Below are 72,089 nucleotides of genomic sequence, written 5' to 3'. Positions count from 1 at the left end.
GCAACGGCAATCATCAACTCATAATTATAATAATAAATCAACATCAACACAAAACAACACATATAATATTGGAATACATCCATTCATATTATACGCCATACATACATACATTATGCAATGAGACTCCATGCATGCGGTACCGACTATTTGTGAACATATAGTTCAACCTCACCGACCAAATCCAGGTACGGCTACCAAGCCCACTAGTCCCACTCATTTGAGACCTAGTGACTCACTCACTAATTCCTCACCACGGGAATTAGCTACCACCCCCAAAGGGCTATGATATGCACGCTAATCACCTAGCATGCAAACATCAACAACAATTCACAACAACTCACTAATTCCTCACCATGGGAATTAGCTACCACCATAAAGGCCACAATACACATGCTAAATCACCTAGCATGCAAACATCAACCACAATTCAAAATAGACCTATGCTCACACTCTAAGCCACAAACAGTCCATTTACAATTGCATACATAACAGATACATTCACAGCATTATGCATACAACCATACATCATCAGCATGTTTATCACATAATCATATCATGTCATACCACACAATCAATCACAGCATTAGCATACTCTACTAACACCTGTACTGCCCAAAACAACGGGAAATGATCCCTACCATATCATACATCAGCTAAACTACATCACTCGTCTGAACGACCAAAACTGCACGACAACAACTCAGGAAAACCAAAATTCTGCCCATACGCGTATGCCCCATGTCCATACGCGTATGGCCCATTTCCTGGCCAAGCCCATACGCGTATTGCCCATCTCATACGCGTATGCTACGCGTAACACCTCTCCCATACGCGTACCAACAGAGACCAAACCACGTTCAAAACATCATCTTCCCCGTCCATACGCGTATTGCCTAGTGCCATACGCGTACCAGACCACCTCATACGCGTATTGCCTAGTGCCATACGCGTATGACTAGAAACCAGATTTCCAGATCTGCAATGGTGTTCTCTGCTACGAGATCTCCCAATTCCAACCTTCCACAGTCCAGTTTTTCACAATAATCGTTCATATCACCTAACACGAATTATCTCCTATTCGATTTCACAAATCCTAACATTTTTCCATCTAATTCTTACGAATTTCCTCAATTTTAACTCACTCACATTCATCCATAAGTTCATACATTTCAACATTTATCATTCTAATCAGGAACAATTCAATGGTCTATCACTACCCACTACGTGTTATCCCATAATACCCGTTAATCGACGATAAACCCCCCTTACCTGAGTTAATCCGGCGAATCTTTAAGCTTCAAGCTCTTCCTCTCTTCAACCCTTGTTCTCTGGCTCTCTTTGCCCTTTTCCACTTTCTGTCCCTTTTTCCTTTTCACGTGAAAAATAAACCTTTTTACTAAAATGGGACCTTTTTCTTATTTCCAACTTATATATTTTCCAATAATTATCATTCCAATAATAATAATAATAATAATCCAATAATAATAATCCAATTAATAAATTAAATTAATAAATATTATATTAATTTAAATTAAATAATTATCCTTATTTCATCGGGGTGTTACAACTCTCCCCCACTAAAAGAGTTTTCGTCCTCGAAAACATACCTCAAGCGAATAACTCTGGATAAGACTCCTTCATCCGGCTCTCAAGTTCCCAAGTCACATTGCCACCTGCTGGTCCTCCCCAAGCTACCTTTACCAAAGCAATCTCTTTACCCCGCAACTGCTTCAACTCTCGATCCTCAATCCTCATAGGTGATGTTTCAACAGTCAGGTTATCTCTCACCTGGACATCATCTACTTGGACCACATGCGACGGATCATGAATGTACCTCCTCAACTGAGACACATGAAAAACCTCATGCAAATTCGCAAGTGACGGCGGTAAAGCGATACGATAGGCTACCTCCCCTATCCTCTCCAAAATCTGATAAGGACCAATAAATCGAGGTGTCAACTTCTTCGACTTCAAAGCTCGACCAACCCCAGTTATCGGAGTAACACGCAGAAACACATGGTCTCCCTCTTGAAACTCAAGTGACTTCCTTCTCTTGTCGTGATAACTCTTCTGACGACTCTGGGCAATCCTCATCTTCTCCTGAATCATCTTAATCTTTTCCGTAGTTTGTTGAACAATCTCCGGTCCAATCACAGCACTCTCACCGGACTCATACCAACACAACGGTGTCCGACATCTCCTACCATACAAAGCTTCAAACGGTGCCATACCAATGCTCGAATGAAAACTATTGTTGTAGGTAAACTCAATCAACGGTAAATAACAATCCCAAGCACCTCCTTTTTCTAAAACACAAGCCCTCAAAAGATCTTCTAATGACTGAATCGTCCTCTCAGTCTGACCATCAGTCTGCGGATGATATGCAGAACTCAATCTCAGCTTAGTTCCCAAAGCCCTCTGCAAACCTTCCCAGAACTTCGATGTAAATCTAGGATCTCTGTCCGAAACAATACTCGACGGAATACCATGCAAACTCACAATCTTCTCAATATACAACTCAGCTAATCTCTCTAACGGATAATCCATTCTGATCGGAATGAAATGAGCCGATTTCGTCAATCTATCAACAATCACCCAGATGGCTTCAAAATTCTTAATTGTCCTCGGTAAACCAGAAACAAAATCCATACTGATACTATCCCACTTCCACTCTGGAATAGTCAACGGTTGCATTAGCCCAGACGGCTTCTGATGCTCAATCTTTGACTTCTGACAAGTCAAACAAGAATAAACAAAACTCGCAATTTCTCTTTTCATTCCCGGCCACCAAAATAACTTTTTCAAATCATGATACATCTTCGTAGCTCCAGGATGAATACTCAGGCCACTACGATGTCCTTCTTCAAGAATACTCTTCTTAAGTTCGGTAACATCCGGAATACACACCCGATTACCAAATTTCAAAACACCATTCTCATCAACTCTGAATTCACCACCTTGACCTTGATTCACTAGAGTCAACTTATCAACCAAAAACACATCGAATTTCTGACCCTCTCTAATCTCATCCAGAATACTACTCGTTAACTTCAACATTCCCAATTTAACACTATTGTGAGTACTCTCACACACCAAACTCAAGTCTCTAAACTGCTCAATTAAATCCAATTCCTTAACCATTAACATAGACATATGTAATGATTTCCGACTCAATGCATCAGCTACTACGTTTGCTTTACCCGGATGGTAATTCAAACCAAAGTCATAATCCTTCAGAAACTCTAACCATCGCCTCTGTCTCATATTCAGCTCTTTCTGATCAAACAAATACTTTAAACTTTTATGGTCACTGAAAACCTCAAATCTTGACCCGTACAAGTAATGCCTCCATAGCTTCAGAACAAAAACCACAGCTGCCAACTCTAAATCGTGTGTCGGATAGTTCCTCTCATGAACCCTCAATTGTCTCGAAGCATAAGCTATAACCTGCTTGTTCTGCATCAACACACCACCCAAACCCAACAATGAAGCATCACAGTAAACCTCAAATAATTCCGACGGACTTGGTAATATCAGAATAGGAGCAGTAGTTAACCTTCTCTTTAACTCTTGGAAACCTTCTTCACATTTTGAGTCCCAAACAAACGCTTGCCCCTTTCTAGTCAACATCGTCAACGGTAACGCCAACTTAGAGAATCCCTCAATGAACTTCCTATAATAACCTGCAAGTCCAAGAAAACTCCTTATCTCAGAAACTGACTTCGGAGCTTCCCACTTAGATACCGCTTCTATCTTAGAAGGATCAACAGCAACACCACCTCTGGAAATCACGTGACCAAGAAAACTAACCTCTTCCAACCAAAATTCACACTTAGACAGTTTAGCAAATAACTTCTTTTCTCGTAGAACTCTTAAAACCATTCTCAAATGCTCAGCATGCTCTTCTTCAGATTTCGAATACACCAAAATATCGTCAATAAACACCACAACAAACTGGTCTAGATACGGATGGAAAATCCTATTCATATACTCCATAAATACTCCAGGCGCATTAGTCACACCAAAAGGCATTACAGAATACTCATAATGTTCATACCTTGTTCTGAAAGCAGTCTTCTGAATATCCTCAGTTTTCACACGTATCTGATGATACCCTGATCTCAAATCTATTTTGCTGAACACACTCGCACCCACCAACTGATCCATCAAATCGTCAATCCTCGGCAAAGGATACCGATTCTTGATCGTCACTTTATTCAGTTGCCTGTAGTCCACACACAACCTCATAGTACCTTCTTTCTTCTTAACCAATAACACTGGTGCACCCCACGGCGACACACTCGGACGAATAAATTTCTTATCCAACAGATCTTCCAGCTGACTCTTCAATTCAGTTAACTCAACAGCAGACATACGGTACGGAGCCATCGATATCGGCCTAGTACCCGATACTAAATCAATCGAGAACTCAACTTCACGCTCTGGCGGAAATTCATTCACTTCTTCAGGAAACACATCAGGAAAATCACACACCACGGCTAGATCGCAAATCACCAGTTTATCTTTAGCCTCCAAAGTCGTTAACAGCATAAACAACTCTGCCCCATCTGCTACTTCTTCATCCATTTGCCTTGCTGATAGAAACAAACTCTTTCCTTCCTCAATCTCAGGAAATATCACAGTCTTATCAAAACAGTTGATATAAACTCGGTTAAACACCAACCAGTTCATACCCAGGATAACATCAATCTGCACTAGTGGAAGACACACTAGGTCCATCCCAAAGTCTCTACCAAAAATACTCAAAGGACAATTTAAACAAACTGAAGTAGTAGTCACTGAACCCTTCGCAGGAGTATCAATCACCATACTACCAAGCATCTCAGATATCTCTAACTCAAGTTTCACAGCACAATCCAAAGATATAAAGGAATGAGTCGCACCTGTGTCAATAATAGCTACAAGGGGAAAGCCGTTAATATAACACGTACCTCGGATCAAACGATCATCTGCAGAAGTCTCAGAACCCGATAAAGCAAAGACCTTGCCTCCCGACTGATTCTCCTTCTTCGGCTTAGGACACTGTGGGCTAATATGACCCAACTCTCCACAGTTGAAACAAGTCACAGTCTTCGACCGGCACTCTGCAGCCAAATGACCACCTTTTCCACACTTGAAACACTTCTTCTCATTACTGGTACACTCATGGATACGATGTCCAGCCTGACCACATCTGAAACACTTAGCAGGGGCACTGGAGTCTCCCCCACTAGGTCTCCTCATCCCACTCTGCCTCTGGAAACCCTTGCCAACTGCATACGGTTTCCCACGATCATTCTGATTCTTGCCTTTCCTATCAACCCTTTGCTGATAGCTCTCTGCTCTAGCCTTGGTATCCTGTTCAAAGATCCTGCAACAGTCAACCAAATCAGAAAACACTCTAATCCGCTGATACCCAATAGCCTGCTTGATCTCGGGACGTAACCCGTTCTCAAACTTCACACACTTTGAAAATTCCCCAGTAGCCTCAGCATAGGGAGTGTAATACTTCGACAGCTCTGTGAACTTAGCAGCATACTCAGTAACAGACCGACTGCCCTGCTTCAATTCCAAGAACTCTATCTCTTTCTTTCCTCTGACATCCTCTGGAAAGTACTTCCTCAGGAACCTCTCTCTGAACACCGCCCAGGTGATCTCAGCATTCCCAGCAGATTCCAACTCAGTGCGGGTAGCAACCCACCAATCATCTGCTTCTTCTGACAGCATATGCGTACCGAACCTGACCTTCTGGTTATCGGCACACTCAGTCACTCGGAAGATTCTCTCGATCTCCTTCAACCACTTATGAGCACCATCTGGATCGTATGCTCCCTTGAACATTGGAGGATTGTTCTTCTGGAACTCACTCAGTTGACGAGCAGCTCCCATTCCCATAACATTCGGATTCCCTCCAAGTACTCCAGCTAGCATATCCAGAGCCTCAGCAATCGCAGCATCGTCTCTACCTCTTCCAGCCATCTCTATTCTAAAAACCCAACAAGCTAAACAATAAGTACTGATAGGGTTACACAACACCTATCCCGTACAGGGGAACAGAATAATTACGACTCGACTCGACCGACTATGCTCTGATACCACTAATGTAACACCCTTCTAAAATACCCCAAATATTTAATTAAAATAGCAATATATATCAATCAGAGTAATTATGCAGTTAAGGGTGTCACACAAACCACTTCACGCATTTATCAAAATAGCTTGTCATGCTCATTTATTTATCAATTGAAACATTTGCATAATACGCAGCGGATAGAGATCAAATCGATCATTCAAAAACATGTAACTCATACATGTAAGATCATTCAGCAACCAACAATAAAATAAGACAAAACATCCCGTCCCGATGTTACATCTATCAGAGCATGACCCACTAAGGAAATTACACTAGACTCCGAACATTTGCTTCTACTCAACTCACTGCTCGTTACCTGAAAAATAGTTGTAAGGGTGAGTTCCTCAATCGATATAATAAGCATTATAAAACATCATGTAATGCTAAGTAATTTCACACATATCATCGCCCTAATCAGATCACATATTCAGCAACGGCAATCATCAACTCATAATTATAATAATAAATCAACATCAACACAAAACAACACATAATATTGGAATACATCCATTCATATTATACGCCATACATACATACATTATGCAATGAGACTCCATGCATGCGGTACCGACTATTTGTGAATATATAGTTCAACCTCACCGACCAAATCCAGGTACGGCTACCAAGCCCACTAGTCCCACTCATTTGAGACCTAGTGACTCACTCACTAATTCCTCACCATGGGAATTAGCTACCACCCCCAAAGGGCTATGATATGCACGCTAATCACCTAGCATGCAAACATCAACAACAATTCACAACAACTCACTAATTCCTCACCATGGGAATTAGCTACCACCATAAAGGCCACAATACACATGCTAAATCACCTAGCATGCAAACATCAACCACAATTCAAAATAGACCTATGCTCACACTCTAAGCCACAAACAGTCCATTTACAATTGCATACATAACAGATACATTCACAGCATTATGCATACAACCATACATCATCAGCATGTTTATCACATAATCATATCATGTCATACCACACAATCAATCACAGCATTAGCACACTCTACTAACACCTGTACTGCCCAAAACAACGGGAAATGATCCCTACCATATCATACATCAGCTAAACTACATCACTCGTCTGAACGACCAAAACTGCACGACAACAACTCAGGAAAACCAAAATTCTGCCCATACGCGTATGCCCCATGTCCATACGCGTATGGACCATTTCCTGGCCAAGCCCATACGCGTATTGCCCATCTCATACGCGTATGCTACGCGTAACACCTCTCCCATACGCGTACCAACAGAGACCAAACCACGTTCAAAACATCATCTTCCCCGTCCATACGCGTATTGCCTAGTGCCATACGCGTACCAGACCACCTCATACGCGTATTGCCTAGTGCCATACGCGTATGACCAGAAACCAGATTTCCAGATCTGCAATGGTGTTCTCTGCTACGAGATCTCCCAATTCCAACCTTCCACAGTCCAGTTTTTCACAATAATCGTTCATATCACCTAACACGAATTATCTCCTATTCGATTTCACAAATCCTAACATTTTTCCATCTAATTCTTACGAATTTCCTCAATTTTAACTCACTCACATTCATCCATAAGTTCATACATTTCAACATTTATCATTCTAATCAGGAACAATTCAATGGTCTATCACTACCCACTACGTGTTATCCCATAATACCCGTTAATCGACGATAAACCCCCCTTACCTGAGTTAATCCGGCGAATCTTTAAGCTTCAAGCTCTTCCTCTCTTCAACCCTTGTTCTCTGGCTCTCTTTGCCCTTTTCCACTTTCTGTCCCTTTTTCCTTTTCACGTGAAAAATAAACCTTTTTACTAAAATGGGACCTTTTTCTTATTTCCAACTTATATATTTTCCAATAATTATCATTCCAATAATAATAATAATAATAATCCAATAATAATAATCCAATTAATAAATTAAATTAATAAATATTATATTAATTTAAATTAAATAATTATCCTTATTTCATCGGGGTGTTACAATGAGCATCCTGAGCCCAAGTACCACTGGTCCTTGAATCTCTCTTCATCTCTCATTGTAACCATCAATAACATCTCTTATTCTTCATGTTTCGCCAACTTTCCATAAGTTTCTTGATTCTTCTGCTTTTCTGGGCAATCACTAGAATAGGGACCATGCTTCTAACAATTGTAACACTGAATGTGACTCTTGTCTGGCTTTTGACCACCACCTCTTCCTCTACCTGCAGGACCACCTCTTTGGTTGCCTTGGTTCCATGGTTTTCTCTGATTCGATCAATTTCCTTCTTGCTGATTTCGACCAGTCGAATTGTTATAGCCTCTTCTTCCTTTGATGTCACTCCAGCTTCCTTTGCCTTTCCTTTCTTTTGCTGATTGCGCCTGTAGAGCCATATCACTCGTCGACTTTCCTGCAGCTCTTTCAGCCATTCTTTGTTCATGAGATTCAATTGTCCCTTGAAACTCTTCTCTTGTTAGTTTTGACAAATATTTCAACTCTTCTACGGCTACTACCACATGGTCGAACTTTGGAGCCAACGACCTCAAGATCTTTCCAACAACAGATCTTGATGTCAACACTTCTCCACATACCTTGATTTGATTCACCAGTTTCGTAATCTTAGTGAAGAAATCGGTTATGCTTTCATTGTCTTCCATCTGAAGCAATTCATACGTCCTTTTGTGAGTTTGTAACTTCACTATTTCACCTTTTCCACGCCTCCAAACGACTTCTCCAGAATTTCTCATGCTTCTTTCGCTGACTCTACATCAGTAACATTTTCAAAGTTATCTGAATCAACACGTTGATGGATTATAAAGAGAGATTTATAATCTTTTTTTTTTCAATTCTTTATGTGCATCCCTTTCTTGATTCGTCGCGTTTTCTGCAAGCGTTATTACTCCTTATTTCACAAGATCCCAAAGATCTTGATAATGGAGCACAACCTTCAGCTGCTTGCGCCAATTCTCATAATTATTGTTCTTGAGAATCGGAAGATTTGCTGAAAAATGCTCGTTTGGATGATTCATTATCATCGTGATTTTCTTCCCGCGAATCGCTTAAATCGAAACCCTTGATACTAGATGTTGGAAATCCACCACAACCTATGGAGAATTTCTAACAATCTTGATGAACAAGATTGTTATCAACCACGCAATGACAATGAAAAAAAAAAGAACGATTGAGAAAGAAAGAAAAGAACGTTGAAGAAGAAGAAGAATATTTTCTGCTAATCTTTCTCTCTGCCCATAATATGTGGAATTCTTTATTCACTTTGCAACTGCAAAATTTTGTGAATACAATGTTATGAAAATTTCTTCATTATATAAAAAATAAGGGTTACTCCCTTTATTTATAGATTTAGGTTAGCTTGCTCACTAAGGCAATGTCCAAAACTATAAAAGTGCAAAATAGTTAACACTATTAAAAATAGGCCTAAGTCGAAATCCTGTATAAAGCAATATATTTCGACATTTCAACACACTAAGTGATTCATCACTGCCTTACTTCAGTCGAGCAACCTACTTCGACACAAAAAATTACAATTCAACATAGTTAAAGGTAGTTTTGGTTAATATGATGAATTAGTTAATAATATTAAATACTATATATTTTATTTATTATTTTAATTTATTTAATTATTAATTACTTATTAAATAGACAAATTAATAGAAATTGTGGTTTTTGTTAATGAATGAAGCAGTGGATTATGTCAATATTTAACTATATATTATGTAATGAGTAATGTTAATTCATTAATTAAATATGTTATCTATTATGTTTATTTGTTTAATTATTAATTAATGAATAGATAGATTAATATGAAGAGTGACTTTTGGGTTAGTGGAGTGAAGTAGTGGGTTTTGATTAATTAATTGAATAAATTAATAGAAAGTAATTTGATGGAAATTTAGTTATAGTGTATTAATATAAACAAATTATTGATAACATAAAATCGTGCATAACACAGATAGACGAAGGTGTGATGTAAGAATGATGTAGAAATATCTAACTCTATCTATTAATAAGATAGGAGTAGTAAAAAAAATGTTATAGAGGACTAATTAATTCTATTTTAAATTCATTCATTAATAATTTTGAACAAACAGAACACTTTTAGTAGTTAACATTCTCCATCACAGAAATTCAATAACAGAAAGTAAGATCTTTCATTTGGTTTCATACTATTATTGAATACAAAAAAACAAGTGTAGACATTAAAAAAAAAAAGCACATGCTCTGAAGCTTGTGTTGCAACACTTTTGAAGATGAAAAACCATCAATTCCCAATCTTGAAAGTACCCTCATTCAACAATGCAGGCAATCTTGCAGCCAAACAACGCTTCAAATCAGGAGAAACAGCATGCTCACCAATCATAGTTTCCAACACTGCAGACGAAGCTGCTTTGTTCTCTATAATTGCATCCTCCTTTTCTGGTATACTTATATCTTTTGAGAAACTTAACTGCAACCAATGTTTTCAATACTCACTTATCAGTTAATTCAATACTAATTAAAAACTAAACCTTAGTTAAAAAAATTGACAAAACCACTAGTACTAACCCCTAGTATTCCATCAGGTGATTGCCGGTAAAAAACAGAAGCACCAGGTGGAAAATTGACATTCTTGAAAGCTTCTGCAAATTTTTGTATAGCTTCAACTTCTGCATCTCCATATGTTCCAACAGATTTCAAATGTGCCACACAGTTCTCCATAACCTTCCTTGAGTACTCAGGACCACTCAGCTCCTTAATCTTAGATCCTCTAATTAGCTTTTCAAATGGACCTAACAAAATCACCATTTCATCAATCAACTTGCCAAGCAAGTTCTACTTGTATATACCATGCAAGCTAGTAAATCCAATAAGAAACACAGACACGACACAGACATACAGATACACAGACACAGAGTAACAGTCTTTGTTCGGAGATGTCTGTGTTAGAGATGATACTATACTATACATACCTGAAATGATGTCTCTGTAGAAATCAAGGGTTTCAAGCAACTCTTCGGAGGTTTTACCCTTCCATTTAGTGGCAAGAGATTCTACTGCTTTGTCCTCCAAATATACTCCTATGCAAGTGAACTTGATGAAAGTTCCATTGATAGTTAACCCTCTCTCACCTGCCCCGCCGAGGAAATATGATTTGCCGGTGACCGGAGAGGTAACCACCGCTGGGAACTCAATGTTCTCGACGTGGATTGCGGTGATGGAGGATGCTGCAGACATTTTATATATTATTTATTGTTAATATTCTTACTTTGTTGTTAGATTCAAGGGTGCCTGTGTTGGTGTTATATAGCAACTGGTTAGGCCCAGGCGGCGTTTATTTTTGTATTTTGTTTGACCATTCAATTCTTTTTGTTTTTTCTTTGGAAAAAAATTATTCAAATTTTATGTTGATTGACTATGGAATATTATTTTGTTTTTTCTTTGAAAAAAACATAATTCAAATTTTGTTTGAATTCATTATTGATGGTATGCTATTGTGTATTAATGTTTATTATTTTGTGTTGAATGTGTTACCTAAGATGTAATGGACATGTATTTTGTATATATCGATTGATTATGAAATAAACAAAATAAGGAATTATATTATTTTATGGTTACACGAGTCTATCATATATTTTTTTTGCTTGTGATTAAAAAAAAATTAATTATCTCTGTCCATTATGTAAAAACTCTAATCTTATTACCATATTGAATTTAGAATTGTGACAACTTCTTTTATGTGCGGATTCAAAGTTCAAGCAAGAGTTTATGATTTGCTTGAATATATCATTCTCCATTATCTTTGAGAGAACATCAAAGTAAGTGGTTTTGAAGTGAATTCACGTCAGGATCTCTTCCAAGATCCTCACCTTTATTATTATTGACGATGAATCCATTGAAAATGATTGAAAAATTGTTTATCCTATGTTTTTAAAATAAAATAAAAATTGATTTATAAGTGTGCTTAAACTCATCTAACTCAAACCAGCTGAACTATCTCTCCCTATTTATATGAGATATCACTTCAAACATTATTAATGCAATTGAACCACCGATAAAACTTGAAATGAAGGAAAGACAACCAAACTCAAACGAAGCTTATTCCATCATTGTTGTATCTTCTTTATCATATTTTTTATATGTAACTCATTTTATCCATGCATGTAACTTAAAAATATTAGTTTTAGTTGTTACAGATTGTTTATTGCTTATAAATTATGTTAAGGGAAGTTTCTTTTTGCTATTTCAGTCATTTTGATTATGTTAATAAAATAGGAAATAAGTTTTTCTTTTTTAGTGTTGATGTTGACAAAAGTTCAGATGTACCATAAGTCACATTAGATTTATATGTTAATGTTATGTTAAGTAAAATGTTGATGAGTCTATTCTTATGATGTGCTCTTAGAAAGGGTTGGTGCTGTGTTAAATAAAATACCATGTATCTCACATTACGTGCCTTTGTTGATTTGTGTTAAGTTACATGTTTATTATCGTTCTTGTTGTTTAAATAGATAAGGGTGATTTGTCCACCACCTCTCCTACAACCATAACTCCTACAAATAAGGGTTCTACTACTAAGACTAAAAGTACAATAAATTCTAAAGTTTCCACAATGATGGCCGAGTTTACAAAAGTGTACAACACAAGTGTTAAGATGTCGATTAATTTTAGTATATAAAATGGTAGGTGTTATGGTGAACATGCTACAAAATTTAGGAGTGACATGATATTTGGTAGAAGTAAAATGAGTATTTTGTTAGAAGACTAGAGCTAGGATGATCTTGAAGTGAAAAAAAAGTATATGGACCAATGTTGCAGTATTATTTTAACTTTCATGATTTATTTTATAAGTATATATGAACCATTTATTTTTTCTTTAAGACTAATACCAACTTTATTATGTAAATGTAAGATGTTATTATTGTTTAAAATGATGATAGTAAGTTGGAAAAGAAATGGAATGCATATGTTGGTGAGCGTTTAAGAGGATTTAAGACACAACTCACAATGAATTACATTACAAATCCAAAGTGTAACTTAAAGCCTCCACCTAAGATGCATAGTTTTATAGATCAGAACACTTGGGATAAGTTTTGTGAGTCTCGCAAAACTCATGAATTCCAAGCTAAGAGTCAAATAGGAAAAGAAAATAAGGCTAAAAATATCTATCCATATAAATTATCTTGTGGAGGATATGAAAACTAGAGGAGGTATATCATTCATTAAGCCTTAAGCATAGCCCCATATCCACAATCACGTTATGAAAAATGGAAGAGAAAACGGAAAAGAATAGGTGACAAATTTACATCAGAGGCTACACACGTAGTTACCGAAAAGATTGCAAGTAAATTCTTTTTTAAAATAATATTATTTATAGGTAATTCACTTTGGTAATGAACTTTTATTTTTGATGTAGGATCCGCTGGTTGAAAAAGTCAGTGTTGATTCCATTGTTCCACAATAATGTCGTGGCATATTGCTATAAGCAATTGGAACAGAGAAGTATGGTGGATGTGTTTGTGGTATTGGACGAGATGCCATCCTGATAGATTATTTTAGATCATCTTCAAATTCAAAGGAGTGAAGAAATACGCCATAAACGGATTAAAGAGATAGTTGATCTGAGGTTGGAGGAAAAGATGGAGGAGAAGCTAAAGAAAAGGCTAAAGGGGAGGATGGAGGAAAGATTAGAAAATGAGCGGTTGAATATGCATGAGAGTTTTAACCAATATGTGATTGAAGTAAGTATAAAATTGGTTTTGGAACTTCCTTTTTTGTTTGATTGATTAATTATATGTGCTATGTGTAGTTATTGTTTGTGTTTTTAAAATTATGTATTGTGTTACTACTGTTTTTATGAGGCAGCAGTTGAAATTAATGGGTATACTCACTCACCTAAGTTTAAATCTATTAGAAATTTCTGAGAAAGTTATTTTGGATGGTGCGAGCACGAAAATTAGTTATATAACTCCTCATCACAAGATTGGGACCTAGTTTCTCAAATAGATCCAATGCAAAGATTGACAAGTGTGGTCAAACATATGACAGTCTCTATTGATATATAATTACAGCATGATCTAGATCATTGTGAACCATTTTTTGACACTAGATCTTTGTGAACTTTATTTACTTCAAAAGATATGTATTATGGATCGTGTGAGATGTACTAATTGGCTTGAAATATTCACCCTACAATTATGGTCCACGTAAGCACATCTTATAGGGTGATGTCAATTCATATTATTTATTCTCAAATACTTTTAATGTCAAGACTCGCGTCAAAATTTGACTTTTGTGTTAACATTTAGATACATGCATCAACTTTATGGAGAAATAAATTTAGAAGTATATGATTTTTGGGACTGATTGTAGTATGAATGCTATCGTGGGTAAGAATTTGTTTATCGTCTCCACGGGGATTAATGTGATATCAATGCTTTTCAACAATTACTATGATTTTAAGCTTATGTTTGCAAGATTATTTTAAAGTTACGCTATGTAAAACGGATGACAGAAAAGTAAAGTTTCAGAGAGGTGAGAACTTGTCAGGATTGAATTTTATCCAATAATCAAATATGCAATTTATCAATCAGTTATGCACAATCTAAACATCCATCAATATCATCATGTATCACTCACAACAAAGTTCATGTCCAAACTTTCGTCGAGAGTTTTACCATATAATTTAATCGAAGATCTCTTAGCCTATCAAACAATACAAAGCATTAAGATTCGATACTCACGTGAATGTCAAATCTAAATTTATGTCTAGAGTTTAGCGTCTAACAACTGATTATCCTAGATCTAGATTTGAAGAGTATTTCTCAATAAAAGTTCAAATTGATAGATAAAACAAGTTAACAAGGATAACTTCGATATAGATTCGTGAGTAGATTATACATAACTCCATGTTTAATAAAAATGCATACTATAAAAGTGAACTTACATCCAATCCCAACAACAAAGGGATATAGCTACACATAGTAGCTAGATACAAAGAGAAAAATGAAGAGGAACAAGCATCCACCGTGATTTCCCAATGATAAAAATGAATCCAACTCTGGATCTTCAAGAAGCACCCTAACTTGTTGTTTTCTAAGCTTCACTCTCTCCGAAAGTGGGTTTTCTCTTCAGTCCTAACTATCTATTTGTTGAGAGTCCAAAAGAGATACAAAAATGACCTAAAGACTCTATTGATACAAAGTTGGAAATTGCATGTCTCACTCGGTGAAATCACTTTTAAATGCCTTCCACCTGGCTCAAACGAAACAAAGCGTCATTGGAAAAAATATCTATTCTCACCCGGATAACTCAAAATCTCAGATCCTCGCCTGGCAACCAACATGAGTTTTGCTCCTGGAGTTCAATTTTCTGGCCTTACCCCAATCCCAACAAAGCTCGTCGGGCGAGCTCACTTCCTGCTCGCCAGTTGGTGCCAAGCAAACATGTCAAAATTTCCTATCTTGGCTTAGCTTCTTGTTCTTTGAATTGTGTCTTTTTCTATGGATTCTTGCAATATTTCCTGCATACTAACACACAAATCAAGGATACCAAAGCCAATTGCAATTTATATGACATTCGATGGCAAACATAGGGAATTCAACGACCGAAAACACAAAATAAATCGAAAAATGCCAAGTTTTAAGATGAAATTTATAGCCTAATTTGCCACTTATCAAACTCTCCCCAACTTTGAACTTTGTTTGTCCTCAAACAAAAATTTTACTAACCTAAAGAAACAAGAGCAATCGCCAAGATATCATGATCAACAATTTTTTAGAAAAGAAAACAAATGTATGGTTCAAATTGCAAAAGTACAAGCAAAGTGATGCTTACCACTATACTACAACGATAACAGTATCATGAAACAAATTCTAAGCATAAAACACATGTCAAAATTCTAATGAAACACAATTTCAAAAATGAATCACAGCTAAAACACAAATTCATCGACGGATGAAGAACAAACATGAGGAACTTGATTCACACCCAACAATCTTGCTAACATCTATATCAAATTATGCATTCATCAAAAAAATTCATATCAAAAGCATAAAACACAAATCACAAGGACTTCAATGGTTGTAATATGGCTTTGGTAACTAAGAAAGGTAATTTCTTAAGGTAACTGAAACAAAAATATTGCCAAATCATATAGGAGTGATCACTTCTTAAATTCTCAAGCATTCACGACTTCAATTACCTTTTTCTCATTGCTCAAATGTTACACATTTTCACACAACTTATTAGAAAAAAATCTTTTTGTTATTTTTTAAAGGATTTTTCTTTTTTCTTTTCTTTTTCACTTTGCTTTTCTTTCTTTTTTCAAAATTTTCTTTTTATTTCTCAACCTCTTTGCAACCAGCCTTTATCTCTCCAACTCGAATACAACCAAGTCTTGCAATGTGAATGATCCCAAACTTTCTAAGGTAAGGGTTAAAATACCAACCACAAGTTATGATTGATGGTTTAAGTGTTTCAAGAAACAAATTCATAGTCCGTATAAAAATCAATGACGAACTAATCTTTGCATCCAAAGAAAAAATTCCACAGTTCAAAATTGATATAGATTCGGATACTATGACTCAAAGAGATTACTGAATTCTCGCTCACTCACAAGGTAGGTTACTTTTGGTCAAGTGGTTGTGCTTAAAATCAAACAAAATGCCTTGATCATTCTCATGCTTTTGTACAATTCAACATAATTTCAAGATTAAACATAAGTCAAACGAGTTAAAACAAGAATTGTTGGTCTCCTGTACAATTTAGTAAATAATGGAAGTTTCCTCACCTTTGATTATGACCTAAAGTGGTTCAAATATGAACATGTATTGCAAAAGAATGAATGGCATGATATTTGTACAAATTACAAGTTTCATATTCATACTATGTTCTAGAAAGTATTAAACATGCACCTTGACAATGTATCAAAATTTCAGCTCATATCATTACCATACAAATGCAAGTTAAAACATTCGAACTTGGAATAATCACTCAATGATTTTTCAAGCCATTCAAAAATAAACTTTGAGAACAAACACAAAAATTTCTAAAACTATTAAAATTAAATTAAATTATTATACTATCTACTTGAAACAAATTAAACTACTTAATGCGAAGTTATTAAATACTTACTAAGTTGGGTTGTCTCCCAACAAGCACTTATTTTACGTCATTAGCTTGACGCCTTTCAAGTAGACACTCCCTCTTGTTGCTTCCTCTTTGTGCTTGGCTAGATGATGTTACTTTTCCCGCAGTTACTACTAACGAACACTTAAGCAAACATGATGGGAAACAAATATATATACAATATATACAAATGTACAAAGCTTAAAAAGATAGAAACAATTGTAATGCTTTAATATCTAAATACCGATCCCCGGCAACGGCGCCATTTTTTTCGATTGTAGTATGAGTGCTATCATGGATAAGTATTTGTTTATAGTGTCCACATGGATTAGTGTGATATCAATACTATACAATAGTTACTATGATTTTAAGCTTATGTTTGCAAGGTTTATTTTAAAGCTACGATATGTAAAACGGATGACAGAAAAATAGAGTTTCAGAGAGGTCAGAACTTGTCAGGATTGAATTTCATCCAATAATCAAATATGCAATTTACCAATCAGTTATGCATAATCTAAACATTCATCAATATCATCATGTATTGCTCACAACAGAGTTCATGTCTAAACTTCCATCGAGAGATCTATTGTATTGTTTAATCGATGATCTCTTAGCCTATCAAACAATACAGAGCATTAAGATGTAATACTCACGTGAATGTTAAATCTAAATCTATGTCTAGAGTTTAGCATCTAACAGATGATTATCCTAGATCTAGATTCGAAGAGTATTTCTTAATAACAATTCAAATCGATAGATAAAACAAGTTAACAAGGATAACATCGATATAAATTCATGAATAGATTATACATGATGCCGTGATTAATAAAAATACATATTATAAAAGTGAACTTACATCCAATCCCAACAAGAAAGGTATTTAGCTACACATAGTAGCTAGATACAAAGAGAAAAATGAAGAAGAACAAGCATCCACTATGATTTCCCAACGATAGAAACGAATCCAACTTCAGATCTTCAAGAAGCACTCTAACTTGTCATTTTCTAAGCTTCACTCTCTCCAAAAATGGGTTTTCTCTTCATCCCTAACTATCTATTTATTGAGAGTCCAAGAGAGATACAAAAATGACATAAAGACTCTATTTACACGGAAGTAATCTACTGTATCAGTATGTTCTTCATTAAAATAACTCAAACTCCAATTCACACTAAGTTAAGATCCAATGCTAAAACATGTATTTTGTATGAGCATCCAAAAATGTATCTTGTATGAGCATATGAATTTTTTAAAGCGTATCATATGCTATTTTCAGGGCACTCTTCATCTTGGTTTACATATTTATCCATCCTCAGTTGAAGATCTTGTCTCATATATTGATGCTCATTGAGGAGGATGTCTCAATACTAGACAATCCATTTCAGGATATTGTGTGTTTATGGATGACAATTTAATCTCGTAGTCATCCAAACACCAACCTACTTTATCTCTTTATAGTGTAGAGGTCCAATACAAGAGGTGGGTAATGATGTTTCTGAGTTATATTGGATTCTCAATATTCTCTTGGAATTAAGTTGTCTGATTCGAAAGGCAACATTGGTCAATTGCAGAAATTTAAAAGTCATTTATCTATCCGACAACCATGCTAAACACCCGCACATAAAGCACATAAAGCATATTGAAATGGACATTCACTTTGTCACAGAAAAGATTTCACGTGAAAAGGATTATGTTCGTCATGTTCCTTATATTTATCATATAAGAGATGATGGATTATTTATCATGTGTACTAAATTCTCGTCAAATAATAAAATTTATAATAATTTCGTCTCCACAAGGATTGCACAATTGCAACATCAAAATACTATTCTACTAAAATTATTAAGTTGAGGGGTTTTCATAAAAGTTTAGCTTTTAACAGAAAAAACAAAATAAAAAGATGAAAGTTATCTAAGATTAAAATGACCAGACTTTTCTCGAATCCTTTATTTGTCACCACTAATTAGTAATTGTGTTTATTCCTTTAGAGTGTTCTTCTAGTATTACGATAAATTAACAAAATAGACAAACTCAATTCTTTGGCGTATAATTCTCTCTTTTAATAGCAAACCCCTAATCCCTTAGGTGAATTCGAAATCAAAACAGGTTTTATCATGTGTTAATTTCTATGTCACAAAATATTAATTATTTCTAAAATAATTACTAATTTTGCACAGTTAAATTAAATAAGATTTCAAAAGTTATGGTTAGTAATCATTCAAAACTTATATCAATTTACATATTCATAAATATACACAGAAAAAAAAAACATTAAGAACAAATATAACTGAATAATATCATAATTCTAAATTAATAAAATAGTACTCAGTCAATTGCATGGTTCAAACATATTAATATACATGAATTTGGAGATAGAAATTGGTCTTCAATGGAGAAAATTTTTCAACCCTTCCTCCTAAAATCCTCGCGGTCGTCAAATTGCTCTATAAACCTTCTTTTTCTAAAAATTCAACATATTATTCCTTTTATAATGGTTAAAACATGCATCCGAATCGCGACACTAATCAAAGAAACTGTGCCACAATTTTTCATTAGCTAGCTTTTTTTTGTTATATTTCATTTTTCACTAGTCTCACCTCAATCGGAGTTACGAAACTCAAGATATGGTCAAATTACAAGACAAACATCATGATATAAAATATGTTAAAAATTCACAACTTTCACTTTTGTCTCAAATATTTTCAAAATTCATCTTTAGTTATATAGTTATCCTCTAAATACTATTAAAATACTATAAACTACTGATAAAATACCTTGATGACGAACTGTCATCACAACCCCAATCTTGAACTGTTACTTGTCCTAAAAGAACCTGCTTGAAAACTAAAACTTTTAACGCTAAGATAACAATCTTACCCAGCCAATGACCACCACTCATTCCAGTCTCAGATTATACTTTTATTATTTTCTTAAATTCAAATAAGTTTAAATAATTTTTCCAACTATCAAGTATACTCAACTTGTCTCTCTTTCTCACCTTTTCGCTCAAGTAAAATAATATGGTAATCACTCAATCAACGCACAACTATTATTTTACCATAAGCTTGAAATTTTTCTTAAAGTCAATCAAAGTCGTAATTTGAGTACAAGCTTTTAAAGTATTTTCGAGTTATATCAGGTCTTATATTAAGATGGGATATTTTTTAATAGTAGGCTTAAAACTTGGAGTTAAGTACGTGCTGTTTTTCATTATTTTACTTGTTCCACAATCATACTTAGCATAAATCAGTTACCAATTTAAGAGTACCAGAGAATAACTTTTCTTAGTTTTTTTTTATTTTATTCGATGAAGTCATTCTAACTTCTCTATTTTCTTTACTTTTATTAACCATGTTCTCTAGTACCCCACCCCAAATTTAAAATGTTTCTAGTTTCAATAGCAGCCTCAAACTTAATCTTTTGCGTCAACAAGAAAAAAATTAAATTTCTATCTAACTCCAATGAAGGTGGAAAGGTTAATCATTCAAGTCAATTGACTTATAATATGACTATGTCATCGAACAAAAGGATTAAGGCTCAAAGGGTTAAAACTAGATAAATTCATTACAGGTGTCTTGAAAAGTCTTTGAGTTTAAACAAACAAATGCTTCCATGTATATAATAAATCACACCAATAAACTACTCAAAAAAATTGCAAGTAATAGAAAATAAGCAACTTGCAATAACATGGGAAAAGTAAAAAACATAAATATTTAGACTCAAACGTTACTTGTTTAGGTATCTGAAAGTTAAGTATACAACCGTTAGATAACACTCATTTTCTTTATCTTTCAATCTGCATTTATAACTTCCATACAAAATGAGCATGCTTATCATAATTCTTGAATCTTTTTCTTTACACTCGTAGTAATCATTGATATGAGAGCAATGCTTTTAAACTTGAAAAAAAATTATAAAGCAAAATTATTTATTATTTTCAAATAACAATACAAATACTCAAAAGGAAAGAAAAGTAAAATGAAAAATTAAATCACACAAATCTATGGGTTGCCTTATATGTAATGCTTCTTTACAATAATTAGTTTGACTATTTGATCCTCTGTTAGGGTGACATATATGACACAAGTAATATATCATATATTTTTTCTTTCTTTTGTTTGGTAGAAATTTCATGAATTCGAGGTAATTATAATGTTGCTTCCATATCCTCTTCAGTTTGATAGTAGCGAACAAGACATAAATGACATCCAAAACTTTCTCAATTTCTTTTCTTTCATCCTCCTTGTTCCTAAAATAATTTTTAGATACATTATTTTGTTGAGGATTTTATTTTGGGATATCTATATTTAGACAAATTGTTGAATTTGGATTTCATCAAAACTAGATCATCCTCAATTTACATTCTTTCTCTTTTCCCATATCTATTTTTCACCTCAAATTCTTCTATTCTTGATTCAGTTTTTTCATCTGATGGCATGTACGTTTCTTTCTCTTGTTTTTTTTCAACTCTTTCTTCATTGATTAATTGACATTCATTTTCGACTTGTCTCTCAACTTCATCATTCCTAGATAATCCAAGATATTCTCATTAAAAACTCCACTTGATTGAGATGACAATTGTTTAGATAACTACTCAACTTGTGTTTCCAAGTTCTTTAGGGATGTTTCTTTATTTGATTTCAATGATGCCATGTTGGAGTTTATTGCTTCAAAGTTGATTTGGGTCATCTTCATTAATTGATTTAGTCTCTTATAGAAGAGATGACTTTCTTGGTGGTGGATCTTGAGGAGCTTCATGATTAAAACTTTGGCATTGATTGTTACTTCATTTGAAATTTGGATTTTCTTCTCACCGCATATTATAGGTGTTGGTATAAGGATTTAGATTTTAAAAATTTTCCAGCATAATGAGCCTCTTCAACGTATTCCTATGGTACACAATGGTCGTTATGTGACCTTCACCACATAAATCAAATTGCAATACTTTGACTCAACTAGCATTGGCTTGAAATGTACTATAGACAACTAATTTCTTTAATACAAATTCAAATTTATGCTAACAAAGAAAGTTGGAAATCAAGCTCCATCATACATTTCTCTCTTGGAGCTCTTTCACTTTATGTAAGGTTTTTTAAATCAAAAAGCAATATGCTAGATCTTTTACCTCGCATACACAATCAGAAATAAAAATACCTAAATAGCATCACACAATTAAAAATAACTAATACACAAGAATGGTTGAAAATAACTAAAATTAATAACAAAAATAACAATATAAAATAAAATATAAAATAAAACTAAAAATAGAAATAAATCCTAAGCGCAATTTAATTTCCTTGTTAAAATTAATCAACAAACCCTGAAAACAAAAAAACTTGATGGTTTATGTACTGGTAAAAAAGTATAGTTGTGCATGTTCCCCTGGAAAGGGCAAAGAGACTTAGAGGCCTTAGTGGATTTATAACATGATATGGTGGTTAGGAATCGCCCACGATGGCAAGAATCTCTGTATGATGGTGTTTTGAGGTAGTTTAGGAGTCTTGCTCACGTGAGGTGAGAGGATTTACAAGTGACCAGTGAGACTTGGGAGCGAGCATACGGTTACTATCAGTCATGGTGTTATGACCTTAGTAAGTGTTATGCTCTTTTTGGGTGTAAATAATGATCTCTATTGCTTAATATTTTTCCCTCCTCCTACACGGGAGATGTATTTATAGAGACATCTAGGGTCTAGGATTCTCTTAGGAAGGGTCATTGCTCAATCAGTCAATGATGGATCATTAAATCCCTATTTCCCAAGAAGTCGTAGATTATTTATTGACTTTGACCTCTCTTTTCCCCATAAATGTCTTATCCCATGTTACCCACTATCGGACGATAGGAAAGTCCTAGGGAAAGGTGATGCCTCATTTCAGGCGACATTCTCATATCGCCTCTTATGTGCGGTCTAAAGGCATCGCTCTAAGACATTCCCTTTACAATTATAACACTACACGTTCCTTCAAGCACGAGGTCTTTGATATAATACAAATTATTTTAAGATCGTAACTCTAGGGAAGTATCCTGAGAACCTGCATTTCCTTAAGTGAGGCCCAAGTGATCTTGGGAAATCTGAGTTTTTTACTCATATAACTATGTGTAACTCGGCCAAAGACACACTAAGTCCCTCAGATATAATAATGAGTTGACCTTTCAAGAAATACTTCTATCTGGATCTCACGTAATACTTGTGATCAAGTCTTTCAGGCTAGGTATTTGTCGTGCCTCTCAGACGTGGTTCTTAATTACTTGTCCCACCCGAGAAGGCACTAAGTCCCTCAGGTGAGAGTATAGTTATCATGGGGAATCTATGTTCTTCAGGCATAATTGTATATAGAACGGTTGATGAGACTATGAGTCTCTCAGGCGAGGCGTTCGACCTACTTGGGTGTGACTTTCATCGAGCCCTTGGACAAGACTTGTTATCAAGTATCTCAAGTTGGATATTTGTCGTGCCTCATATGCGTGAAGAGAAGTTTATCTTTATATAAAGTTTTGATAAAGATAAAGGATTATCAAAGAAGGAAGAGATCTCTCACTCCAAGAATCAAGTATCAAACATCTCTCAATTAAGAATCACAAATTCATAAGCTATTGGATGTCATGGAATTTAAGGAAATTGATCATGATGTTAAGGTACACGATTGCAATTCTTAATGAATAAACTTTAGATGTTAAAAAAATCTTCATCTCTTTATCTCTAAAGTTTCTAAGCATATATACATAATTATCATTCATTTCCAATCAGTTTCTTAGCAAATAATCAATTTTCATATCAATGTTACTAGTTACACTAAACTGGTAACCAGTTACAAACCAGTATGCCTAAACATTTTTAAAAAAATGAAATGTGATAATCGGTTACATGAATCTTGTAACCAGTTACAAACCAATCTGCCTGAACATTTTTGAAAAAATGAAAGGTGGTAACCGATTACTCCTGTAACCGGTTTACATGGTATGCATTTTTGAAACATTTTAAACGTTGCAGAATCCAATTTTGTGCCTTTTTCATTAACCATTATCATCCTAATGCATTCCAAAACCTTCATTAATCATCTATAAACCTATGCATATAATAAAAAGGATTCTTAACATATATTTAAGGAACGATCATCATAATTACAAGTTATCTTTTCCATTCAAATTTTACATATAATTCAATATTTTTTAAGTGTTCATTATCCAAATTTCTTGAAACTTTTCTGCATAATCTTTCCTATCATTTGCAAAACTTTCATTCTTAAATTTGAGCACTTGAGGTTTATTTTCATTAAATTCATCAATTTCATTCTTGAAAATTTATTCAAAAATCCCTTATATTCAAAACTATTTGAGTAATTATAACTTGATCACCAAAATGTATGGTGACAAATAATTCATGGTGTGTTTTCTTTGTATATCATAAGAAGATTGTACTTGATTTTGCTGTAAGGTTTGTAAGAAAAATTTCATCATAATAAAAAATCATTTAAAGTGTGAAGGAATTAAATGTATCCTTTATTCAAAAATCCCTTATATTCAAAACTATTTGAGTAATTATAACTTGATCACCAAAATGTAAGGTGACAAATAATTGTAAAATAAGATGGTGTGTTTTCTTTGTATATCATAAGAAGATTGTACTTGATTTTGCTGTAAGATTTGTAAGAAAAATTTCATCATAATAAAAAATCATTTAAAGTGTGAAGGAATTAAATGTATCCTTTATTATAAAGAAAATTAAGATAATTCTTAATATTAATTTATTTTCTGCACTATTTGTTCTAAGAATAGTTACTTTACTTAAAAGATTTAGAATCTTTCTTGAATAATGCAAGAAAAATCCAATAAATTTAATTCTCCACGCCTTAAATTGCATTATGTAGTTTTTTTTTCATTCTTATTTTTTCTAATAATGCAAGAAAAAAAACAACAAATTATATTTTTGATTTCATAAAAAAAAATCTATATTTTATCAAATTTGTCTTCATAACATATGCCCAATAAGTATTAACTTAGAGAGTTTTATTAGAAATTCATACATGGAACAAATTGATATTTTAACAGATATTCGATAAAAGTATATTTAAATTTTTTAATATAAATATAATATTCTCTACACAAAGATTAATCTCTCAGTCGAAAGAGAAATATAATAGATTGCAAATTATTTGTTCAAAAAATCTAACATTAAACTACTTTTAAAAAAAGGTCATGTTGTAAAGAAAGACTCCTCCTTGAGTTGTTGACTGGTAGAGGATTGTCAGTCATCACATGCGAAATTAAAAAAAGATAAGTCTTAATTAAGCTCAATTAAAAGAAATTAAAAAATAATAATCTTTAAGTCTTAACCATGTTATGTTGCATTTCATTCTCCTTAATTTCCTTCACTCGATACTTGCACCAAAACACGTGTATTTCTATCTCACCTACCCACCTAACTCCACTAATATAATAATAATAATATATAGGCTGTCTCTTTTTACCACTACTTTTCTTATTTTTCATATATCAAAATACTAAGTATCCATTAAAAGCATTGTTTAAATAAAAATTAATTTTGCATATGCATTACTTTGACAAATATTTTTAAAATAAATTATCTTTTGTATAAATTTCTCCTTGGGGCAGGACTTTTCCATACATTTTGAAAATGAATACCAGTACTATTCTTTATTTTTCTCTCTCATAAGAATCCAAACAATATATCAACGAAGGTTTCTAGAATGTCCTAGTTAAAGTTGCATCACAAGTGAATACAACGACAGATACATACATTAAATACAAGTAAACAATTCCATTATAAATTCAAAATACAAAAGCAAAATATCTAAAGTCTAAATAGATACTTCCAAACTTCTTTCAGATACTATACTATAAACCATTTAAATAATGTTAGGTGATAAATATATTGTAAAAAATGTAGGGTGATAAATATATTGTAAGGTGATAAACAATTTTTTTATAGGAAGAAAATATCTAAGGAGTGGAATTATATTGTTTAGGTTTCAGTTTTAAAAGAAGTTTTTTTATAATGTTACATATTTTGTTAAAAAAAAATTATAAAGAACTTTTCTAAAAAATGTTTTAAATTGTTGTTTTTTAAATATTATTTTAGATATTTTATTTTATTATTATTATCTTTTAAAAAAGTATTATTCTCAGTAGTAATATTTATTCAGCTATGCACACACTACATATATATTACTTCGTAAGAATCAACACATGAACGAGGCTATGTACAATAATGTTATGCTATGCTATGTAAAATGTAAGTTTATAAGATATGAATACATGGAATGATGCAAGATTATGATGTGATTTATAGCAAGCGAATCTCCTCAATTAAATTTCTTCCAAGAGTTTCACTTAATGAGAACAAGTGATGATCAATGCATTTTAGTGTATTTTTAGATTTAAGTTTATTTTTGTCTTTATTTTATTTTTAGCATTAACAGTTATTTGATATATTATCAGTGTGCAAACTATAACTTGAGTTTCAAGAATCAGAATGAAGAATTCTGATATGAGTTGGAAAGCTACAAGAAAGAGGTACAAATTTCATGTTGAAGTCAAAAGTAGATTCGGAATGAAAGAGAGTTGAATAATTCGTTGAAGTTCAAGACTTAATTAAAATAGTTTGGCCAATTTTTGTAATTTTCGAGTCGGTTTCCATGATGACCCAAATTTCCCTTTTGTTATATTAGGTTTTTTGTTACTACATTAAACTCATTCTGAATATTCATGAAAATTAGATTAAGTTTTGTACGAATTCATAGAGAACTAAATTTCACACGGTTGATCTGTTGTATTCGGTTCTTACCGATACTTTGAGGTTTTATATTTTCAATCGAATTTGTTTTCTCTTTCAATATTCTTCTATATATTTTATATGCTTAATTCGAATTATATAGATTCATATTGATATATTCTTATTGGTTTATGTTCCTTGATATGTATCGCATTTTAGCGTTGTTTTACCGTTAAATTGCGTATGTTGAATCATGTTTGCTTAATTCGTGAATGCTGAATCTATTTGCTTCATTTGGAATAGGAGTGTAAACTGCATAGTGTCAATTTCGCTTGTTAATTGATATTGTAATCGAAAGGGGATTAAAGCCCGTTTAGGATTTTAGATTTATAATTATCGATGATAATTTGGGAAACTGAATAGTAGGTTGACTCGTTTGAGCTTATTTCATAATCACTTATTTTATAATCACTTATTCTCAATCGAATCTAAAATCTCCCTATTTCATTTCCTTGTTTTGTTAATTTTGCCAAGAGTCCTTGCGATACGACTCGAGGTGTCGCTTCCCTAACTACAATTTTATTTACTCGTTTTTTACCCGTGTGCGATAGCGGATCAAATTGACGTTGTTGTCGGAGACTTTTTTCAATTTTAACCAATATTAGAGTCATAGATGTTTCTTTTCAGCGTTATTGTCATAACTTTCTTGCGTTCTGACTTTTCACGTTTTAGCATTAAATAAAATTGATTTTTAAGAAAATCGTTTCAGATTATTCCGATTCTTTATCGATTCATTAGTAAAAACTCAAACATCAAAAGATATTTACTAAATAGAGGACGCGCCCCTAAAAATCTAAAATTCCTTATTTTTCTATATTTTATGAATTCTTTTCTGTTTTCATAGTTTCAGAAAAATCCGAAAAAATTCTCAAAATTCTTATTTGACTTAATTAGATTAAATTTCATGTTTTTTTATTTTGTGTATCTTATTTTAATCGTTTTCTTTGTCGTCCACTTGTTTCTGATTAATAGGGACATTGTCGGTATTTTCTAATTATTGTTGCATTGCTGAATTTGTTGAAATTTTTACAAAAATAATCCACTTTTTCAAGGAAATTCTCAAAATACCCATGGTTTCAAAAAAATTCCCAAACTAACCCACTTTTAGGAGGAGACGCAAATTCAATTGGTGACTCCTCTTAAAAATTGAATGCAGACGCCAATTGGATTGGCTAGGGCACCTGCCCTAGCCAATTGGATTGGCGCACCTGTGTATAAGTTGATAGGAGGTGCCAATTAGATTGGCGCCTCAGTGTAAAATGTAATTTTTTTGTTATAAATAGATGCGTTCTGTGACTCATTGTTCCACATCTCAATTAATCATTTGGCAATCATGTTTGGTGTTCGTCGCCGATACGGAAAGGTGATTTATGCGAGAGACAAACCTCATATGCTGATGTTGTTCTGGAACATCACTACGTTCGATCAACTAAAGAGGGAGCTGGTTCGTTGGTTAGATGAGAAAATACCAGAAGGGGAAAAAATTAGAAGTATTGAGAGACTCGACAATATCTTTGGTTGGGTGCGAATGAAGACTGATAAGCATGCTAGGGAAATGATGTTCGGTCGAGATGACATCAATTTGATTGTTGTAATCAGTTAGAAATATTTCTGTTTTCAGATAGCTTATTTTGTACTGATGTTTGTTGTGAACCTCGTTGTAACAAAAACTTAATGATATATAATGATTGAAGGTTACAGAAATACAATGTTACAAAAAGCTTAAGACCCAGATGATACTCCTCGATTGGGACAGTTGTTCTTGTTGTGTCCTGGTTGACGATATGTACTACATAATCTTATCATTTTATATGTGGAATCCATTTATGTCCTGATACGTGTGTTGTTTGGCCTTCCTTTTTTCTTTCTATGCATCTCGTCGTTGTGTCGAACTATATCACCTTCATATGAAGGTCAGTATTCCTCCATTGGTAGTACCGAGAAGCTTTGATTATATACATTTGTGACGGTCTTGTACACACCAGATAAATGGATGTAAGTGTCTTGACGAGTATAAGCGCATGCTGCAATGACATGGGAGCAAGGAATGCGGAAGGCCTGAAATTTTCTACAATCGCACCAACTTCTGTTTAGTCTAACAGCATAGGCTAAATTGGGTATCCCCTCATTGTGATCCATTGTTTCCTAGACGCTGAAATTTTTCCTAAGACGGTCAAAGACTGTTACGGCGTGGGTGTTAGCTTTGATGCTCTCCTCTTTCACGACCTTCATGTAACACTCACTGAATACTTGCCCGGACATTAACACCGCACTTCATCTTTCACCTCTGGTTGCGAACGTAGAAGCCAACCTATAATAGGTCGATCTTACCAAGGCGGTTATCGGAAGATTTCGAATTCCTTTGAATACCCCTTTCATGCATTCCACAAGGTTTATTGTCATGTGACCTCATCGACAACCTTTGTCAAATGCCCTTGTCCACTGCTTTACCGGTATGTTATTTAGCCATTTCTCTGCGTCTTCATTAGAAAGTCTAATTTCATCACGATAATATTGAAATGACGGCTGAGTTAGAGCATACTCAACATTCACCACCTTCTTGCTAAGATTCTTATCTTTTATAGCACGCATGAAGTTTTGTGCAATGTGTCTGATGCAATAGACATGGGTAGAAAGAGGATCATGCCATCCGTTGTCATGGTTATTGTAGGCACTCTCAATGGCAGCATGTCTATCAGAAATCAAACAGAGATTGGCTTGTGGAGCCACATGCGTTCTGAGATATCGAAGAAAGAAACCCCATCCACTAACCGTTTCACCTTTAACCAGAGCAAAGGCAATGGGAAATACATTGTTGTTGCCGTCTTGTGCAACCGCCATGAGCAAAGTACCCTTGTATTTTCCATATAACCAAGTGCCATCAATTTGAATAATAGGTTTGCAAAATGTGAAACCTTTGATGCACGGGTCAAATGCCCAAAATAGACGGTGAAAGATTCTATTACCTGTAGCACAGGTTCCGTCTGGCATCATCGCTGTCAATGTCTCCATAATTGCCACAGTTCCTGGGACATATGTTTTTAGTGCCCATAAAAACCGTGGCAATTCCTTGTATGAATCCTCCCAGTTGCCAAATACTTGTTCAACAACCTTTGTGCTTGCAATCCAGGCTTTCTTGTAATATGGAGTATAATTATATGTTGTTCTGATATGGAATATAATTATACTAACCTTCACTGATGGGTCTTTATTAACCAATGGCAGAATATCTTGACATATCAATGCAGCGCTTAGTTTACGGTGATCTTGTTCAACATTAGTTGCAATGCAACTGTGAGGTGGGTCTATTGAAGCGATCTCCCAAGAGTCGTTTTTCTTTTTGTAACACGCAGCCAAACGAAACTTACAAATCATGTTACGACATTCGATAACATACCTTCTTCAATTAATGCGTTTCACTGTAAAATTAACAGAGTTGTTCATGTGGAATTTTTTGATAGCTAGAACACATTCTTCTTTGGTACGAAACATGTCTCCCCCTTTAATTCGCCTTCTGATCTCGGATATGGAGTATAGAAAACATTTTTGGATGTTTCATTGTCGTGCATATCCTTATTTGTCATATGTTGAGGCGGATTGTAAACATGACTAGGAGGTATTGGTGGTGGTTGATCATCATCTTCAATGTCGTTGTTCAGCATGTGATCAACCTGTATCTCGGTCTCCTCTTCTTCTTCATCAACGACGTCCACTTCTTCTTCTGCTTCTGGGTTAACGTCATCTGACCATTGTGGATCAAATTCACCAAATTCATTCTGACTGGTTATTTGAGACAGCTGAGATGGTATACATGGTTGAAGAGTAATGTACAACTCAATACAGATCGGTTGGTTTTCAGTTCATCGCCGAGGATATGTACTTGTACGACCCACGCCAGATGACTTACACACCTGACACCTCAATATCAAACCCCCAACAACAGTGTCAGACCGGATACACACAACCCCCTGTCCGTCAAATGTTTCGTTCAACCAACACACAAACATACAACTAAAACATGCCATACACCCAACCCCAATACCAAGAGCATACCCCATACCACCACCAACAAATTGACCATTAACCTGAGACCCAACATTGCTTCGCATCTACCCCACCACCCTACCAAAGTTGCCTTATCCAGAACACCCAACGATCATTCAACACCAACTTCCCCTCCTCCTACCATAGCCAAGAAGCCCAAACCTCACAAAACCAAAACATCCAACAACCCTATCTCTACCAAACACCCCAATAACCTTTCCAACCTTTCCTCGACACATCATTCACACCCATGTCTCCCTTCAACCGTCCCGATTGCCCATCAATGAGTCAACCCTTGTTGTGAACTGTTGGGAGTTAAGTGACATGTTCTCAATCAAGGATTTGGCAGCAACTAGAATCTTATAAACAAATGCTCCACCACTAACAGCAACTAAAATGTTTCTTTCCATTGGTAGCAATCCCTCATAAAAGTATTATATTAGCAATTGTTCAGAAATCTGGTGGTGAGGATAACTCGACACTAACTGCTTGAATCTCTCCCAATATTCGGCCAATGATTCCATGTCAATCTGTCTAATACCACATATTTCTTTTCTGATTGAAGAAGCTCTTGAAGTAGGGAAAAATATTTCTAAGAATATTTTCTTCATATTATTCCAACTTGTAATAGAATTTGGCTCAAGATAATATAATCAATCTTTTGCAGCACCTTGTAGTGAGAATGAAAATGCTCTAAGATTAACATGATCTTCAGTAATTCCTTGAGGCCTCAATGATATAGAACACACAATCTGAAATACTTTTAGATGCCTATGCGAATCCTCGCCTGCAAAAGACCATTAAACCTTGGCAACAAGTGTATTAAACCATATTTCAATTTGAAAGGTACAACAACAACAAGATATTCAATCCATAAAGCATTATAATTAACATTAGGGACAACAAGTTCTCTCAGATTTCTTTGGTCAGTCATGTTAAACTCAATAGAAAAAAATTAACAAACAATGAGAAAACACATAACTAATTAAACAATCCAGCAACAAATAGGAAAATATCGACAATGTCCCTATTAAGAAAAAACAATTGAAATACGGAAAAAAACTATTAAAATAAAAGGAAAAAAATACAAAAATACGAAAATTAATCTAATAACGTCAATTAAAAATTTTGAGATTTTTTTTTGGAATTTTTTGAAACTATCAAAGCAAAAAAAAATCATAAAAAATAGAAAAATAAGGAATTTCGGGTTTTTAGAACGGCAAAGAATCAAAATAATTTGAGACAATTTTCTTAAAAAAAACAAATGTTTAATCCTAAAACGCAAAAAGATCAGAACGCAAGAAAGTTAAGGCAAAAAAATGATAAAATACAACACCTATGACTATAATAATGGTTAAAATCTTTAAGAGTCCCCAACAAGGACACCAAGAAGGAAGAAAACTCATGTCCTTATTGTATTCCTTATGAAAGAAAGAAAAAAAGATAAATAAAAAGAAAAGGAGAAACGAGAAGAGAAAATTCAAAAGTGTTGTTTGAAGGTGAATGAAATATTTTTAGTTCAACTCCCTCAACTCTTTTTCAATTTTCTTTTGACCATTTGAATTTTAACCTAGTACCCCTTAGGATTTCTCTCACCCGTACCATGGCCAAACTACAACCGAATAAAAGTTCTTTTGATCTTTGTGTGCATGTAATTCAATTGTGGATGTTAGAGTATTTTCAAACTTATGGTAGTACTAACTTTCATGTTGTGCTTTGAGTGTAAACAGTTAACCTAAACACTTGAGAGTTGAGAGAAAGTTTATTCTATGAGGATTTTGCTATTTATGATGCACTCTTTGGTAAACTGTTCTTTATCTACTTTAATTGTCACAAAAAGTTGCTCACTAACACCATATTATTGAAACTTAGAATTAAAATTTGTATTGCACTTTGTAACCTGAGAACCTTTGAAATTACATGTTTTGGTTGTTCTTGTTTTTTTTTTTAATTTTTAATTTTTAATTTTGCTCGGAGTGCAAAAGTTCAAGTGTGAGGGAATTTGATCAGTGCATTTTGATGCACCTTCTTCTACTATTATACTTAGGCAACTCTATAGTTTATTATACTATTTTTACTATTTTAGTGTGTTTTTATATTTAAGTTTATTCCTGACTTTATTTTATTTTCGTACTTTATTTTCAGCTTAAACAGTTATATCACTGTGCAGACCATAACTTGAGCTTCGAGAATCGGAATGATAAATTCTAATATGAGTTGGAAAGCTAAGAGAAAGAGATACACGCTTCATGTTAAAATCAAAAGTTGATTCAGAGTGAATGAGGGTAGAATAATTCGTTGAAGTTCCAAACTTAATTAAAATAGTTAGTTTGAGCCGATTTTTGTAATTTCCGGGCCGGTTTCCACAAGGGGCCAAATTTCCCTTTTGTTATATTATGTTTTTCGTTACAGTATTCACGAAAATTAGATTAGAGGTTTTGTACGAATTCATGGAGAACTAAATTTCACACGGTTGATCTGTTGTATTCGGTTTCCGTCGATACTTTGAGGTTTTATATTTTCAATCCAATTTATTTTCCCTTTCAATATTCTTCTATATATTTTATATACTTAATTCTAACTATATAGATTCATATTGATTTATTCCGATTGGTTTATGTTCCTTGATTTGTATTGCATTTTAGCGTTCATTTACCATTTAATTGCGTATGTTGAATCATGTTTGCTTAATTCATGAGTGCTAAATTTGTTTGCTTCATTCGGAATAGCAGTGTAAACCATATAATGTCAATTTTGCTTGTTAATTAATACTGTAATCGAAAGGGGGTTAGAGTCCACTTAGGATTTTGGATTTATAATTACCAATGATAAGTTCGGAAACTGAATAGTAGGTTGACTCGTTTTAGCTTATTTCAAAAGCACTTATTTTATAATCACTTATTCTCAATCGAATCTAAAATCCCCCTATTTTTTCCCCTTGCCTGGTTAATTTTACCAAGAGTTCTTGTGATACGACTCGACGTGTCGCTTCCCTAACTACAATTTTATGTACTCGTTTTTGACCCGTGTGCAACAACGGATCAAGTGACTTAGCAAATAAAAAAGAAAAGAAAAATATGTAAATTAAGATAGCGAGGAACCTTATCATAGAGCATAATTTTCTATGACCTTATTATCTTTCTTTTTAGAGTATTTAGTTCATTAGAATGTAAGTTGTATAGATTGTAATGTTTTCATGAATTCCCTTGTATAACTTCTCTTACAATTTCACAACCTTGAATTCAATGGATCATGTGATCTCAGTGGAGAACCTTGTTCTCACATTAGGCATGACCTCATTCAACTAGAACTTTGCATTCTTCTTGATGCTTTTGACAATCATTTTTATACTCAAGTAAATTTTACACCATATGAGAGTTCCTCACTATCTCAATTTAGTGTTTTGATGACTTTAAATGTTATGGTTCTAACAACCTTGTTGAATAGTATTGTATAATGTCACTTGTTCTAGAACTTGCACATGTAACTCTACATTTAATCCTGTCATTCTTTGAAATTTTGGCTTCCACTCAATACAATATGTTTAAGTACGACATCTACGAACTATCTTGTTGATGAAAATTAAATTCTTATTTCAAATTTATAACTCTTTGTCATTTGTTCCTCATAATTGGTGATATACCTTATTCATCGATGTCAACATCATATGTAATATCCAACTCGTATGTCAAATAATGATCATCTATGACATGCAAATTTATTAAGATCTAGTATGATTTAATTTGATTTTTCTTGAAAAAGTTTCTTATCATCCTTAGTACACTTCTTAGTCTTATTTTTCCTTTGAGATGGGTGAATTTTAGAGAGTATACTTAACCCTCAATGTCTTAATACGATCAAGTTCAAGTTTAGTTAGTGAAAAAACAACAAAATTTTGGATCATCATTCAAAAGGTCATTGTTTTGGGTCAGTCAAAGGCCCAAGAAGCTAATGTCCAATTCATCTCAAATTCACTACATTTGACACAAGGTATAAAGTCATCTCACACACAAAGAGTAAGGTACATTTTATGATCTCCATTTTTTTACACTCATATTGATTCTTGAATTGACTTGGATTTTGGAGTGATAACCATGTAGGTTTATCTTGCATCGATGTAAAGGAGATCATCATCATTGTTCAAGATCATCAGTTTTCCAACTGCATATATTTCTGGTTTCAGAATGGAAGAGTGGCGTGATATATGAAAAATGACTTATTCCTACGATTTCCATGAATTCACACTCCCTTTCCAATTTCATAATTTATGACCTCCTCAGATCTCAGAATTGAAAGCGTTCATAAGCGAACACAAAGATTTATAACAGTCAATACATTCAATCATTGTTTCAATCGTGATTCGTCGGATTCTCAGATCTCATATTCACTCGGGAACTCCACAAAAGAAGTAGAAGAAAAGGTCCTAGATCCAGATGTGGATCCATATAGAGGTTACCAGAGGATGAAGGTAACCTCCTATAAGATCACGCCGAAGGTTCACAATCTGTCCTCTGAGCTAATGTCGGGATATGACGAGCTCATAGTTAACGCCAGGATATCGGTCCAATGAGCGGAGGTCTCCTTAGGCCGGGTCCAACATGCCAAAGTTAAACTAGCTACCTCCTTTCTTTATAGGATGGACGTGCCAAGGAACAGAAGTTTGCCAAATGCGCCCCGAGGAAAGGCACTATAGACTCTGGTTGCAAGGAGATCGATCGACAGTAATCTTAGAATCTCGCCCGACATCCATGTTCCAAAGGAAAGATTAGAAGGAAAGAGCTATCCAATATCCTACCATAGGGGACGAGAAGACGAGTGTCATAAGGAATGACGTCCACGTCTGACCATCATCTTGAGTCTAAGGGAAACTAACCATAAGGTTGGTTCACCTATAAACAGATTGTTAGCCGCCTGTCGACCGCCTAAGGCAGATATCAATTCTGAAATAAGATGGAAGTCAGGATGTTTCTACCCCGATGGTTGAAGGCACCTCACCGCTACATAAAGACAACTCTAGGATCCTAAGGTTTTAACAGTCATCCTCAAGCTATGTCCTCGATGAAGCCGACCGCCCGACAATGCACTAGTAGGAAAATATAATACATGGTGCTTTGATACCTTAAACAAAATAAGTATACCCCCGAAGTTCCGAGGGGGACAAGTACCAAAAACTCAAGGCATTTTCTGTCCACAACAGGGTTACTACTAAAAGTCTATCTATCTAGTCATTTCATAATTTCTTTGTAACAAATTCAATTCATTATTAATATATATATATATATATATATATATATATATATATATATATATATATATATATATATATATATATATATATATATATATATATATATATATATATTCATTGTCTCTCTTTTCTGTAGAGTGTTCAAGACAGGGATGACAAAGATTAAATGCATTCTTGCATATCTGATACGACTTAAACACATTCCTTGCATGAATGCGTATCTGATATAGACTAAATGCATTTTTGCGCATCTGATATGACTTAAAAGCATCTCTTGCATGATTGTGTATCTGATACTGACTAAGCATACTTTTGCGTATTTGATACGGCTTAAACGGATTCCTTGCATGATTGCACATCCAATAAATACTAAATTCACTTATGCGCATTTGACATGGCTTAAACGCATTCCTTGCATGATTGTGCATCAGATACGCGCATTTGACATGGCTTAAACGCATTCCTTGCATGATTGTGCATCAGATACGAACTACACGCATTTTTGTGTAACTGACGCACCCCCATTCGATTCTAGCCAATCCAAGGGCAATAGGCGGTGGAGCCTGGAGAAGTCCATCTCTATCCGAGCCAAACCTCTAGCATATGGACGAGAATCCTACCCATGTCCGGGGAATGGTTCTCTGTGACACGGAGCCCAATACAAGCATACAACCACGACATTATGGTCTCGCCGGTCCCAGACAAATCACTAAATACATCAAACAAATATAGAAACCAAAAATGGTATTTAACATTATTTAATGTGCTAAGTCTCCAATTAAAAAGTTAGGGGATAACATATTGATCTCTTTGTTGCAATAAAACACACATCCCCTCGTAAAGCAAGCAATTAGGGTTCTCACACCCAGAGCAGGCGGTACGCTAACACCGACCGACTTCTAAGGCGAAATAACTTTGCATTACAGGGTAAAAAGGTAAGCCCCGAAACTAAAACAATTTGAAAACAACCAAAATATGCATCAAAACAAAAATGATAAAATGAAGCTAAGCGCAGAGCTCTAAGCTAAGTCATACCCGAATCATTGAGGTAAAAACACTTTCATAAATATTACTAATTTTACACCTTATGATTGCGGTATTCAACATCAAAAGTAAGTATTTATTTTATTGTGTCCACATGGACTGATATGATATTAATTTCCATTCAATAATTGATATGGTTTAAGTGAGAAGTTGTCAAATTTTTTGTTTACATAAAGTGCATAATGTAAATACGGTAAATAAAAAGTGAAGTTTCAAATATGAGAAAGCTTGCTGGGATTGAGATTCATCCACCGATCATGTATGTATTCTTCTGATCAGTTATATAGAGATTAGTTGTTTGATTAATACTATCACATATCGCTACCCGACATCATTTATGTCTAAACTCCTGACAGGAGTTCAACTATATTGTTTAATCAACGATCTCTCGGCCTATTAAACAATACAATAACATTAATATTTGATACTCTTGTAAATGTTAAATCTAAATTTATGCCTAGAGTTTAGCATCTAACATGTGATTATCCTAGATCGAAATTTGAAGAGCATTTTTCAATAACGGTTCAAATCTAAAAGTAAAACAAGTAAACAAGGACAAAATCAATATCAATAAATGACTAATTCATATATAAGTGTCAAGTTTTCATGTGAATAATACTATTTTTTTGGCACTTATCAAACTCTCCCTAACTTGAATATTTCTTAGTCCCAAATCAAAGTTGTAAAACTCTTTCAAAATAAAGAGGATTCACCAAACTTCAAATTCAACAATACTTAAAAACAACTGAAGGAAATGTACGGTTCAAGTTAATGAATGCACGTGTGTAACTTCATAACGGGTTCGTCTTAATACCAGAACTTTCTACTCCAGTCATCTCCCTCACCGTCTCTGACAATTTACCGAAAACTCCTACCCCCTTCTGGACCTAAACATCGATTTCGCTTACTTGAAGCGATCTTCCTAGAGATTCCTCCAACATCACTATGAGTGCAATCAATATATCTTTGATGGCGTTTTACACCTCTATAAATAAATAACGAATGTCAGCTAGCTTGTTCTAGAACGAGTCAACCTTAGCTTCCATGGATCGTATTGCGGCGGTATATTGTCTCTTAGACGACATTCACTGACTCCCCAGACTAACAAACAGAGAAATAAACAAGGGGTGAACAAATAAATGCAGAATCATGTTTATTAATGATGAGATTGGGAAAATACTAAGAGGGAAACTAGATCTCTATTACTGGCACGAAGCTCAGCTCATATGAAAAGCTATAACTTTCCATCCATAACAAACAAATGAATTCTCATGGATAATCCTCTCAACCTCTCCTCACTCCCTTATGTAATAGAATGACTAAACAATTTTCAATTCTCTCTCCTCAATCCAATCTAACATAATTACTTTATATATTTCCCTTTTTTTTCTTCTAGAATAAACCCTCCAAATCTTGGGCTCATAAAATCTATAATAAATGACAATCTCATAATTATTCTCATTTGCGTCTTTCTACTAACATTCTGATGATCATTAAAGACTATTAAAAAAAATTGACATGTTAGCCTGTGTCATACTCTTTAAAAGGAAAGTCAATATGCTAATATTTTAGCAAAAATTGAAACTAATAGCCTAAATAATTTGATTATTGTCCATAAACCTCACTTATCTTTCTTATACTATTTAGCATATGCTTCAAGTCTAGTGTGTCATTTATAAAAAAAACTATTTTACTGTTTTTTCTTTTTCTTTTCTTTTCATTTTTTCTCATGTAAAAAGAGAACAAGTGTATTAATTTTCTAATTTGAGTAGTATTGTTTGCGTAAAAATAAACAATAGTAAAAACAAAAGAAGAAGAACGACGTCGTATCTTAATTCACTGAAATAACCCATCGTCGTCTTCATCCTTTTGAAACCTGAAGATTGCATTTCAATTTCGTAACCACCCTGTTATTTGTCCCATTTCTTCAAACCCTAAATCCGTTGCACGATTCATTTCCATCTCCGGTTCTCAATTTCAGAACGCTGACTCCAACAAAGCCTCTGTAACTAAACATGTCGAATTGGCTGAGATCTGCGGTCAACAAAGCCGTCGAGGCCAGCAACAAGAACAATCTCACCAACACCGTTAAGAAATACGCCGACACCGTCGTCCAACACGCCGGACAAGTCGTTGCTAAGGGTGCCAAAATCCTCCAGGATCGCATTGTAAAATCTTTATTCCCGATTCCTCTTTTCTTATATCAAATTCATATTTGCTTGAAATTTTAGGAGTAATCGTTATCCTAATAATCTTAACTAAAATTTCCGCTTAGAGTGTATATATAGTCAATAATTTGGGGCACGTTTTCTCAAGTTTCAACTTAATTGAATTCTGGTTTAGATAGTTCAAATTGAAAGGAGAACAATGAGAATAGAAAAATTTACCATACATGCATGTTGCAGACAACTAGGAATTATAGAAGTGTTGCACAAACAGTTAAAAGATTGGAAGAAGATGCTATTTCGCTAAAATCACACCTAAGTTCTTGTACTTGGCTCACGATAGCTATATCTAAGTTGCTTTCAACTATCTTTTTATTCAACAATTCAATTTGAGCTAAAATGGAAGTATGAGTATAAAGAGGTAACATACCTTTAGGAGTGCCAATAGTTTCAAGATTGACCGACCTCTCACTTTTCAAACGGTACTCATTCATACACATCTTCTCAATGAGGTCTTTTACTCGCGGTTCAATTATTTGATAGATAGTACCTCCTGCGGAAGCATCCAATAACATGTGAGTTTGACTCTTGAGACCTTTGATGAAGTTTTGCATCTGCTCCATATTACTCATGTTATGATTTGGGCATCTGCGCAACAAAAGTTTAAATCTCTCCCAAGCATTATAAACTGACTTAATTTCCTGCCGCTCAAAATTAACAATTTCTGCTCGACGCTCAGTAAACTGAGTAGTAGTAGAAAATCTTTCAAGGAATTTATCCTTAAATTCCTTCCAAGTTTGAATTGTTACACTCGGAAGGCAAAGCAACCAATCTTTCGCCCTTCTAGTCAGTGAGAACCCAACCAAACTCAATTTAACATGGTCTTTAGTGGCATCAATAGGTTTGCACATTGAAGCAATTTCATAAAAGTGTGCAAGATGCGCCCATGGGTCTCTAATTGTGTTCCCGTCGAACAAATTTTATCTTAAACATGAAAATACATAATTTTTAATATTAAAGTTAGCAGGGTCTGCCGGTACAAACCCCTTAGAAACCTGTCATTCATCAGTTCGTTTACAGTAGTCCCCCATAGTGAGGGTTTATGCAACTTCCATGACTTTTTCTTCAGAGTCAGAAGAACTTAAGAGTTTCTCTTCTTCTAGTCTTCCTCCATCCAAAGCTGTTTCTCTAATTGATTTTCTAAGAGCACATGTGGTTCTTTCAAAGTTTGGATCCAATGGAATTAATGGGGATCCTGAACTGCATGTACACAACCAGAAAATAACTCAGTAGCACTATGATAAACAAGAAATTAAAATAAAAATTAAAAAGAATAAAAACAAAAATAAAAACAATTGCACAAACGTCGTATTGTTGAAAAATCAACAGTCCCCAACAATGACGTAAAAACTTGATGACTTCTCAGCAAGTGTACCGATATTATTGAAGTATTAAAAAGACCGAATCCACAAGGACTGCCTCCAAGTAAGACTAAATGTGTGTAATTTGGAAAAACTAGTAAAATTAAGGGGTTTTTCAAGTTTCAGTTTGAAAAGTAAATAAACGCGTAAACAATGTCATGAAAGCGGTCAGGGTGTGTTGTAAAATCCCCTATTCTTATTTTGTTGATGTTTGATGCCTTGTATGAACTATCTAATCAATATAACCTCACAGTGAATTAACCAAACCATTATAGCCGATCCTTCACAAAATAACTCACTAACCACTACCAGGAGCTTTCTATTCCTAATCTGACAATGTAAGCAGGGTTAGGCAATGTATAAAACGTTAATTCTCTATGCCACTACTTGGGGTCTCCTATCCCTATTCAACCAGCGTAAGTACTAGGGGTGTTCACGGTCCGGTTTGGATCGGTTTTGAGACAAAATATCATCCGATCCAAAATATATAAAGCATACGGTTTGGTTCGGTTTTTGGATGACAACAAGAAAAATCCAATCCAATCCAATCCAATTTATACGGTTTACTTCGGTTCGGTTGAATCGGTTTTATTCGGTTTTTAAATCAACACTGTGAAATTTAAAACGAATATATTTCAATACGAGTTACAATTATGCCTCCAACGTCTACTAAGACAATATCTAATTTTCATATTATATGGCTATTTGATGTCATTGTTGCAAAGATTCATTATAATATATGGACAATATCTATCCCAACGAAATAGACATTGCTGTAATAAATATTTTATATGGAGACCTGCTTACTTAGTGCTTATAGGGAGACTTGTAATATAAATTAAATATATGACAAATATATATGACAGTAACATACCAAAGCTGCATTAAAGTGAATATAATAATAAAACTTCAAGAAAAATATCAATGACAGCATAATTGATAGTTTCAAAATCACAGCCTGCAACATTGATAGACAAATCTAAAATTTTCTAATTATCCTGAAATTGCTCCAGCTTCACAATAATTATCCTGCAATTGCTCCAGCTTCACAATCTACCCAATTCTTTCAGATATCAAAAGCTAATCAGAGTCTATAATTAATTTAATAGGATGAGTAAATGGAAGTAATACCGGTTCGGTTTGGACCGGTTCGGTTTTCATGAAGCCAACCGTAAACCGAACCGAACCGATCGGTTATGCAACATGGTGATCCAAATACATCCAAAAAAAAATCGGTTTTTTTGGATTTCGGTTTTTTCGGTTCGGTTTTTGGTTTTTTTTTTTGGATTGGATTGGATCTGAACACCCCTAGTAAGTACAACAATTTCCCTATGTCCAAGACATAGAGAAAATTGACTATCGCGCGCATGATACCCTACATCGAGCTAGCGATGCAACTTCTAATGCCCTGTCACGTGCGCGATGGTGGATGTGATTATTTCTGAAGTTTCACTCTTTTTTTCTCCTTTTTCACTCAAGTTTTCACTAAGTCCACAATTTACATACTTATTTTCCCTCATTCTTTGGTCATTCTTCCTCAAATTTGCTCGACTTTCACTTGTTTTGCTCCGATTCTTCGACTACATATATGCAATGACGGACTGTCATCAGAATACTGACCATTAGTTTATGTGTTGGACTTAGGGCATTTGTTATACTTACGCTAGTTGAATAGGAATAGGAGACCCGAGTAGTGACATAGAGAATTAACGTCATCCACTGTACCCTTTTGATGCAAATTTGTGAGCTCTTCATAAACATCATATTTTTTGTTTCCATTATAGCGCTCAAGCAACATATCTTTTAAACCTTCCCATCTTAGAGATATATCTTCATCTACAATCGAGTTGAAGAAATGGATGGTAGAACCATTCATACACAGCTGAGCCAAACTGACTATGACCTCCAGTGACGTGTATTGTACTTTAAAATATCCTTTGCTCGCGATATCCACCCAGTAGGATTATTACCGTCAAACAACAGTAGTTCCATCTTACGAACCGAGTGACGAAACTCAGTTAATGTGTAACTTCGTAACAAGTTCGTCTTAACACCAGAACTTTCTACTCCGATCATGTCCCTCATCGTCTCTAACAATTTACCGAAAACTCCTACCCCCTTCTGGACCTAAACATCGAGTTCGCTTACTTGAAGCGATCTTCCTAGAGATTTATCCAGCATCACCATGAGTGCAACCAACATATCTTCGATGGCGTTTTCCACCGCTGTAAATAAATAACGAATGTCAGCTAGCTCGTTCTCCAATGATTCAACCTTAGCTTCCATGGATCGTATTGCGGCGGTATCTTGTCTCTTAGACGACATTCACTGATTCCCCAAACTAACAAACAGATAAATAAACAAGGGGTGAACAAATAAATGCAGAATCATGTTTATTAATGATGAGATTGGAAAAATACTAAGAGGGAAACTAGATCTCTATTATTGGCACGAAGCTCAACTCCTATGAAAAGCTATAATTTTCCATCCATATCAAACAAATGAATTCTCATGGATAATCCTCTCAATCTCTCCTTACTCCCTTATGTAATAGAATGACTAAACAATTTTCAATTCTCTCTCCTCAATCCAATCTAACATAATTACTTTATATTTCTCTTTTTTTTCCCTTCTAGAATAAACCCTCTAAATCTTGGGCTCATAAAATCTATAATAAATGACAATCTCATAATTATTCTCATTTACGTCTTTCTACTAACATTCTGATGATCATTAAAGACTATTTAAAAAAAATTGACATGTTAGCCTGTGTCATACTCTTTAAAAGAAAAGTCAATATGCTAATGTTTTAGCAAAAATTGAAACTAATAGCCTAAATAATTTGATTATTGTCCATAAACCTCACTTATCTTTCTTATACCCGTTTAGCATATGCTTCAGATCTAGTGTGTCATTTATAAAAAAAAACTATTTTACTGTTTTTTCTTTTTCTTTTCTTTTCATTTTTTCTCATGTAAAAAGAGAAGAAGTGTATTAATTTTCTAATTTGAGTAGTATTGTTTGCGTAAAATTAAACAATAGTAAAAACCAAAGAAGAAAACGACGTCGTGTCTTAATTCACTGAAACAACCCATCGTCGTCTTCATCCTTTTGAAACCTGAAGATTGCATTTCAATTTCGTAACCACCCTGTTATTTGTCTCATTTCTTCAAACCCTAAATCCATTTCCATCTCCGGTTCTCAATTTCAGAACGCTGACTCCAACAAAGCCTCTGTAACTAAACATGTCGAATTGGCTAAGATCTGCGGTCAACAAAGCCGTCGAGGCCAGCAACAAGAACAATCTCACCAACACCGTTAAGAAATACGCCGACACCGTCGTCCAACACGCCGGACAAGCCGTTGCTGAGGGTGCCAAAATCCTCCAGGATCGCATTGTAAAATCTTTATACCCGATTCCTCTTTTCTTATATCAAATTCATATTTGCTTGAAATTTTAGGAGTACTCGTTATCCTAATAATCTTAACTAAAATTTCCGCTTAGAGTGTATATATAGTCAATAATTTGGGGCACGTTTTCTCAAGTTTCAACTCAATTGAATTCTGGTTTAGATAGTTCAAATTGAAAGGAGAACAATGAGAATAGAAAAATTTACCATACATACATGTTGCAGACAGCTAGGAATTATAGAAGTGTTGCACAAACAGTTAAAAGATTGGAAGAAGCTGCTATTTCGCATAGGGGACCTGAGAGAGTACAGTTGCTTAGAAGATGGCTTGTTGTCCTTAAAGAGATTGAGAATTTGTCTGAAGCATTGGCCGAAGGTAAAGAGAAGACTCTCGAGCAGCACCTTGTCGTGGAAGAAATAAGGGAGAACCCACAAAGACCTTCTCTGGTTAGAAACTTTCATTGTGTGCAATCATCTTATCTTTGTTTGGTGTAACTGATTTTAGGGCGTTATGAATATCCAATTTACCAAGCTTTTTAGAGATTATCTGAAATTATGCTATATTGAATTTTCATGCTTTCAAATTCTAGAGATTACAAGTGCTTTATCTGCTTTCCCACTACTCCTATTTGCCAAAATGCTGCATGGTCTTTCTTTGTTTTGGGTGAGTATTGGTTTATTGAGTATTTGTCTCCTGCGTCAAACACGGTGTCCTTTGGTTTTTATGTGTATTTTGAAATGGGTGTAAGTTGTAGAAGATACAGCACAATGTAAGAGAGATAAAAATAAATATATACGGTGTCACATGTCTTTTGATGTTCAAATAATACAATTTCATAATATTATGTGAATCGGTGCAGATAACTGATGCATAAAATTTTAATTTGTAACACGGTCCTTAAACCGTGAATGCAGTGACATCCATTTTAATTAGCTGTTTGTTTTTATTATTCTACCGGTTCTTTTCAGATTCTTTATTATGATTCTGATGTTGGAGGAGAACCTCTAAATTTTCGCGATGTCTTTCTTCAAAGTCAGGCACTGGAGGGTATAACACTATCAATGGTATGTTTCAGTGATGTTAATTATCATGTACAGTTATGCTGAAAGCTGAATTTCCTGTTGTATATTGGTATGTAAGCTTATGATTTATTCTGAGCATAGCCATATGGGTGGTGTTTGTTCTCCTTAATTCTCCCCTCCCAAAGGAACCAAGATGTACCGATTTTTTAATTTTATATTCAGTTCTGTTCTCTTTCAAATTCACCAAATATAATTTTATCTTTGAAGTTAGTATATTTTTGTAGGTATGTCAAGTAAATAAATTTAGTCAAAAAATTGATTCAATCTCTATATTTTCGTAAGAGTTAATAACTTTTTTATTTATATTCCATCAATGGTATTTGGATTAAGTTGGTTAAACTCCCCCGTTCCTTTTTAAGCGTCACTTTCGTGTAAAATTTGTTTCTTTTTAACTGTTGTTTTCAAAGATCAAGGTAGCATTAATTGTCATTTTGTCAAAATTACCCCTAGGGTGTGTTTGTTTCAAGTTATAAAATAACATTCTCAGGAATATGATATTGAAAATGCAACAATCCCACGTTTGTTTCAAGTTCTTAAAAATTGTTCCCGGGTATTTTTTATTCCTAGGAATTATACTTACACATGATTTTTCCTATAGTTATTCCCATGTTAAAAGGGTGGGAACCCAACATTCCCATGAAAATAATGTTAAACTAACTTTAACTTCCCATTACTACTCACATCTATTTTTATTTTAACTTTTTTATAATTTTAAATTAAATTAAATTCATAAACATTCCAAGGAAATTTGATTTTTGACCAAACACGTCCATAGGAATATTATTCCTGGAAATAATAATCTCAGGAATATGATGCCAAGGAATGTTATTTCATAACTTGAAACAAACACACCCCTAGTTATTTATTACAGAGAAAGAGAAAAAGTCAAATGAATTAATAAAAAAGTTGAGGGTATTATAGGTAAAAAGATGATTATTATTTGAATAGTAGTAAAATTTATTAGCTTCCTTAGTATGTGCAAAAAGTCAAAAAAAGACACTTAAAAAGGAACGGAGGGAGTATCTTTTTGTTCTTTTATTTCTTTGATGTACAGTTATTGCAGCGTTGTGTTATGGTAGTATCCACGTAATGGTAAAAGAAGATCATTCTGGATTAGTATGCTTTTCTTATAATCACTGATAATGGAGGTTAACCGCAGGGTTAACTTTTTTCTATTCCTCAGATTATTGAAGCTCCAAACGAGGAAGAGGTTTCCCTTCTCCTGGAGATGTTTGGGTGAGTCTACTAGTTTTTATACATTTTTCAAAGATCTCGTTATGATTCACAATTGACAATACGTTGTATAGGCATGTCTCTTGGATTTTATGCATGCGACATTCGGGACTTGTGGCTCTTCTTGTATTTAAAATCTCTACATTTTTGTGTATGATTTATATGATTGGTGTTTATAATTGTGGGTTTTGAAAATAGTGTCTTTCTCATTGGAATTTTAGTTTCATCTGCATCATTATGAGAAGTTTTTAATATTTCAGTTGTGCCAAAGATATGTTCAAATCATTTTTCTGCCACTTCATTCATACAGGCTTTGTCTTACTGGGGGAATAGAAGTTCATAATGCCATAGTAAGTAGCTTACAAGATTTGGCAACAGCTTTTTCAAGCTACCAAGATGAAGTACTGGTAAGGATGATTTTGGCCTCACGTCGTTCAATAGTTATATTAATATTCAGCACTAAATGCTTCCTATGTTTTCTCCTCCCTCTTTGATTAGTTGTATTTTTTGCGTCAAACTATCACTTTATGAAATCTTTGAGGTTTGAACTTTGATGCCTTGGTAGTCAATATTTTCATTCACATTTATGGTTCAATTTTTAAAGTACACATTTGTAGTTCCTAGAGTTGTATTTTCTTTAGCTAACTTGTGAGTTTTGAGCTTAGAATACATCTAAAATGTGTAAGCTAACTTAATGTTGTATGAAAGACTATTAGGACCAAAAAATAAATTATCTAAAAACTTTGTTTAAAAAAGTATATGTATATGATAGCGGATGCGCTGAAAATATGCAGCCATTATAAAACTAGTTGTACTCAAATCTTGTAGGTATATAGCTGTGGGTTTTTGTATGTTCCTTCATGCATAGTTATATGTCCACCTTGTTTTTCAGGTGAAGCGTGAGGAATTGCTTCAGTTTGCGCAACGTGCCATCACTGGGTTGAAAATCAATTCTGATCTTGCTAGGTCAGTATGAAACAGGGGCTTTAAATGTCATTTTATTTTATATCATTTCTGCTAGACACCTAAATTTTTTGGGTTTTATCTGAAGTTCCACATTCAAAGAGTGGGTGGATTGTGTTGTGTCAACTATTTACTTAATTGATGCTAATCCTTTTTCTTGCTATGATTAATATTTGACTTTTTAAGCTATGGTCTCATTTAATTATTATATAAATAATTTGTGTGGCTATTTTCATAGTAAGGACAATGTTGCTATAGGGAACATCAGGATCTGGATGATTTGAACTTTGATTTTACACGATACCAGTGTATTATATAGGTACAAGCCTACTAGGTAGAATAACTTCGGGCGGAAAATGTGTGTTCCAACTGCAGTTATGAGTGGTTACTCGCTGATGGTAGATTTATTATCTTGTAGTTGTACCTGCCTCACCCATCAAGCCCCTGTATGGTTGATTAAGGAGAAAATGATGGACAATAAAACATCCGAGTAAGGGTGTTCTGAGAATTAATTCAAATTCTTGGATAACAAGAAATTTATTAGGGAAAAGATGATTACAAAGAAGGTGGATGAGAACCCGAGAGTAAAGTGGGCCCAATAGTATGCATTGGAGTTGTCTAACCTTTCTACATATCAATGCTAAACTCAAGTCATAACTTTTAAATATATACTATATTCCCTACCGCCATCATTCATGTAGGAAACTCATACAAGTATATAGTTTTTTATTCAATTCAACTAGCAACAGTTAATGTTTTTTATCTGTCATAAAACTTAACAGATTAAATTGTAAGTTTTTATTATCACTTGTGCTCCCCTGACTTGTTGGGCTCAAGCCCATCACTGTATTGGGGACTCGTGTGCTCAACCCCGCCTTGCACCCTCCATGATAATACTTAAAATCCATCCTCACTTGTCCGGGAAGTTTTAGGGATGAAAACCAGAACACAATCTGCTTTGTGAATATTTTTAAATAAATTTATACAGAAGATTTAGGGCCTATATGGTTCAGCTTTAAAAAAATAGATTTTTTTTTTGTATTTTCAAAAATGGATTTTACAAAATTGTTATTCAAAATATTACAAGTTTTTTAATATTCGTATTTTCTAAATTGAAACACTAATTTGAACATCCTATAACATAAGGATACATTATTGAAGATCAAAACATAGTAGAAATTGCAATTTTTTCAAAAAGTTGTATTTCAAAAATGATTTTTATGAAAAGCTATTTGAAATAGCTTCAAAATTAAGTGATTTTTTGAAATTTTGATATTCAAAAAAAGTTTCAATAAAATGATGAAATATTTAAAATAACATTTTAAGAATAACTATTCAAACCAAATTTTCATTTGAAACTTTTATTAAAAGTTTCTTTGTAATTCTTTTTACACAAAATTATGTTACACTATAAAAATCATTTTAAAAAAATGCCAAAACAAACGGGCCCTTACATTGTTAAAATTGATCCAGTGTCATATAAATTAAAAGCATGTTCTTGATAAATGTTGAAACTAGTAAGATTGTTATGTTTTCCAGAAAAAAGCCATACTTAATATGAATAAATATTGACTCTATTATTAGCTTAGTGAGACATGATACTTGTTTGGATGGCGGATGTGGCTGTGTGGGGGCGGGGTGGTTTGACCCAGTTCTCATACTGCTATACCTCAGCTGGTATGGGTTCATAACCCTCAGGTTAGTGAAGGGTTGCTTTGTTATCACACGCTCTTTTTGTTGGATAGTAAATTTGAGTTTTGCCACTCGGATCCATGGTTACTACTAAAATTTAAAATGGGAAAAATGGTTTACAATCTAGTTCACTTCAGATCTTGATTTTCTTTCTGACTGCAGAATAGATGCTGAAGCCTCTAGTTATAGAAAGAATCTCACTGAGATAACAACTTCACAGGGGATTGTAAATAAAGGTGATTATAATGCTGCTGAGGAAAGGCAAGCAACCCTAGAGGTGTGTTTCTGTCATAACTTCCTTCTGGTAGCTGTTTTTGTCAGTAATGAATTTTTACAGTGCAACTGATATAATAATTTATGTGACTGGATATTAAAGTATGTGATTGGAACAAGGTTGTTTACAAACTTATGTGGGTTAAACTCTCAATAAGCTCTGGAATATGACATTTTATAATTATCACGTTTTGTCCTGTTTGATTGTGCTTTTTTTCTTTTACTATTAAAAGAAAAGCCCTTTTTAAGTAAAAGGTTATGGAAGTGTTTAAAAAATTATAAGAAATATTTAAGTTCTTGAAAACCTGAAAATAGGCTTGTTTTCAGAAGCAAAAAAAAAGAATAACTTATAGAAAAAGAATCTCCAAATCCAAGTTGTATCATTCAATATGCTTCTGCCTGTGACTCGTTTAATATACTTGTCTATATTTAGTTATTTTATTTATATATCCCATTCCATTTTTTAAAATTAAAAATGGAGTGTAACAAGCCAACCATTTTACAGGCTTTAAGAGTTGCACTAGGACAGATTAGAATTTGTTCCAAACTGGAAGGATTGTTGCTGAAGAAGAAAAATATAAGCAATGGAGACTCTCCAGAGGTTCATGCCCAAAAGGTACAATTTTTTTCTCTGTAGGAGTTTCTTTTGGATGGGTAGGAAAAAGAAAAACACGATGTGCAAGCTGTACTGTCTTGTATGAAAACCTAGTTATAGGAAGGGTCGAATGAATCTAAACAAGAATTGGTTACCTCGGGTCTAGTATCATAAAAATTGAATCTCTCAAAAATGGAAACTGAAATATAATGAAAAGGTACTTGTACCATTTATAATTTTCATAACTACCCTTCTCTACTTGTCAATCTTTCCCCAGTAAAAAAAACTCGTCAACCTTACTAGTTTGTTATCACCGAGCATCCAAACAGGGCAAAATTTTGCCTATATTTTTTTAGTATTCTTTCTAATCATTCCCTCCATATTTTGCTCCGGAGTAGGATGCAAACTGCAGAACAACGAAAATACCATATAACTTAAGGAGGGTCCACTGATAATCCCATTAGTACATATCTCAACTATTGTAAGCAGGAGTGGGATCAATAAAACTTGCAATATGGGTTTTTTTCTTTTTTGGTGATATTGTCAGACTCATGGGAATGTTATGTTTTGTTTATATTTTTCAATCATATTTTTTTAAACCGAATCTAGTTAAATTGTATCTTTCTATTATTTTCTATTTATAACACAACTGTCATGGTTATAAGTAGGTTGACAAGCTGAAAGTCTTAACGGAGTCTCTTGTTAACTCTGCTGCAAAAGCTGAAAAGCGTATATCTGACAACAGGTACACTGTTAAGACTATGAAATTTCATTTATAGTTTTCTCTCTTAACTCTGTTATCTGAATTCATTTTTATACTCAAGGAAGAAACAGAATTTGTTGAAAGCATTGTATTTTGGCTTTGAAACTTCTTATTTCTTCAGTTTTTTATGAATGAGTTACTTTTATTTAAAACTTGGCCCATGTGTGAGTAAAGTATGCACGCCCTTTTAAATATTGTAGTGTTAGTGGCGTCACTCACAACTATGTTAGACATTATCATCAATTTTATACTTTTAAACCTCTCTCGTTATTAATGTAAGCGAACAGTGCACCACGCTCTCTCTTTCCTTTTTTAGAATGATCTCGAGTCATTAGATGAAAACGAAAACAATGATATCTAGTGAGATAATGCTTAAAATAAATGAACCAGCTACTCGAAATTTGAAAACAGAAACAAAGGTCCAAATAGCTTAGATGAGTAAAGGAAAAAGTTGAACAACTAAAGGACACATTTTTTACCTTACTAAATACCCAATTTCAATAACCCTAAGTGCAAATAACTAAGATTTCCACGGACAAATAAACGGTAAAACAGTGTGATGCGAAAAGAAGGTCCATCGTTCCCTATCAAATCTAAATGAAATCTGTGTTTTCTAGTGAAAATTTTCTGTATCTTTATGCTCACAACTTATGAATTTTGTTGCCCTCATCATGTGGGTACGAGTGAAATTGACTACTGATTTTGCCATTTTGATGGTGTGAGGGGGGATAGTTTTGTCCTTAGGGAAAGAGATAATTTGTGAGAGCTGTACCGAATGGCGAAAGTTTAAAAAATAAAAAGTGAAGAATATTCTATCTTCTGCTTAGCTTCCAGTACTTTGCTCAGTTTATATAATTAGCTTCAGATGCCGAACACTAAATCATATCTTCTCCATCTCAAAACTTTGACAGACAACAAAAAGAGGAGGCATTAAAAGTTCGTGTCACTAAAAGTGGTGAAACTAGTGAAAAGGAGAAGGTAATGTGTTCAGCAAACCAGCATTACATTTACTGTGTCAATTGTCGTAATTTGTCACAGATGTATTATATTTCAAATATGATTTGACGATTTACATGGCTAGGCTTTAATTTGCTATGCTTGTCTAAAATGTCAATGTTATTGTTAGAATATAGGAAATATCTTATTATAACTTGATGTTATGTTAGTGTATTTTTATTTATCTTGTACCAATGTTATGGCCGATCTGTGCGTCTCATCAGATCAGAGATGCATTTAACTTATAACAACAAACTGATAGAAACTCGTTCGTCTTTTGAAAAATTTGGTGACTCAAGGCATATGTTGAACCAGCCGAGTTTAAAAAAAAATGGAGAAGATCATGGGAGAAGCTGCCAATAGACGAAGAGCCATGGTAGAAAAAAGTGAATGGTCAGAAAACGCAGGACAAGAAAACGGCGGCTGTAGAATATCAAATGTGAGAATAGAATATCAAATGAAAGAGATTAGGGTTACACATGTTGGGTTTTTTGTTGACAAGTCCTGGTATTGGGTTTGGGTCTTAATAAAGTAACATTTTAATATAATAATGACTAATAAAGAAATTTGAGAAAAAACCAAAACAAAAGGAGAAGATGTTTGTCACTCAGGTACTATTTGTTGTCACATGTAGGGGGAAGGATCTAAACAAATATCAAAAAGTGTGAAAAATATACTATAGCATTCAAGCCCATGGTAACTAGTGACAATACAAATACACCAAGCACCATTAATGAGTAATATTAAGCGTACATAAATATATATGTCTAGTAAAACTTTATGAATTAAATAATGACCGGTTCGAGCGGTTCAAGTAGTGAAGCACTCGGTCAAAACCATCATTATTATCTTCTTTCATCCAACACTTCAACAGTAATAAAAACTGTACGGATAGTATGAGGGTTTAATCAATGGAGGGTATTCTTGTTTGTTTGTTGAGTTAAGCTGCCGTGAAATGTAACTTTTCCTTTATTATTTCTACATATGTTTTGCTTTATCTCTATGCGAGATGGTTTTTTTTCCCAAATGTGTTAACCACACACCCATCATTCAGGGGGTTCTTTTTCTTGTATTCATCCTTTTCATACAATTATATAATATAAAAGGTGGAATTGCTTTGCAAGATTGATACCTTTATCGTTTTCAATTGGTTCACATTTTTGGGGGATTGGGGATGGGTTTATGTTTTGTGGCGAAGCATAAACATCTAGTGTATGAATATTAGATCTTCCATCTGTTCTAAACGGATAATTGACTTTTCTTTTCTCCTTCCCTTTTGTTTTCAGGAACTGACAGCTGAGATATCTGAACTCCAACAGAAAAAAGAAGATCTAGAAGCTGAATTGAAAAAGGTACGTGTCATATTCTTTATGTTGAAACTGTTGGCTTTTAATTATACTATGATTCTGTTTTGGTACAGGTTGTAAATATTTTGGTACTCTTTTAGTGCTTTTCTGCAAGTTGAGCAAAAATTTGTCTACAGATCAACTAACCTCTAACCCTTCAGTATTTTTATCTACCCTTATCGAGCTAAACATGTTTTTCTTTTAAATAATTTCAGCTGAACTAATTGCTGTTACCAATGATTCTGTTTCACTGTTTATGGAGCTAAACATGTTTTTCTTTTAAGTAATTTAAGCTTAACTAATTTCTTCTCACCTATGATTCTGTTTTACTGTTTATGGAGCTAAACATGTTTTTCTTTTAAATAATTTTAGCTGAACTAATTGCTTCTCACCTATGATTCCATTTTACTATTTTTTTCCTTCTCTTTACATGTGCGCGATCTTTATCAATAGTTTAAACAAGAGTAAATCACCAATTCGCCCTTTGAAATTGTATAGGCCGTGCATTTACACCCTTGAACTCTGTGAATAGGCATAAAAGATCCCAAATTTGAATTGTCAGACAATTTGGTCCTTATGTTAATTTACAATTTGGTCCTTATGTTAATTTACAATTTGGTCCTTATGTTAATTTGTAAGGACTAGTTTGACATTAAGCGATCTAATTCAGGGATTAATTTGCTAGTAAGTGATATATTTCAGGGACTAATTTGACACTAAATTAGATTCAAAGTCGGGATCTTTTTTACAGTTTTGCAAATTTTGGGTGTAATGTTTGACCACTACAATTTTAAGGGACAAATTGGTGATTTACTCTTTAAACAATTATAATCTTTTATGTGATATATTTTACATCTCTACTCTACGTACCAGTTTTATATTCTCATATGACTCTTGTTTTGATAGCAGAAGCGCCTGCTTAAGGACATGTTTGCTTATCTTTTATTGATAGAATCATCTCATATTCTTCGTGGGTCCCTTTATTGTTAGTTGCTTCATTTACTCCCACGTGATGCACTGCTTCTTGCAACCTAGTGTTACTACTTTTTTAGATCATTGTCAATGATGCATAGATGTTATTGGGGAAACCTTGTATTGCCTAGGTTTTAAATTTTCAGTTTCTATGCAAATGAAACAACATTTTGTTCTTTCAGTTACTCATAATATCAATCGGTAACTCTTTGTGAAACCATTTGTAAAACACGGTGGATAAAACAGAAAATCACAATATTTAGTCACTTTTAGTGAATCAAAGTGTCTTAAGTAATTTAATAATAACTAAAATTTATACTGAATTGTAGGTTAATAATTCTTTGGCTGCTGCTCAAGCACGGTTATGGAATGCGAGGGAAGAGAGGGACCAGTTCGAGGAAGCAAACAATCAAATAGTTGAACATCTGAAGATAAAGGTTCAAAATTCTCTTTTTCTTGGCCGAGTATCATGTTAAATCAATATCGCTTAATACAGTTTTACTCAATCAAGTTTGGAATTTTGATTTGAGCTTGATTGACAGGAAGATGAACTTTCAAAATCAATTAGCTCATGTCGGGTTGAATCAGATGTCATCAAAACCTGGATTAACTTTCTGGAAGATACCTGGGTTCTCCAGCAGTCTAATACAGAAATTCATGAGAAGCAGGTCAAGTATGTAGTTTAACATACCAAACTTGAGTAATGACTGTTTTAATATCTATAAGGGGAGTGTTAGTGAATATACTCTATTCTCATTATACACAGTGAGGTTTACTAGTATTTGTTACATAGGCATGGCCCACAGTTCACCTAATATAACTTGTACAACAGAATGAGCATAAAAGTTATATAATGGGCGTATAATAAGAAAAACATTGATCTTATTCACTGTTTCTTGTGCCGAAGTAGCAAGACTGTTAAAAGAGTTTAAGCTCTCAGGGTGTTGGAAAGGCGCTGATATCTTTTAGTTCCATATCCAATGACCCCAAGACTAAATACTCAGTATTAGTCACATACTTGTGATATGCGAGCAATAGCCGCAGTCACGTTATTACAATCACATATACTCAGTCTCTACCAAAGTATCTGTCAATCAGAAATCTGGAGTTATTCTTCCGTTACTTGTGATTGAGACTTGAGCATTATGGGGTGCCCAAGTCCCGCATCGAGTAGTATGGGATGCTCGGTGATGTATTTAGGTGTCTTGGTTCTTCCCCCTGGATAGCTAGCTTTTTATGGGAGGGTTCGCCAGTCCATAGATAATAGATACTTATCCCACTGTTCTTTATTTTGTTATTGTTCACTAATGCTTTTCTTCGTAAAGTGATGAATTGGAGAGACATGAGGACTATTTTGTGAACTTGGCCATTCAACTTCTTACTACTTACCAGGTATTAATTTCCTTTACCGATCCAGATAATGGGTGGAAAATGGCAGGACTCATTTCTGTTTCCTCATTCGTTCCTCATTTGTTCCTCATTTGTAATATGACCTACTTTGTTGTCCGCAGAAAGAGTTAGAGCCTTGCATTAACCATATCCAAACATTTGTTCTGAACCTCAAGAATTTGAGTCAGAGGTAATATCTTTTTTATTAAATCTTGTCTTCCATGGGCACTTGTTTAGCTGGCAATTTCTTTGACTGCAAATTTTTCTCAATTTCAATACAATTTTGCATTTATGCATGCCTTTATACACAGAAAATTAGATTTTTTAAAATAAGTTATCAAATGGTATGTACTTTCATTTGCGCACAAATATTACACTTTATTTTAAAACCTATGCATGTGTGTGTTGTCATGTCTTTATCTATCTATTTCCTTAATTTTTCTTGAGGAGACAGGTTAGAAATGACGGCCAGTGCAGATACTGAGGAGTCAAAATTATTAAGTCCGAGGAGAAATCTCGAGGAGGAATATTTGACCTATGAAGCCAAGGTAATATGAAACTTTGATTGATTTTGAATTGCTGGCATGTTCATCTGCACCTTTTCGTATTACTTCCTCCCTAGCAGAGAAAATGCATCTTTATTCTGGATTTTTTTTTTCAACTCAGTTTTTTTTTATAAAATAAATTGGAGAAGGGAAAATTATTATTAATATCGGTGATAATAATGCGTATTTTACAACTATTCCAGATGAGATTTAAGATTTGTCCTACGCTGCTACAAATACAAGCTCTTACCACTGAGCTGACAATTCTTGAACATTTTTTTCAACTCAGTGGCTTCAATTCATTGTACACTGTCCTATCATATTGTAAATTCTTTTGTAGTTGCGAGTTTTTTTATACTATCTTTTATTTTTATTTTGTGCTTTTTACTTAGCATACCCAACCCTTGTTATCTGTTACACTCTGTATGCTTTGTTGTCCATGATTGTCCATGTTTTCTTCTTTCAGATTATTACCACTTTCAGTGTAGTGGATAACATGAAACAACAGTTTTATGCTCAACAGGGGAATATTACCAGGTTTTGGATTTTCTTTCTAAGCAACTTTGTTGGGTTTCTTTGCTAAATATAGCTTTATATAATTAAAGATATGCGAAATAATTAAGTTCACAATAATTCAATGTGTTATATTGGAACTTTTTCTTAATGGTCGTGATCCAATAATACCTATTAAAACCATTCTGTTTCGCTTATCGGGTTCACAATACAGGAAAGATGAAGAGAAAGTCAAAGAGCTTTTTGATGCCATTGAAAAGTTACGAATTCAATTTGAAGCTATAGAAAGACCAATTCTTGACATAGAGAGCCCACCTGTAAAGACCGAAACATTACCTTCTGAGAAAAAGTCAGACCGTGCACCTTCACCTTCTGCTTCAGTTCAAGGTACTGAGTTTTCAAAGACAGAGACAGATGAACAACCAAAATCCCCTTCAGTTAAGTCAGATCAAGTATTGGACCATGAGGCCGAATTAGCCAAGCTGGAATCTGAATTTGGAAAGGTTAGTACTCAAGATTACTCAACAGAGGAAATTAATGATTGGGAATTCGATGAGCTTGAAAGAGAATTTGCATCTGGTAGCACCAAGTGATTACTTCCATCTCTTTAGACATTATTGCCTGCTGCTGTAATTTTATAATGAAGCAAGTGCAAGCATATCATATAAATTTGTAAGCTATAGGTCGGTCATTGACGAAGTTTGCAAGATCAGATGGCCTTCGAATTTGTAAAAAGATTAAGAATCATATTTAATTAATTTATCTGTAAAACACGTAGTTTGTAACTCGTAGACGGGGTATCAAATGGTCTGAAATGATTATAGCATGGCTGTAAATTTTTAAGATTTAGTCTCTGCCTGCTCCAATTTTATAAAAATGATTGTGCTCTATTTTACGTCTCTATATATTTAGTATGAACACGAGTTGGCTCATGTTTTCCAGTATTATTTCAAATTTGTATTGGTGCTCTTTTCCTTAAATGCAAAGGAATGAAATTTCAATTAGTTCTGACAAGGAATGAAAGTAGTAGTAGCTAGGGGATAGAAAAACGGGTCTGGCATGTCAGAAATGCTCATTTTGCCTACTCCCTCTAAAGTATCTGTCCCGTTCCGTTTTTTGTGGGAGCTGACATCAACAATTTTTTAAAATTTTAGGTTTAAAAGATGCGGTGCATGCGGGTTCACCCATTCTCAACTCTGTCTGTCCTGTCTCATTTTTTTCCGGGCTTTTGTGTAAATGGTTGTTCATAATTTTTGAGAATGTTGCTAACTCATCTGAAACAGCATTGCATATTGGGAGAAAAAGAAGGAAAAGATAGGACCTTGTTGCTTCCCTTTGAGAAAAAGAAGAGAAGTGGTAACTCCCAAAGTAGGTAGGAGTGTGTTAAGAAATACAAATAACATACCTAAGTCTTAAGCTTTGCAAGCATTCTGGCCTCAGTCCACTCCCTCCACCATTATTTGTCGGGACATATCTCAAGTCAATTTCATTCAGTGTGTTCATTTATACTATACTTTATTCACTTACAATAGGACTTCAAATATTTAAAATAGAATTATCAATCTGAAAAGCAAATAAGTTAGCAGCAATAAACACAGACAGAATAATTAGAAAAAACATGAAAAAGAATCCCATGTTTTGTTTCTGTCTACACAAAAAGGCCTTACCTTACCTTACCCGTGTGCTAGTTACACTAAAGTATGTTAAAACAAAAACAAAACAAAACCAGGAATTCAGTAAAAAGTGTAAAGTGTGTAATCCTTGGAAGTTGATTAGCTCTATCATTATTATTTAATCATCAAATGCATCCAACTGATATTTCCCTTTTTTCTGATAATATTATTTTTGATGCATTGAACTATACTATAATGATGACTCTAGTGAATGCAGAATTGCATGTCATGAAAAATATAGTAAAATTATCAATGTCCTGTGGGTCAGTGCTTCCCCCCACAAGAAAATCAATCAGGTTTTAATTTTACATTTGGATGCTTGTAGTGCAGACAAACTCCTTCAATAATGAAAAGATAAGAAATTAAATATTAGAATACCACTAAGTCTAGTTTATACTATACTTTTTTAAAAGCATTAAAATTAGAATAATCTTTCGTTTTTCCATAATAAAAGCTCACCTATGTTAGTTAGAATTCTCAAAATACTTGAAAAGATTAAAATGGCAGCTTCAAAAACATTCTTAGCATATGACCCTTCAGATGATGACTACATTGACATGGAAGTTAGTTCATATTCCAACCTTTTCAATCATCATTCTGAAAAATCTAGAGAATTCGAGTTCCAAATGTCCTCCGTTGTTCAAGAGAAGGAACCGACAACTTCTCCGGCCGACGAGCTTTTCTACAAAGGAAAACTCCTCCCTCTCCACCTTCCGCCTCGGTTACAAATGGTCGAAAAGCTTCTTCAAAACCCTCACAAAACTTTTGAAGAAGAAAAATACATCTTTGAAGAATACTACAGCACTCCATTAGCAACTACTGCTTTCACAACACCGATTACCGGTACGCCATTTGAGTCGTGCAATATCTCACCGTCTGATTCATGTCAAGTTAGCCGAGAACTAAATGCTGAAGAGTATTATAACCTCGACTACGAACCAATGGATACAAGTGGATTCGTTATTGAAAACCAGAAGAAGTCATGGACTAAGAAACTAAAACAGTCTTCTTTAGGTTCAAAGTTGAAGGCTTCAAGAGCTTATCTTAAGTCCTTGTTTGGAAAATCTGGTTGCTCATATGAAAACTATGTAACATCATCAACAAAAGTTGCTGATGAAGGTTCTGTTTCAAAAGCGAGGGAAAGTTTAAAGAAAGATCCATTCGGACAAATTCAAAGGCATAGATATCATCAGTCTTCGATTTCGGTTATGAGAGAATTCAAAGAAAAGAACATTGAGGATGGAAGTAATCATCACAGAAGGTCATTTTCTGTTGGAATCAAGCTTCTTTCGGGAAACAAATCGTCATCGAGTTCATCGTCGTTTTCAGTTTCAAAGAAATCTTATGGATGTCATCAAACTCATCAGGTTCTCAAAAGATGCAGCAGTACAAGTTCTGAGATAGAGAATTCAATCCAAGGAGCAATTGCATACTGCAAAAAGTCTCAGCAAATGTTATCTTGAAAAGTAGCTTTGTTTTTGTTGGATTTTTCATACATTGTCTTTCCAATTAGAAAGTAACTTGGGATGAAAGATAACTCAATTATTCACTAATATAAATTTTCATAAACATTGTGCTTTTCAGTATCTAATGGAATTTCAAATTCACCTATTTGAAGTTTATAGGGTTAGGTTAATAAGAAGTCTCAAATTAAATGAAAAATTTACTGTTTAAAATATCTCCGTTTTTTATTTTTTATTATAAGTTGTTTTGACTTTTTATACTTATTAAAAACAATTTATTGTATGAAAAAAAAAGGAATAATGAAGAATTTTGCGGAAATATCCTTCATTAATTGTTTTTGAGACACAAATTTAGAGAATCCAAGAAGAATAGCAAATGCTTAATGGTACTCCCTCCTCTATATCAAAACTTTATGGTTTAAAACATTTGTTCTAAAATAAATGTTGTTTTATTTTTTCAATCTAATATTAATTAATTTATTAATTTTATCTTTAGTTAATATTGTACTTTATTTGGTCATTATTATAAATAATTTTTTTAGTACATTAATGTATCTCGTCCATATATGGACTAAATACTTTAATAATAAAATATATCAAAGAAAAAATTAAATTTGTTTATAATGATAGTGTATCTCTTAAGTCATCAAATTTTACTGTGTATGTATGATAATGTATAAACAATCAATAATAATAAGGGCAATTTTGTTAAATTGTCACATTTATTCCTTTACTAATCACTTTTCTTAATTTGAGTGATACAAACTTATTTTAAGACGGAGGAAATATAATTGAAAAATAACATATTAATAAAAATTATAAAACCACTTATAATTTGACATAATTATTTTTGGAAATTGCTTATCCTGTGTTTTAAATGGTGGAAAAACATCATAAGGAATTCCGAAAATGTCTCTTTGATTTTGAAAATGCATTTTCGAACTCACACTTAGCACATAAAAACACACCCCAACTAAGTCTCTACCCATATTTTCCCAAAATTTAGTTCTTCCGTTTGCTGTCGATTTTGACATAGCCCTAAATTTTGAAAACTTGGTTTTGTAAAGTTTCTATATGTCTGAGTCCGTTGGCTCCAATGCTTTCCCTGCAGAAGGGAAGAAATCACATTACAAGAAGCGCAACAGACAAGAGGTTGAAAGCGGAGATCGGTCTACAACCCAACAATCATTTAAGGTAATAATTCAATTTTCTTCTTAACGACAACACCAACACCATTACTTAACACTAAATTCCCTTAATTTTGATGTCGTTATTGCCTTAACCGTGTAATCTCTTTTGCATGTTCACCACTTGAAAAGATGACTAAACATTTGCACTTTGAAGACTCCCTACCAGTGCAGGAAACAGAAATGTTATACTCAGGTGAGTTCCTACCAGTGCAGGAAACAGAAAGGTTATACTCAGGTGAGTTCCTACCGGTGCAGGAAACACAGCCACCCGAAGAGCGGTTTCAAGTAAGATATGTGTGGTTTTATCCCTTATGTGAAAGAGTGCACTCATTATTAATCATAATCAAATTATTTCATTTTGCAGGCCGTGGATCCAAAAAGCAAGGAACTTCTTGACACTTACGAACCACAGATTGTTTTGGATCATCCGAGTGTATTTCATATTGTTGAAATAGCTGCAAAAAAGAAGATCTTTTACTATCCTCCACGGGGCTATTCAGATGCGGAAGCTAAACTTATAAGGAAAAAGATACTTAAGAAGAGGAAAATTAGTGTGACTGATGAAGAGGTACAAGTATATGCTATATTTATTTGCTTAATTTGATTCATCCTCTTTTGTGGGTTTATAATCAACTTTTATTATTATATATGAAAAATACATATCTCTTACTTCAATTGTATAAAATTTGTATTTCTTGGTAGGTTAAGAGAGTAATGAAATGTCTCCATTTCAAATTTGATTTGTATTGCTGGAATATGCAACGTGGGTTCCAAGGTGTGAAGTTTGATTATGACAGTGGTACATTTTCACAAGTAATAAACCTTAAGGCCAATAGTCCCGATTTGGTAAGTTGCTTAGCAAATTTTAATTCATGGATTTTCATCGCATATCGTTATTCTTATTTTCAAATGTCTTAAATTTGCAGAGAGAAGCGATAGAATGTTTTACGTTTGAGCACAAATACGCGATCTTATATTTTAAGAGTTTTAAAGTCATTTTTAAAGAGACATTTTTAAAACATGGAAAATCTCTGGAGAACAAGGAAAAGAAGGCGAGTAGTAAAAAGCTGATCAACTCAATAGGGAGGGCGAGTGGTAGTGGTGCTACATCGGATGACACATTTAAATCTGTGAAGAAACCTCCACGAAGCACGACATCGCTCAAGGCTATCGTGAAAGACTATGAGGCTCATCCTCCGGAATTGGACGATTTGGTGCGTAGGATTAATAGGTTATTTGATTCGAATTACAATGTAATCAAATTGACTAATACATTAGTAAGGGCTTTCGTTGCCTGCCCGGATTTGGCTGAGCTATATCGGAATTATGATGACAACAACTTTAAGACAGCATTGATTAACCTAGCGAGTATAGTTGTCCTGTAGTGTGTGGGTCAGGTTGATAGATTTTGTGGCAGCTGCATGTTCGGGTCTTTGTAGCTTGCCAATAATCCGTTTTCTTTGAGCCTGTTGTATTAAGTCCTGGTTGTATGCTGCTATCATTCTGTAGCATCTTGTATGCTGCTATCATTCAGTTAATGTTAATAGAATTATGCTGCTATAATAATTTTGTTTTCTTTTTATTATTTGTTATTATTAGTTTGAAATGTTTTAAAACCCATAGAACACATTGGATTGCAAGATCAATCTGGTGTAATGACTGCAGAAATTGGAACTTATACCATTTGAAGTGAATATGAATGATGTATTTATATTGATTTATTACAATTAATTTAAGAATAATCAAATATATTACTCGTGAATAATATTTGTCTAAGATGGAAGAGGATTCGAAGGCGAATTTTGGACATTCCAGCCTACCAATCCACCTTACCAGCCTACACCTCCTGTTCCATCACAAATGAACTTGGGTCATGGCCACAACATACCACCAAATGTTTTGGCACCTACCTCGAATCCAATGGGGTTCATGCCAATCCCTAGTTCTATCATGGTGATAGTGAAGAAATTGAAAGGGTTTGTGAGTGAAGAGTGTAAGGGAATATGAGAGATGGTGATTCAGACCACAAAGAATACAGTTCCATGCTTTGTAAAGCTTTGTGCTGAAATTTTAGCAAGTCAAGGGTTGCTGATCACAACAATGGAGTATCTTAAACTTTTGGGTTCTGAAGAACTTTCAACTGAACTTGTGATTTTAAAGGATCGAATTGCATTGTCGAAGAAAGCGATTGAAAGATCAAGGCGACGACTCAAGATTTCTACTCCTTCTCTTGAAAATTGTTTCGCAAAGCACGACTCAAGATTTTCAGAGACAAACTCCCTGCCTGTGGTTAGAGGTCTTGTGGTGATAGCCAAAAATCCATGTCTTCACCCTAAAGATGTGAGAATTTTGGAGATGAACACAATCATTTGAGTGCTTTTTAGACGATAATATCATAAACAAAATTTTGTTTTAACTAAATTAAATAGGTTTGTGCTAATTTGCTTTATCTATATTAGTTTATTCTTTCATGCTTTTAGGTAATTGATGATTGTGAAATACGATGTATTGTCGAGTTTCTGACGTCTAGACATGTGTCAATATTGTGTCTAGTTTCGGTGAAGTGAATTACGCGTGTGCTTACTTCCTTCTTTGGTTAATTGCTTTTGGTTTTGTTCTTAAGGGCTGTTGTTTCTAACTTACCTTTGTTAAGAGATTGATTCAATATGTTTGGTTTTATTATATTATATTCACGAAGGTTTGGAACATTGCATCACAGCAACTAGTGGAACTGAGAGAAATTTACTAATGGCTGAAGATGAGATTATGATTTCTAGGTCAACGACAGAAAAGAGAGCGCTTCGAAGGCATGACCTAATGTTGGACAGACTGTCAGAGCTTGAGAAGGTAGGTCTATGCAAGTTTTATTGGTTGTCGATGATCTGAAATTTCAGAGTTGTGCTTGTGTATGTTTGTTCCGATTGGAGTAAGCTATAACTTCCTGTTGTGGCCGGTATTTCGATCTATGTATTTGAATTTTCAAATTGTTTGCATGTTGGTGACACTATTGTTTTGCTTCTTAGGAAAAACTGATTGCTAACCTAGTGAAGATACAAAAAGATGGGACCGTTATTTATCAGTATGAGACTGTTGAAGTTGATTTAGAAAGGAGTGCTAGTGTTGCTTCAGAGTTGTTAGAGTTTCAGTCTTATGAAGAGTCAACAATGAGCGGAAGTTTTATTATTTCTGATTCAAAAAAATCAGTTCCGCGGTTACAAATTCTCATACTTGTGGTTGGAACTAGAGGAGATGTACAACCTTTTGTTGCCATTGCAAAGAGACTTCAGGCATGTTTGTGTATTTCATTTCAGTTCATATTAATCCGCATGAGAAAAGTGTGATAAAATGGTTATGCTTTTTGTTTTTGCGTACTTTCCCAACAGCTCGAGATAATTTTTCCTTACTAATAAAAATCAGTTCTGTGAATTTTGAGTTTGTACTTGCAGGAGTATGGTCATCGTGTTAGGATAGCAATTCATGCTAATTTCAAGACATTTGTAAGATCCGCTGGTGTAAATTTCCACCCTCTGGGTGGTGATCCACGGGTATTGGCAGGATGTAAGAGGTTCCTTTGAATAATTTTGTTAGTATCTGTGAATTTATATTTCGGTTGCATCTTCTGATAGACTAAATGAGTTGTTTAAATGATAGACATGGCAAGGAATAAAGGTTGATCCCTTCTGGTAGTACTGAAATATCGATCCAAAGAAAGCAGCTGAAGGCCATAATTGATTCTCTTCTTCCAGCTTGCACAGCACCTGATTCAGAAACTGGCATTCCCTTTACAGCTCAGATCAGTTGTGAGAAGAAATCTTAGATTACGGATGCTGAGATCAGTTGAGAAGAAATCTCAAGACCTGGTGTGCTTTTGCCCTATCACGGTTTCAGTTTCTCCGGCTTCCAACTGTTGGATCAGATGTTTTTCAGTAGCTCGATTCGCTGTGTTCGTTAGCTTGGCTGATCTTTTCAGCAGGATAATGGCAGCAGTCTTCTTGCGACACATGAGTTGCGACCCTTGTCTATCAACTCAGCAGGATAATGGCAGCAGTCTTCTTGCGACACATGAGTTGCGACCCTTGTCTATCAACTCAGCAGGATAATGGCAGCAGTCTTCTTGCGACACATGAGTTGCGACCCTTGTCTATCAACTCAGCAGGATAATGGCAGCAGTCTCCTTGCGACACATGAGTTGCGACCCTTGTCTATCAACTTTTGGTCATAATAATATAATATAATAGCCTCTCTTTGATCTCAGATTAATGCGGTTGAGCCATACCGTATCTTGGGTGCCACTGATGGACACACTGACTCAGTACTTGGCCTTGCATGGAACAAAGAGGACAGGTTTTGTTAATATTTTCTGGAACTTTAAAGTTTTAGTTTTTATTTTTTTTAATGACACTTGTCTTCGCATTCATAGGAAACTTTTTGCAAGTGCTAGTGCGGATAAACAAATTAAGATTTGGGACTTGGTCACTAGAGAATGTGTTACTACCATGAACAATATATGAATGCGAAGACAAGGCATGAATGAATTAAACTAGATGATGTCTTTTTGTCTAAATATTCTGACTCTATATAATCATCTCACAGGTTCATGTTGTTGCTTGGAGTGAATTTTTACCATATCTTCTTCTTAGTGGTTCTTCCGATCGTACTGTTGTTGTGGTAATCATCGAATATCCCCTGGTTGCTACTTTAAAGTGTCTGCTATTTCAAATTGTTACACCATATATAAGGTACAATGTGCCATGGCCAATTGTACCAAAAGTGCATCAAGAAATTCAACCAAGCGCAGGTAAACGGCGGGAGTAATTACGTCTCTTTTAAAGTAGCCAAATACCTTATCATCTAATAAGTGCCTTATAAATTCAATATATCTACCATATAAGAAATGTATATGTTCTGGAAAAGACACAAACACCCTTCTTGCTTCTACAACATGCCACGTCCATTTTTTCCATCCCTAAAAATCAGCCACGTTTCAACTTCTTTGGAAAATGCCAAATATACTAATTACACTCAATTTTTTCCCAAAATTGATGGATCAGTTTGTATTAATATTTCTCTCTCTTTTATCTTCTCTCTGAATGCATCACCTTTCTTCATCTTCTTCTATATTTTCCCTGAACCCTAATTTCATTTCATTGTCAGTCTTTCAATTTTCTTTATCATTTTATCTCTAAATCTATCATCTCTTTGCATTTCAGTGGCAGATATGCGTTTTCGTGGGGTGATGGTGGTTGGAGCGGAAACACAAATGACAAATATCTGTGTTTTTCGGTGATGGATTCTTCGTTGGTTTTGGTTCATGCAGCTGTCGGTGAGTATTCTGTAACAAGATCGATTTCAACATTCTTTTTTTTTCTTTCCGATTTACTCTGTTAATATGTTTGGTCTTTCGTGGATTTAGAGACTGATTTTTTTAATATGTGCAGTTTTTTACAGGCATTTTTAAGTTTATTAATTTTTTTTTTGCAGGTTTGATTTTCTGGTTTTTTTTATGAAGTTGTTGTGTGCTCTTGATGTTTCTGGTTTTTCTTGATGAACTACTATTTTTCGGTTCATTATGTGGAGTTTTAAATCACTGGGTTTATGTGTTTTGTTGCTAAATTTTAAATAAACAATCGGAAGAAGACGATTTGTAACATGCATAACTCATCTTATACCTAAATTTTGTATAATAGTTTGGAAACTGTGGATCACTGGAGCGACATGGATTCACAAGAAACACAATATGCTCAATTGATGAGAATCCTCCTCTGTTGCCTCCAAATGATTGCCATGGAAAATGTTTTGTCGATCTGCTGCTCAAATCATCGGAAAAAAACAGTTAGTCAATTCATTAGGTTAGTTAGAAATTGTTAAGTAAAGTTTTGTGGTTTCATTTATAATTGTTTTGACAATTATAAGTTAGTTTAGGTTTAAGTTATTTTGTGGATGTTGAAATATAGTTTGTGATGAATGAATGTGTGGAAATTCTGTTGTTGTTAGTTTGCTTGATCAAATCTTTGCTAATGTCACTGTAATTATAGTTCACAGCTTGTGCTTGATCGCCTTTTGCAGCTACTGACAGCTATATCTACAGTAGATGACTTGAACTACCCGGAAAAAACCGACACATACTGCATCATATGTATTCTCCGCGTGTTGTGAGGTTTGTGCATGTCTTAATGTTACCAGATTTTCACTTATCCTTTTTTAATTTCATTATCGAAGTCGACCAATTAACAATTGAAATCTTCTTATTTTCACGATTGATATTTTGTTGCCTGGTTCCGACTGTTTGAGTTTCTGGTGCGGTCTGAATTTTCTGGTCTCATATTTGAGATGGATGACAAATCATTTACTATAACAAGAAATTATGAAAGTGAGTGTGATGCAATATTACATGTACTTGATAATATTTGAAAAATGTTAATTTAAGATGTTTCACCCTTATGCCACTAGGTACCTTGCAAAATGTTTTTGATTATATTAAGGTTTGAAGTAGCAAGCAGAAGGAATCATTGTCAATGTCTTTTCAGGAAAATGTTATTAATACACCATCAGAACATAAGATATCCTCTCAGCGTTCTATTAGCCGCTGTAATTCTGAAAGCCCTGTTGTGTTACTTTTGTGTCTTAAGTTATGTTGACCATTGCTTTTGCAGAAAGATCTGAATTGGGTCAGCGTCTTAATGCTCATGGTACGTAGAGTCCGGGGGAAACTGGTGGAGCGGATGGTGGGGAAAATGTAAGGCCTCTTATGCTATCAATTAGCCGCTGTAATTCTGAAAGCCCTGTTGTGTTACTTTTGTGTCTTAAGTTATGTTGACCATTGCTTTTGCAGAAAGATCTGAATTGGGTCAGCGTCTTAATGCTCATGGTACGTAGAGTCCGGGGGAAACTGGTGGAGCGGATGGTGGGGAAAATGTAAGGCCTCTTATGCTATCAATTAGCCGCTGTAATTCTGAAAGCCCTGTTGTGTTACTTTTGTGTCTTAAGTTATGTTGACCATTGCTTTTGCAGAAAGATCTGAATTGGGTCAGCGTCTTAATGCTCATGGTACGTAGAGTCCGGGGGAAACTGGTGGAGCGGATGGTGGGGAAAATGTAAGGCCTCTTATGCTATCAATGTTGTCTTCCTAACTAATTTTTTTCTTTCTATTGCTGGGATTGTAGGGAAGTTTTATGCACCCCGTGAATGCTTTGTGTAATCTTTAAGGAAAAGAACATATCAGATAGAATGCTTATGATTGTTTGTGTTTGTATTTTGTTTCTAACAATCACAGGGCAGACACGAAGGCATTTGCTTACAATGGGATGAAGTGCATTTGTTAACAAGAAGAAACTTGTATCATGCATCATGCTTCAAGTGTATAACTTCAAGAAATATGGTATATTTCCTCTTCTAATTTGTCATTCCAGGAAGTTATAAGTCCCTTTTTTATTTGTTGTGCTGTACTAGCTTGTAGCCTCAAAAGGCCCAACCATCATCAAATTCTCATGCTTTGGACTTATGTTCGTTGAATTAATTCAAACTAACTTGAATAGTAGAACCGTCAAAGAAGTTGAGCATCAGTTTGATACATGCTACTTACCAAGGATAAATATTTTTAACAACATCGAAGTCTGTTTGGATAAAATGATCGAAGAAGTGAAACTAATGTCTTGGAAATGGTTGAGAATCCAAAGCATGAGAATTTGCTGCTATTTTGTGGCCAGTAGCAGCGTGATTTGGGGCTGATTCGGGCTTGATTTGAGGTTGATTCGTTTGATGTATTGTGCTGAATTTTGTTTGTTGTTGCAGTTTGTTGGGATCCATTATTTATCAAGTTGAGTGGTATGTGGTTCATCTGAACTCAGAATTTGAGTTGTTCTTCCCATGCTTATGGCCACTGGACTCTTCCCAATATGTGAAACTCCATTTGGTAACTTAATTGTACTACATTTGTTCTTATTTTGATGTTTTTGTTTGGGAATTTTGTGAGTGGACTTGCTATCTTATTGCTTTTCTCCATGTGCTTAGATACTTATCAAATGGAATCAGAACTGGATGTTGAAGTAATGCCACTCTATTTATATGCTTCTAGATCCATCTGTACTGCAACTACATGATAGGTAAGCAGATCATTATTCTTTGATGTGGTTTCGTCCTTTGCTATCTCGATAAAAACTGTCAATAAACTGATTGAATATGTCCTTATAAGTTATTGCTATAATCATTACTATTTTATTTTAATTAATTTGTATGTATTTAGGATATAATCATCAGTGGCCATGTTGTAGTATTTGACAATAGTTTCTCCAACCATTTAAAAATTTTCTTTTTGTCAAGTATCTAAATTTTTAATTAGGATTATTGAAATTTATGTTTATTGTTGATGAGCAGCCATTCAATTTGAATGTCTATTGTATTTAAGATATAATCATCGGTGACCATGTTCTAGATTTTCAATTAGTATTATTGAAATATATGTTTATAATTGCAAATGTCTGTACAAAAAATGTTTATGATTTGGGAGGACAAGTTCTTGCTGCAAGAAGATTCCCAGTGTCAAATTCACAAGTTCTTGGTGCTTTGGTAAGTTCTTACAACAGAAGTTATAGTAAGTGACATATTTGCCTTGTGTTTTGCTTGTGATTGTTACTTTGCTAAATTACTCCGCTGGGGGTAAGAGAAACTTAACCAAGCAATTCTGTGGGGAATATGACAAGACGAACAATATCACCACATGTTTCACGCTGAAACCTTGAATCATCCGGTAATTAACCTGAGCAAGAGCTCCAACCACCTGCAGGGAAACACACCTGAAAGCAACCAACCTGGCTTATGTTTCGAAATGCGTATGTTTGAAAATGGCGTAATGCTCCATACAACATGGAAATGCTACGCGTTTGGGTAGACGCAAATATGATGATATATGCAAATGCAAATGCAGGCTCGAGCTGCTGGAGAAAACTGGTATAAAATTGCCTCAACGACATGAATGCTGAGGACAAAACCAACTCCGCTGAGGGGGAACGGGTATCGCGAAGTATTCCAACAAAATAAATGTCGGAAAGGAGGATCGCCGTCAACATATTGGGGTTGGTGCATAGATCAAGAAAACAGGATCTTCTTCAACACGAGGGTTGATGCATAGATGAAGAAATAAGTTTCTTCATCAACACGGTCCCCCCTTCTTGATACGAATCAACCCTATTTTTGGCGATGATCTTTGTGAGGCAAAGAGGAAATGAATTCGACCCAAACAAGGGAAAATATATTAAGATTACTATATCTTTTTTGAGTGCAAATTCTACCGTCATTGTTTATGAACCTACTGAAAATAACTCTTTCAGATGAGCCGACAGGGAAACAGTAAAACCACGCGGGTTTACGGTCCTTCCGATGACCTCCCCTTTTCACACCACAACGGGGGGTAGACCAAGAAAGTAGGATTTTCTTCAACACGAGGATTGATGCGTAGATGAAAAAATGAGGTTTGTCGTCAACACGTCCCTCCCTTCTTGATACGAATCAACCCTCGTGTTGACGATGATCCCTGTGAGCCAACGAGGAAATGAAGTCGACCCAGACAAGGGAAAATATATGAAGATTATTATATCTTTTTTGAATGCAAATTCTACTATCATTGTTTGTGAACCTACTGAAATTAAAGCTGCTTCCAGTACTTATTGTCAGTTATTGATTTCTCAGAGTGATAACAATGTGAAACTTATTGTGTTTGATCGCCTTAATGAGCTTAAGAGTTCCAATGAGGAAATTATGGTCATGTAATACTATGAGGAAGACTATTGATAATGCTCTTGAGCTTATAACTCATAAGAACATTGATCTGATGACAAGAATAGAGAGTATAGGCAGGTGCTGGTGCAGGCTATTCATACTCGTTGATTCAAACCCTACAAGGTAAGTTGTTCCCGGGGAAAAGATGAATTTCTTAGCCAATTCAAATATTAAACATATGAATATCATCAGTGTGTCAAGCTAAACATGAATATAACAAAATAACAATGGAACTCCCTCTGTATCACGGTGAGCCATTATGTGTTTAACCATGCTCAAAACACGAATTCAAGATCATGGTTCCAGACTTAAAAGGAGGATCGACGTTAACACAAGGGTTGATGCGTATATCAAGAATGGAGGATTGTCGTCAACACGAGGGTTGATTTGTATATCAAGAAGTGAAGATCATCATCAACACGGGGATTGATGCGTACATCTTACTGAAAAGTGCAATCAAAAGAATGTAACCATACTTTGGAAGTCTCTATTGCCATAGACATCTCCCGCCAAAGATTTTCTAGCCTCTCATCTTCAGCATCCACCTTATTATATCTTCTAACCCCGTAAAGTCAGATTATCTCGTTCTCGATGTACCGAACGACCACTTGCCCCGTCACATTGTTGTAAGAAGCAACTTCCACCCACTTGATGAAGTAACCGATTAAAACATTGCCAGTTTGAAGAAAGGAGGATCGTCGTCAACATTGGGGTTGGTGCATAGATCAAGAAAACAGGATCTTCTTCAACACGAGGGTTGATGCATAGATGAAGAAATAAGTTTCTTCATCAACACGGTCCCCCCTTCTTGATACGAATCAACCCTATTTTTGGCGATGATCTTTGTGAGGCAAAGAGGAAATGAATTCGACCCAAACAAGGGAAAATATATTAAGATTACTATATCTTTTTTGAGTGCAAATTCTACCGTCATTGTTTATGAACCTACTGAAAATAACTCTTTCAGATGAGCCGACAGGGAAACAGTAAAACCACGCGGGTTTACGGTCCTTCCGATGACCTCCCCTTTTCACACCACAACGGGGGGTAGACCAAGAAAGTAGGATTTTCTTCAACACGAGGATTGATGCGTAGATGAAAAAATGAGGTTTGTCGTCAACACGTCCCTCCCTTCTTGATACGAATCAACCCTCGTGTTGACGATGATCCCTGTGAGCCAACGAGGAAATGAAGTCGACCCAGACAAGGGAAAATATATGAAGATTATTATATCTTTTTTGAATGCAAATTCTA

The 72,089-nt window shown here is 34.4% G+C and overlaps 4 protein-coding genes across 5 annotated transcripts; 3 read left to right on the top strand and 1 right to left on the bottom strand.

Annotated features, from left to right (window-relative positions):
• Positions 1–10,275: 10,275 nt before the first annotated feature.
• On the bottom strand, positions 10,276–11,408 carry LOC127098130 (chalcone--flavanone isomerase 2). Its single transcript, XM_051036636.1, has 3 exons — positions 11,093–11,408; positions 10,689–10,912; positions 10,276–10,590 (listed from the first exon to the last, which is right to left on the bottom strand). Exons 1-3 carry the CDS (start codon positions 11,355–11,357, stop codon positions 10,405–10,407), a joined length of 675 nt encoding a protein of 224 aa, XP_050892593.1. The 5' UTR covers positions 11,358–11,408; the 3' UTR covers positions 10,276–10,404.
• Positions 11,409–39,176: 27,768 nt separating this feature from the next.
• LOC127098129 (uncharacterized) lies at positions 39,177–57,625 on the top strand. Of its 2 annotated transcripts, none has more exons than XM_051036635.1 (18): positions 39,177–39,544; positions 44,598–44,819; positions 45,342–45,437; positions 46,639–46,691; positions 46,999–47,095; positions 47,581–47,654; positions 49,506–49,620; positions 50,122–50,232; positions 50,880–50,956; positions 51,886–51,952; positions 53,257–53,322; positions 54,618–54,725; positions 54,831–54,961; positions 55,614–55,680; positions 55,800–55,867; positions 56,132–56,225; positions 56,689–56,759; positions 56,950–57,625. In XM_051036635.1, exons 1-18 carry the CDS (start codon positions 39,392–39,394, stop codon positions 57,326–57,328), a joined length of 2,049 nt encoding a protein of 682 aa, XP_050892592.1. In that variant the 5' UTR covers positions 39,177–39,391; the 3' UTR covers positions 57,329–57,625. The 2 variants fall into 2 exon arrangements, with proteins under 2 accessions (XP_050892592.1, XP_050892591.1); XM_051036634.1 differs by lacking the exon at positions 39,177–39,544 and adding an exon at positions 43,981–44,360.
• Positions 57,626–58,821: 1,196 nt separating this feature from the next.
• On the top strand, positions 58,822–59,871 carry LOC127098128 (probable membrane-associated kinase regulator 4). Its single transcript, XM_051036633.1, has one exon. The coding sequence runs from the start codon at positions 58,870–58,872 to the stop codon at positions 59,869–59,871; it is 1,002 nt and encodes a 333-aa protein (XP_050892590.1). The 5' UTR covers positions 58,822–58,869.
• A 911-nt stretch (positions 59,872–60,782) lies between these two features.
• Positions 60,783–62,643, top strand: LOC127098127 (uncharacterized). The gene is made up of 5 exons (XM_051036632.1): positions 60,783–61,065; positions 61,191–61,346; positions 61,426–61,629; positions 61,764–61,907; positions 61,988–62,643. Exons 1-5 carry the CDS (start codon positions 60,946–60,948, stop codon positions 62,444–62,446), a joined length of 1,083 nt encoding a protein of 360 aa, XP_050892589.1. The 5' UTR covers positions 60,783–60,945; the 3' UTR covers positions 62,447–62,643.
• Positions 62,644–72,089: the final 9,446 nt, after the last annotated feature.

The sequence above is a fragment of the Lathyrus oleraceus genome, chromosome 6, assembly GCF_024323335.1.
Source record: "Lathyrus oleraceus cultivar Zhongwan6 chromosome 6, CAAS_Psat_ZW6_1.0, whole genome shotgun sequence".
In the NCBI taxonomy this organism is placed as follows: domain Eukaryota; kingdom Viridiplantae; phylum Streptophyta; class Magnoliopsida; order Fabales; family Fabaceae; genus Lathyrus; species Lathyrus oleraceus.
This window is presented reverse-complemented; position numbering and strand designations above follow the sequence as displayed.

Bases quoted from the DNA above. Each gene is read 5' to 3' on its own strand.
- LOC127098128 (XM_051036633.1), top strand. From the start codon at position 58,870: ATGTTAGTTAGAATTCTCAAAATACTTGAAAAGATTAAAATGGCAGCT.
- LOC127098127 (XM_051036632.1), top strand. From the start codon at position 60,946: ATGTCTGAGTCCGTTGGCTCCAATGCTTTCCCTGCAGAAGGGAAGAAA. The intron at 61,066-61,190 runs GTAATAATTCAA...CCACTTGAAAAG, and splicing joins CAACCCAACAATCATTTAAG to ATGACTAAACATTTGCACTT. The intron at 61,908-61,987 runs GTAAGTTGCTTA...TTAAATTTGCAG, and splicing joins AGGCCAATAGTCCCGATTTG to AGAGAAGCGATAGAATGTTT.
- LOC127098130 (XM_051036636.1), bottom strand. From the start codon at position 11,357: ATGTCTGCAGCATCCTCCATCACCGCAATCCACGTCGAGAACATTGAG. The intron at 10,913-11,092 runs GTATGTATAGTA...TGATTTTGTTAG, and splicing joins CTACAGAGACATCATTTCAG to GTCCATTTGAAAAGCTAATT. The intron at 10,591-10,688 runs GTTAGTACTAGT...CATTGGTTGCAG, and splicing joins CACCTGATGGAATACTAGGG to TTAAGTTTCTCAAAAGATAT.
- LOC127098129 (XM_051036635.1), top strand. From the start codon at position 39,392: ATGTCGAATTGGCTGAGATCTGCGGTCAACAAAGCCGTCGAGGCCAGC. The intron at 45,438-46,638 runs GTATGTTTCAGT...TCTATTCCTCAG, and splicing joins AGGGTATAACACTATCAATG to ATTATTGAAGCTCCAAACGA. The intron at 46,692-46,998 runs GTGAGTCTACTA...TCATTCATACAG, and splicing joins CTTCTCCTGGAGATGTTTGG to GCTTTGTCTTACTGGGGGAA.